This window comes from Spinacia oleracea, chromosome 6 (genome assembly GCF_020520425.1).
Source record: "Spinacia oleracea cultivar Varoflay chromosome 6, BTI_SOV_V1, whole genome shotgun sequence".
NCBI classification, from domain to species: domain Eukaryota; kingdom Viridiplantae; phylum Streptophyta; class Magnoliopsida; order Caryophyllales; family Amaranthaceae; genus Spinacia; species Spinacia oleracea.
The window spans coordinates 104594327-104666415 of NC_079492.1; the positions used below are offsets into that span (position 1 = coordinate 104594327).

Here is a 72089-nt window from a genome sequence, read left to right on the forward strand (position 1 = left end):
ACAACAATATCAAAAGATTTTATACGGTATGTGAATTTGGTTAAATCTATATATTTTAAGTTTGCAGCCATTTTTTATAGCAGTTAAATAATAGTATACCAAATTCATATACAGTACAAAATCTTTTCTAGAATCAGGAGATTTGATCACTATATTCTAACGTATATTCTAATAATGTAAGTTTGCTACACACAACCAAAAACGTAGATTCAATATTCTATTGTACATTATATTAGATTTTATAGTAGATTTTATAAGCTAATTGATCCGTACAAATTGAATATTCTATAATGGATTATAGTAGATTGAATATTCTATAGTAGATTATACCAAAAATACATAACATATCTAATAATGTGAATTTGGTAGAATTTGGTTTTTAAAAAATAATAAAAAAAATTATTACACAGGGACACTTGTCAGCCTCAAACTGAGCGCCCTGTGTAACTACATTAACCTTTTTTTTGAGGGAAAACTACATTAACCTTAACATTAATGTTGTCATTAGTTAATGACTTAATTTAGGCAAATGTTTCCAATCTTCAGAGTAACCATCTACTTGACATCCTACAAGAGAACCCATTTCATAAACCGTTCATTTCAAACATCCTCGGAGTCGGATTCTTACATGAAATGCATCGAAAAGTACGCCAAAAATCAATCATTGTTACAGGGCAAAGCGTTACATGCTCATTTGATCATCAATGGGTTAGCTTGTTTGAGCCATGTTTCTTCCAAGCTCATTCCAATGTACGTCGAGTGTGGGGAATTGAGTATTGCACGGCAAGTGTTCGATGAAATTTCCAAGTCGAACTATCGCCGATGGATAGCCCTTACTGGAGCGTATGCCAAATGTGGGTTTTACAGGCAAGCTTTGGACATTTTATGGGAAATGCTTGCAGAAGGAGTAAAACCCAACAATTTTGTCCTTCCTAGTGCGCTTAAAGCTTGTGGACATCTGTTTGAATGGCAGACTGGACAGGAGATACATGGTTTCAGTTTGAGAAGTTCGTTTGGATGTGATGTGTATGTTGGTAGTGCCCTCATTGATATGTACTCGAAATGTGGCTTTGTTGGGAAAGCAAGGAAGGTTTACGATAACATGATTGACAAGGATTTGGTTTGTGTGAATGTTATGATTGCTGGGTATGTGCATGCAGGGATGGTGAAAGAGGCGTTGGGTTTAGTAGAGGATATGCAAGTGATGAAACTGAGGCCTAATGTGGTAACATGGAATACTTTAATTGCAGGATTTTCGCAAGCAGGGGATAGTTTAATGGTAGACGAGCTTTTCCAAGTGATGCGCAATAATAAGATTGAGCCTGATGTGGTGTCATGGACTTCAATCATATCTGGGTTAGTGAAGAATTTCAAAAATGACGAAGCCTTTGTAACATTCCGAAAAATGATGGCTTATGGGTGTTTCCCTAATACGAATACAGTCAGCAGTCTGCTGTCTGCTTGTGCTAATGTAGCAAATGTGACATGGGGGAAGGAGATACATGGTTTTGCATTGGTGTGTGGACTTGAGCAGGATATATACGTGCAGAGCGCTGTTATAGATATGTATGCTAAATGTGGGTGTATATCCCAAGCAGCAACGTTGTTTCATAAGATGATTAGAAGGAATACCCCTACATGGAACTCGATGATCTTTGGATATGCTAACCATGGTTACTGCAAGGAAGCAATAGAGCTTTTCAAGAGGATGGAAATGGAGGAGGCAGAAAAGCTTGATCACTTGACACTCACTGCCGTTCTAACAGCATGTAGTCACGGTGGGATGATGGAGTACGGAAGAACCCTCTTCAAATCAATGCAAGAGAAGTATAACATTAAGCCAAGACTTGAGCACTACGCATGTATGGTAGATTTACTTGGCCGAGCAGGAAAATTAGCCGAGGCTTATGATTTAGTCAAAGCAATGCCAATTCCACCTGATTTGTTCGTGTGGGGAGCATTATTAGGGGCCTGCAAGAAGCATGACAACATAGAGCTTGCCGAAGTAGCAGCAAAACACTTGTCTGAACTCGAACCTCAGGGTCCCGGGACAAGTTTATTGTCAAATTTATATGCAGGAGCAGGAAGCTGGGGAAATGCTGCCAGACTGAAGAAGTTGATGAAGATGAAGAAGAAGAAGAAGAAATCGAACAGCTTCCCAGGGCGCAGTTGGATAGAGACTGCTTGATAATTGATATACATGAGCTTCAATTTGTAAGTTTTAGTTTTTGTACGTAATACATCATCATCCCCTTTGACAACCCAAAAGGCCACTCTATCCAATTAGAAAATGAATGAGCAAATACTTTATTTTTGTGCACTTTTAGGAATTGTGTCATTTTTAGGATAGTGTCAATTATATTTAACTAATCTTTAGGAGTTTGAACTCTTACCTCATCTCTGAAACGCAATTTGCCAGATTTGTAATTGGGAAATTTGGTCGTTCTTGAGCGTAAGCGATTAAACAATAGGGGTACGAAGGGAGTATTGTACTACTGTATTCAATTGGATGAAATCAGCATTTATGTGGATATAGTTTTTAATTTTAAAGTTGCAAGAAGATATGGTGGTCCCTTGCGGATCAATCAGTTGGCAAATGGGGATGGTTATTTAGGTTCTTGACAGGGTCAGATTCAGCGGGTTTACAATGACCCCTTGTCATCTAATTTTCTATGCAAAATGGCGACGTTAACAACCCTCCATCATGCTCTTACATTTCAAAATTACTTTTACACTGCCTTTCTCCTTTTCTTTCTTACGAAGGTCAGTAACTCAGAACTAACCAGATTTCGATCTACAGTGGCAAAGTCGATAGAACACTCAGACATATACTCGTACAATTTATTTGTCGTGATCACTTAGCTGTGCTTGTACCCATTTGTTTCCCACTTTCTTACAGGCAAACGGCAAATGTGTACATATGACCCTTGGTTTATCATTGGGGTGTGGCCTGTGGGGGTAGGGACGGGGAAGGGAGGAGGGAGGAGGGGGTTGCTAGCCACCAACACAGCATATAGTGTCTATATCATTCAAACACTCTAAGCTTGTAAAAATGGACAGCCAACCATTCCAAGTTTTATCTACAAGGACCACTTGCAATTTCATAAAAAGCTGGGCCTCGGAAAACCCTAAATTTCTGTTAGGGAGTTCATCTTATAAGAATCCCATGTTAAAGAGCATAAAAAGATAAGTGTCGCCCTTGGCCAGTTGTCCTCCCACCTTTAGATTTCGGGTGTTTTTGGTCCAAGAAACATAAATCACACTTGTTACTTTCTTCTTATCCCACTTCTTACTTTCTTCCTAAGTTCTACTCAATCTAAAGCAACTTGCAAGCATCATATTCGCCCAACAGGCCTGCAGATATTTTGTTGTCAACAGCCATCCTCAATCTAACTCTTGCTCGTACCTCTCAATGAATACAGTTGACATTAACCTGGAAGAGCTTCATCCCTTCAGCCTCCTAAGTCCCAACCCCACCCCACCAAGGCATCAACACCTTTTTTCTTTGGGAAGGGTAAAAGCAAAAGGAAGATGGAACAAAAAAAGACTATCTGTAACGGGAACAAATGAAAATTGGAGAGAATTACTCAATGCACTTGTATGCCGAACAAGCAGAAGACAGCAGAGTTGTTAGATAATCTGTTGTACATCTTTCTTGTGTTGCTTCAGCTTGAAAACTGAAAATGAAGATACAATGTTACACTTAAATCAAATGTACATCCATCTCAAAAGCATGTCAGAAACATATTCTTGGTACGGTGTTCCTAGATAATCAAAGACAACAAAGTTGTTAGAAAATCTGTTCATCTTTCTTGTCTTGCTTCAGCTTGACAACTGAAAAGGAAGATACAGCGTTATGCTAAAATCAATTGTACATCGATCTCAAAAACACGTTGGAAACATATTCTCGAGACGGTGTGGTATATGTAGCCTGAATGAACCATGACAGAAATCTTTCCTCTACACATGACAGCGGCAAGATATACACAAGTTTTTACTTCTTCCGACTTGAACATGAGTCATCCATACATCGGAGGCATCTGAAATTTTCCCATGTCACTCACTTGTGTGAAGCGTTTCTGAGTTCTATAGTACCTTTTCAATGGAGGAACTTGATTTGTTGAATCACTCAATCTGTAAGAAAGAACAGAGTGCAATCCAATCAAAAAGCTGTTTGTACACAACCACAAAAGCACCCAAACAAAATCTAATCAACAGCAATTTATGAAAAGAAAGATAGACAAGTAATGCATCATGCAATAAACTTCCAGATCAAGTCTTGCCAATTCATTAACCTCCAATGACATTATTTGCTACAATTTCAAACAAAACACCGAAAACCAAAAAAAAAACGAAATAAAGTAGAGCAAGGTCACATTGTGTATATTACATTATTACCAGATCAATTTCTTGATCAGTACAAAAGCCTCCATGTGCAAAAAGCATAAAATTAATCCTAACAGCAACCAAGATCCAAGAAGATACAATCAGAACATATACTACCTCAGGATTCAGTCAGATGACAGTCTAACACTGACTGACATGTAGTATCATACTGACAACATTTCCGAAAGACCGGGGGAACGAACATTCATCGGTTCAACATCCCAACAGTTTCTGAAATACTCCATCCAAATACATAGAAGACTGAAATTAAGATAGGAAATTGATACTACTGCAATTGGGAGCAGCAGAATTAGAACATTCAAACCTAGCAGTTTCCACACATCCCACTAAGCTAATCAGACTTAGGATTTCATAACTAGTTTAAATCCTATACAACAATCCAGCATAATCAACCGAGCATAATAAGAATGAATCAATTAACCAAGCAAATTTCGCAATTCAGATCAATAATCTAACAATCAAAAAAATCAGAACGTCGGAAGAGTGTATACCTTTCTCAAAAAAATCCAAGATCAGCTCTTTTATCTTCAGTTATTACCAGGACCAACAGTTGGAGATTGATGATAAGACACCATTGAACCATACTTATTCCCTGATTGCATCATCATCCCATTCCCATTACTATACTGATTGTAATTATAATGATTGTTATTATGCGGTTGATTGTGACTGTAATTATGATTTTGATGCTGCTCAAACCCATTATAATTCCCCATTCCTGTCATTCCCATTCCCATCACTGGTACCGAACCCGACATCGCTCCGTTCCCATTTCCATTCCCATTTTCCGATGACGAATTCGACCCTCCGTCGAAGTCATCCCCTTGCATCCTCTTCAAGTAAAGCCGATATTTCTGCAGATGACTAGCAACGTTTTCTCTAGTCAAACCTTCCACATTCATTAACTGCATGATCGTCTTTGGCACCGCGTTCTTTATCCCTAAATGTCCCACTACATCCACAAACCTCTTATGCAATTGAGGCGTCCACACCAACCTCGACCTCTTCACCGTCTTCTCACCACCACCGCCACCTGTGCCAAAATCACCACCCATCGCCGCCTCCGCCGCAACCTCCGCCGCCGCCGAATCGGCATCTTCCGGCGAGTCGGTCCTCCGCTGCTTCTTCGTTCCCGATTCATCATCATCATTCTCCTCGCAAAAATCCTTGTAATTCGAGCCGCAGAGGATAGAGAGTGTGTCCTCGGAAGCTTGAGTAACCTCGCCGGAAGTCCGATAGGGTTCCGGCTTAATATTAAACGCCGATAAGAGTTCCAGCGGAATCAAACCCTGACTTAACGGCGCGATGTCGTCAAAGTTCGGTAAACCTAATTCCCACTCGTGTATGTTTTCCTCCTCTTCTTCAACTCCGGTGATGTAGAGCCTGCCGTCATAGTCTCCGTTAACTTCACCCATAATTGATTTAATTGAGGAGAGAGAAAATAGGGGGTGTTTGGGAAAATGAGAATTGAGAAAAATTGGGTAAAAAGTGCACCTATTAAATATCTATGTTGCTTAATAATCGGTTGCCTACGTGGATGGTTCAGCTTAGATATTTTTGATTCGCTATGCTCTTTTCATATCCAGAAATTCTACTTTTGGAAATATTTCTAAATAAATTTGTTTAAATAATAGGTCCTCGTATTTTTTGAGAGGGAATTCATTTTATTGGGTGTATTGGTAATTTGGTATTTTAGTCTTATAAAAAAAATTTAGAAATATCTACAAATAAAATAATAGAGAATGTATTTTGTATTTAGTTACATGATTGTATTACTCCTTACCCAAATTCTTATTTACAAGTGATGTAGGGTAAAAGTATACTCAAAATGCTTAAAATTTTATCATGTAATCCTTTAAAACGTTTATCTATTAACATTTTTTTATTAAAAGTACAAAAACTAGGTAAAAAATACTTCCTCCATTTCTATATAGTTGCAACACTTCCCTAAAATGAAAATATCACAATAGTTGCAACACACCTAAAATGGAAACATTTTTTACCCAAAGTTACAATTTTACACCTAAGATGATTTAGTAATGTGACTAAAGTGGTTGTTGCCCTACTCAAGTACCACTTTCTTAAATACTGTGTAGAGGGGTATGTTGCAACAATAAAGAATCAGAGGAAGGATAAAATATGAAGTACTTGTGTAAAAGTTATCACATTTTCTATTACTTTATTCGTACAAAAAAAATATGATTTATTTACTTGTTAATAATTAATTTGTCATGCTAAACCCAACTCTGGTGTTTAGGCTCTTTTCTCTTCGTCTGATCTAATTAAGTCTGGCCTGATTTTTCTAATTGTTGGTGTGATTTGGTATGATTTTTATTTTTATTATTATTACTCCATCTGTTCTTAAATGTTAGTCATCTTTCCGTATTGAGTTGTTTTTTTATTAGTCCCTTTAGAAATCTTTCCTTATTTGTCCAACATATCCTCATTAAAATAAACCTTTATTTTCATTAAACCCCTCAACTATTTCTCTCTCCTACCCGCATGCGTTAGATAAATGTGAAAGGGGATATAAAAAGTGCACCCGTATTGAATTGTTTTTTACCACCTATAAAAATTGAAATTTGTTTTTTACCACCTAAAAAATATAAAACTTATTTTTTTACCTCCTAAAATAAAATAAAAATTACGCACTATCTTTTATCACCTCTTAACTACAAGATGGATGAAAACGTTATGTGAATTATTGGGAAATAAGGGAAAATGGTAGCTTATATACATGAAAATCGTGGGAGAAGAGAAGGAAATCAAAAATATACTATCGTGTAAGCATTTTACATAAAGTTGCATGGGAGTCTAGAAACAAGTTGTGCTTCCACCCCTTTTTGAATGCAAAAACTCAATATATGAAAGATAAATGAACCACTCTTAGCATTGTTAGAGTGACTAATAGAGATAGACTTGATACGCGAAAGTGTGTCCAAGAATTCCTTATCTAATTCTCCAAACGTAGAGGAAGCAAAAGGGGTGAACTTATATCCGTTATCCTCATATTTAGACGCATACTTCTTCTTTTTCTTCTCCACAACATTGTGCAAGGCCACCTCACGAGCCCAAGAACTCACACGCATACCAGCAGAGAGATGTCAGTCACATCCAAACATGCATCTTTACCTTGGAACCAATTAAATAGTAAAAGGTTTGCAGGTCTTAGTTCCTTCCCAGCCTATGAGAGGAAACCCATTGGAGCATCCTTATGCACCATGATCCCAACTTTGGAACAAATATCAACAAGAATATCAAGCACCAAATTATGTCTGAACTTCACACCCACTTCACTAGAACAGTGGATAGCATGATCTCCCCATTGGTCCATCCGAGGAGCATTGCAACTCGTGCAAATACTACCTTCAGGGCAGAGGTATCGTGAGTCTGTAGCACATAGAGCGGAATTGACGGTGGTTCATCCTCTACCCCAAACCATCAATAGGAATGGTGAACAGAAAATCTTGTGCATGCGGGGCACGGATACAACTGAGAACAACAACTTGTCTTGGGCTTAGCATGTACCTAACAACGAGGTTTTTCTCAATGACACCAAAGTAACACTTTATCATCATCCGAGGGGGGGTGGGGAGGCAGAAGAGACAGTGGTGACAGAGAGAGCATCAACGTTGCAGAAAGCATTGAAAACATCAAGAGCATGCTGAAAAGAAGAGTTAGCGGAGACAATACCCATCTTTGACATAATCTTGGTCTGCAATGTGCTCGTTTTCATGCGGGGAGAAAGAAAAGCATAACGGATTAGATCCCCTACAGAAAGGATGCCAAGACCACATAACTTGATTGGGAGAGTGGCGAGCCGCCATTGCCAGTTACCGAACCCCGACCCTGAAGTAATAACAATCTTCTCCAAGGAGGTACGTAACGCCAGATCAAACTGAACTTGGGCATCCAAGAAAGAAAAGGGGAGCAAGTTCACAAAGCATATGACAATTTCGCAATCCAACACAATTTCGAATAAAAAGGAGCTCGCATTGGGGATCATTAAGGCTGTTAATTGCCTACATTAAGGCGATAATGTTAGAGATACTCTTCAAAGCCAGATCCCGACAGAAGCCTACGTCCAAACTGACAGAACCACCAAAAAGTTTGACACCATTACGCGAGCAAGAGACATTTATTGTAAAAACACCCTACACCCTACCTCTAGGATCCTCCAGAGGCCAGAAAAGTTCAGTCTTGTCCACATTCAGGAACAAACCACGAGTCGACCTATCAGTCCCGATGATGTTATTATTATTATGATTATTATTGTTATTTATTATTATTGTTAATATTATTGTTATTATTTCTATTGTTGTTATTATTATTACTCTATTTTATGATTATTTTTGTTTTTATTATTATATTGTTTTTTTTATTATTTTTATTATTATTAATCTTATTATTAATCTTATTGTTATTATTATTATTATCATTATATTATTATTATTATTATTATTATTATTATTATTACACTACAAAAAATTGTACCATTAACGACGATAATTTCCGTCGCTAAAGGTCAATAATCGTTGATTAATGACGGGATATCCTGTTGCGAACCCGTCATAAAAGGGGGCCGTCGTTAATGGAAAATTCCGTTGTTAACCCGTCATAAAAGACATTTGTGACGGTTGTTCCCGTCTTTGTTTGGTTGTTAACCCCGTCACAAAAGGACTTTGCGACGGAATTTTTAACCCTTCGAAATTAGGTTGTCGTTAAAGATACAAATTCTTGTAATGTTATTACAAAAAAACGTGTAAACAGTTAACATAAAGTTAAGTTGGATGAGAGTCTACCACATATTAGATATACATTTAGATTTCCTCAACTAAAAGGCCCCCTAAAAGTATGTTGCCAAGAAAAGATCGTGGCTAGACTTACTTTTTGCTAAATACACCAATATTTTTTTGAAACATTTTTAGCTTGGCACTCGATAAGAAATCTTAATTTGTTTTGAAACTCATAAGATAAAATGATACTCAGTGTTTACTTCCTTGGTCCAACTAATTTCATTTTTCCTTATGATTTGTTTGATTAAACTTGTCTTAAATTACACATATTAGACCATGTTCTGTTCACCTAGCTTATTTTCACTTATTTCATGAAAATTAAGTTCAGATAATTTCAGATAAGATAAGTTCAGAAAAAGTAAGAGTTGACCAAGTACAATTTATAACTAAAATAAGTTTTGATAAATTCTAATAAGTTCGGATAAGTTTAGATAAGTTCAGTTAAGTTCAGCTAAGTTCGGATAAATTCAAATAAGATAAGTCCAGGAAAAATAAGTGGAAATCAGGTGAATATAATGCAGCTTTAGAGTGTCTAAATTTTGTCTATCTGAAATATCTTTTTATTATGCCATTCAAGACCTATTTGTGAGTACACTTAAACTTTTTGTTGTTGTATCGTCGATAATTGTTTGAAATGAATTTAATCAAACATGGCATAAATTATACTTCCTCCAATTTTTAATAATTGTACCATTTGGGTTTTAGCATTATTCTCATATTCTTATATAGTTATTTTTTGTGATTTATATGTAAGGAAAAATATATTCATGTGGGATCTTGTTAGATTCGTCTCGAAATATATTTTCAAATTATCAAATTTTTATAATTTTTTAAAATGTATAATGAGAGATATTAGTGGTTAAAATAGTGCATTGGCAAGCGTAAAATCTCAGATGGTGCAATTAAAAAAATGGAGGAAGTAAATTTTGAAGAAAAATGCTAACGAGCGCCTCTGAGACACTAATTAGAAATTACTTTCTTCATATTTAAATAGGAGATACACTTGGTCGGGCACGAGTATTAACTACGGAGTATTAAGGAAGAATAGTCGAATGAAATAAAATAATAAAACAAGTGGGTTGGGGTAAATATTTTAATCAAGTAAAATAAGTTGAGACCATTAAATTTTGAAGGAGTATTGGGTGAGAGGTTTATGAAATTAAATATTAATTGTTTAATGTGGTACTGGGGTTAGTGTATTATTTAGTTAATTAAAAATGACAAATATATTTCCTATTTAAGTACGGTCGAAAATGACAATTGTATCTCCTATTTAAATACAGAAGGAGTATAATTTTCCTTTTTCTTTATTACCTTAAGTTCGGTAAATATGTTTGTTTCGTATACATTCCTTATTTATTACTCCCTCCGTCTCTTTTTGTTTTTTACGTTTGGTATTTTTCACGCGTTTTAACGATTAATTAATTTGCATCGAGATTCCTCAATTTTTTTATTTAAACAAGATAAATTACGTTTATTTATAATGTTTTCACTTTTATCAAAATTCTGATATTGGGAAATGAGAAAATTTTAATGTCCAAATGAAAAAGTGTGACAAATTAAATGACCCAATGAATTTAATTGGTTAAAATAATAATTGGACACAAATTTTGATAGAATACTAAGTCATTTATGTGATTATATAAAAAGTAATGTAAATAATATTTAGAAATACCCAAAAAGGAAAACGTAAAAAACAAAAAGTGACGGAAGGAGTAGTTAATTTATTTACTTGTTTTATAACTTTATGAAATATGTAAACCAGAATAAAAAGTAAGATCTCGATTTTTTTTCGAATTTTAAATGATCAGGTAATTTAAACGGACTAGTGATTATTAAAATATCCAAAATGATTAACCATAAGTCGAAGCTGACGTGTGAATATGTGATTATCCTGAGCGACAAAAAGTGGAGTCACTAACCGGCTAGCGAATGAGTTAGTGACAGCATGGAAAATGGGTGCACTTTGTAAGCTGTGCTGGAATTCAATAGTAAAGGGTAGTTTAGGAAACTTAAGTGGAGCAACACCGACCATAATGGTGTGACTTTTGTTTAGAGACGGACAGACCAATGAGGTGACAGAGTATTGCTTAACAGCTGTCATAGTGGAGAGTGAGAGAAGGTTGACCGTTGGATGAGGAGAGATAAATTATAAAGATCGCACGGTAAGGAGGGTGCTTCTTTGGTGATCAAGAAAGTGACGATTTTTTTTTTTTTTGGATGAAAAAATACAAGAAGTTAGGGTAGCCTTCTCTCAAGGTTGTACCCTAACTTATCTAAAGATATAAAATAAAAAAAATTTACTGTCTATGTAGGGGTCAACATCTTGATGAGTCTGGATGTTATGACCTATTGCGGCAGCATAGTCTGCTGCGCGATTGGCTTCCCGATAAATGTGGCGAGAGGAAAAAGAGTCAAAATGTTGTAAAAGCTGATTGACACCTTTCATTAGCACCTGAATCTTCCATAGGCATTGAACTTGACCTTGTAAGATATTAAATATCAATAAATTATCACCTTCTATGAAAACATGATGAATGTTATGTTCAATTGCTAGTAGAAGGCCGTTACGAAGAGCCATAGCTTCGACAAGGAGAGGAGACAAAGTCCCAAGATTGTAGGATCTACTAATAACATTATTACCTAGGTGGTCCCCAATAACCACCCCTGCTGTTCCAGAGTGGTGACGAACTGAACCATCAAAATTGAGTTTGAAAACACCTGGAGCAGGAGGTGTCCATGCTACGCGTATGGTGCTTGAAGGAGTCACAATAGCCTTGTTGTAACACCCCTAGAATTTGGACCTTTTATATAATCAAAAACCCTGTTTTTATTTCATAAAATCATCGTCCAAACCTTGGGAGTGTCACTGCTACATTTATTCTCCTTAGAAAATAAATGCAAAGCAACAAAACTATTTAAAACCATTAAAGTCAAAATTAACTAAGTGATCTAAAAGGTGGCTCATAAAATATTACAACCAATTCTCATTAAATAAATAACAAAATCCAACTTAAAACTGAAATAGAAATTGTCTTTTGACTAGGTGGTTATTCTAAGCGTCTCCTCACTCGTAGCCAAATACCTTTACCAACCTGCAAAAATAAATAGAAAAGAGACAAGAGAGACGAACTCCCAAAAATCAGATAAACTGAGTAATTCCAACTCCATCCCGTAAAATAAATAATTTCAGTTTGAAAACGTTTTGAGTAAATAAAATAAATAAGTAAACAACAAGTATCAATTTAATAATTTCATTATTAAACTTATCACATAAGATCAATATTAATTAAGTGAGGGAAAAAGAACGTTAAGGGTCACGCGTAACCCTTAAAAATGGTCAAAGTAAAATGAGTACAGAATGTCCCTAGTGTGCACACCCCTCACTAATCAACTATGGGTCTCCGCGACCGCACACCAATAAAATTAGGAGGAAGACTAAGCAGAAAGTTTAATACAGAATAATAGAAACCTACTAGAAGCCTACCGAGTCTCCACTAAAGTGCACCGATAGAACAACATCTAGAAGGGTAACTTGTTCCTAACCCTTACGAGCTTTTCCCTCTGATATTACACTTTACATAATTAGTATTTTAATAAGGCCCTTGTACATTATACGAGTAACATATATTACCAAATAATTATAAATCCCCCATTTACTATTAGATTAGAAGAATTGCCATTCATCTAGACCATCAGTAAATGTAACCTCATATATCTGCCAATCCAACAATGCATTACTGATGTTCTACCCATAATTGTGATCACGCCCAAGTCATGGGATCAAAAAATTATAGAACGAATAGTTATGTTTGCAAAATAATTGTAGTAGCACTATTTAGTAATAGTAAAATCAAGGGTTATAATAATAAAAAGGATGCTTTAGTATTATCACATTACTCATAAGTTAATTGACTAGTGCAACTCAAAGCCAAAGCTATAACAACACCAATATATATGACATATATGCTTAATTTATATCATATTATAACCACTATCAGTATGCAGGCTTGCGCCCAAAGTTGCAGAATATGAGCACTTCAAATAGACGAATAATTTTTTTCATAAAGGTAATTATAGTAGTTCAAATAAGCTTTTTATTATACTATTAGTATTAAAATGTTCATAAACTCAAATCACATACTTCATATACATAACTCTTGATATCCCTAACACATAAAATCAGATAAATATATCCAAAATACATTTTTTAATGAGACCTAAAATGATGGACATTAAAAATTACCTTAAGTGCGCGTAATCCGTACTTCGAATATCCTTCCATGATCTCTACGTTACTTTCGCCCAAAAGAATCCTATCAAGAATCCTAAATTAATCTACTGTACTATTTTTAGATGCTATAATAATTAGTCGGAAGTTTTACAAAGGTTAAACTAAAATCGTTAACAAAGTTTGATCTTTTAAAAGCAAGTCAACCAATATTCTATTCGAGAAACGCCCCTGAGGTTTGCAAAAACGCACCAAATACCCTCGCGTCTTTTGAATCACATAATATACCCCTATTTTTGCCTAAGTTTGCACCAAATACCCCTAATCCGACCTTCCGTTAGTCTTCCGTTAAGTCATGTTTATAATTCACAGAATGCCCCTATTTATAAACTTATTGCACAATATAGACCTATTGCAGAATTTGATTCTAATGAAGCTATAAGGGCGTGGGGTTTATCATCTTTATGTAAGCAAACTACCAATCACCCCTCTTATACGAATTAGTTAAAATCGGTAAAACTATACGCACTACCAAACCGTAATCAACAAATTTGGTCATCATAAATGGTGAAGATAATCTCTCAGTACAAATTGTATCAAGATGACATTCTCAAATTAAGAAAAAACAAAAATTCAGCTTCATTGGTAATTCAAATAATCTTCTACAGCAAAATACATTTTATTTTCTCAGTAACTAATCCTCTCAGTACGTAACTAATCTATGTTTCCCACTAATTGTAGCCTTTACTTGTATTATTTCTCAACTGAGGATCCTATGCCTTATTTTTGGTTCCAGCAGCAGTAGAAGGTCAAGCTCGATTGTTGACCTGGGGCTCAGCAGGGTCTTCCACAAGCCCCCGAAGTCTTATTTTTCCTAGCATTTTCAAAGCTCTGGGTATAAACACCTTCACCTCCATTCTCCCAACCACTAAATGGTGGCACCTTTGCCCATGCCTCTTTGGCAAACCACCACCACCTTCACCTCCTTCTCCGACTCTGTAATAATCAAAGAAATTTGAAATGCTCAAACAACAAATCCAATAAGAAATTGATTGAGTTGAATTATACCATTAGCATAGTTCATCTATTAACAAAACAACAATAACCTCTTTCCACAATTTGTTCACCTAATTTTGGAAGTTTGAAGTAAAATTAACGGCCTAAAATGAAGAAATTCATCTATTAACAAAACAACAACACAACCTCTTTAAATTAATATCAAGAGAGAGGGAGAGAAAGAAGAATAGAGTGTGGTACCTCATGGCTAGCAACGAGCAGCAGATAACAACCACAACAAGAGTACTCCAATTTCCAACAAGGAAAGACAACAACAGCCCCAGCAACCTCAAAGACGAGGACGGTGGAGGCGAGCCCAAAAACCGAGCAAGAGGCGGTGACACAACCCTCTCGCCGGTGGTGAGTGAGAAATTAGAGAAAAGGAAGAAATTAGACAAAATAAATTTGGGTTTTTGAGATTTCCATCAAAATCAATTCACTCAATTAAAAAGGAAAATTTTAGAAAGATCGCCATATAGGATGAAGTGCAACTGGACAACCGATGGAGGCACGACCACCATTGACGGCGGTGGACGGGGAAGGAGAGATAATGAGCAACAATCTTACACCAACAACACTAAATTCAGTAACACTTAATCGATTGGGGATGGGAGATGACGGTGGCGACCGGGTCACCGATGCCATCGACGGTGCAATTGAGGAAGTCGAACCCTAGGCCAGCGTTGGCGACGGTAGCGGGGGCGAAGGTGGTGACAACGGTGAAGAGTGGGAGGAGAGAGAAAGTTTGGGTGGGTTAAGTGGAATGAATGGGGATTTAAGCTAAGGATCGCGCCAAATAACACACAAGGGCAAAAATGTAAACTCGCAGACTAACGCCGTTAACTCAAAAGTGCATCTCATGAACAGAACGTAAAAATAGGGGTATATTATGTGATTCAAAAGACGCGAGGGTATTTGGTGCGTTTTTGCAAACCTCGAGGGCATTTCATGAAAAAACCGTATTCTATTTGAATCAAGTTACTAGTGCTTACAATTGAAAGAACGAACGTATGAAAACAATACTAACTTTCTAAAACTTTAAGAAATGTAATGTCAGGTTTCATTCGGTTACTCTTTATCTTTATTTAACAAAAACAAAACAACCAAAAATTGAAATCCACTTACAGGAAAAACACGAACCAATTAGCAAGACGGGTCTGATGTTAGCGAGAGTTTGTAGAGAAAGGAATTGGGTTGCAGCTTTTAGCAATGATAATGGTGATCGATGACCCTACGGTAAGGGTTAAGATGGTGGTGAGATGTTGATGACGGCAGAGGAATTTTTGAGAGTTAACAATCCTTTAGAGTACGCACGGAAAAATGGATAGAATAGGATTAGTCTAGAATTAGGGTTTTAATTAACAAAATTTTAATTTTAGAAACATAATTAAATAATCTGAAACTATATTTTTTTTATATAGTTTATTTTAGTTAAATTTCCTTAAAACTTTTATTTTAAATCGTAAAATCATTGAAAATTCCAAAATAATTAATAAGAAAATACCCGAAAATTCGGGGTATTACACTTGTGATGGGTGGGATCAATCAACGAATCTAGATATGTGCGCAAATCCCATTCCGTGAATATTATAAAGGCTCTAGTGTAGATTCCCATTATTGACACAGGGGTCTGTCTGAAAACGTAAGCGTTACGAGTTTTCCAGAGACTCCAAATAGATGTGATTATCTTCCTGGTCGGGAGGGTAACATTTTGTCGGAGTTCACGAAAAAGGGAAAGAACAGAAGAAGAGCGCAGATGAGTACCTAGCCAACGAACTGAAGTTTCTGCTTCCCAATATTCTTTAGCCACAGGACTATGAAAAAAAAGATGATCTTGTGTTTCGTTCTGAGTAACACAAAAAGGGCAGCAATTAGGGATATCAATATGTCGATAAGATAAATTACCCCAAGTTGGGAGGCTATTATGCAATAATTTCCAGACAAAAATCTTTAATTTCAGAGCAATGTCTAACTTCCATATCCAGGAAAATTCTCACTTGGAGGAAGAGAGAAAATTATGGGCTAACCATGCAGCGGATTTGACAGTGAAATCACCATTACTAGAGAAACCCCAACAAGGTTCATCTAGTATTTCAGTTGTTGGTAATGGGATACCTTTAATAGTTTGCACAACATTTGGTGGAAGTATCAGGGAGAGGGCCTGAATATCCCATGATCGGTCGTCGTTGATAAAGTGATTAACTGCAAGATCTAGATTTTGGATAACCGATGTATCCAAGTTCAAATAGGTGACAAGATTGGTTGAAAAACACCAATTATCTAGCCAGAAAAGGACATTGGATTTTGAGCCTATTTTCTATCTAATTCCTCTGAGAAGGAGGGGTCTGATTTGGAGGATTTTTTTTCATATCCAGGAATCCTTCGTATGGGGTTTACATTCAAAAAAAGTATGGTTACACAGGTATTTGGCATGGATTGCCTGTACCCATAGATTATTGTGATCAGTAATGACTTTCCAGCCTAACTTAGCCAAGAAAGCAGAGTTAAATGCATGCTTCTGTTTTACGTAAACCTAAACCTCCTTGGTTCTTAGGTTGACAAATCTTATCCCATGATATCAAAGGAATACCTTTCTTTTCTGGGGATTGTTTCCAGAACAAGTTTTGATTTATTTGATCTAAAGAGTTACAAGTTGTTTTAGGAAGGCGAGCAGTGGTCATAGCATAGGATGGAAGAGCCTCCAAGTGGCTTTGAATTAACAATGTTTTTCCAGCCTTAGAAACCAAATTAGAGGACCAACTATTCATTTTTTGCTCTGCTTTTACTACTAGATGTTGGAAATTCTGTTTGGTAAAGGACGTAGAGGTAAAGAGGACACCTAAATAACGACCCAGAAAAGATTTAGGTGTCATATTGAAAAAGCTTGCCAACTGTCGTTTTCTAGAATTGCTAACTAGTTTAGAGAAAACAATCGAGGATTTTCAAAAGTTAATCAATTGTCCTGACATGGATGGAAAATCTGCGAGGATATCTCGTAGAGTGGCACAGGCTGTTGATGTAGCTTTGCAGAGTAATAAGTTATCATCTGCAAATAGTAAGCAAGGAATTGTAGGGGCATACAGGGTAGTTTTAAGTCCAATTCCATCTTTTCTGAGTTGTGAGTGCATAAGTAGCTTTCTAGATAAAACTTCCATGCAAATAACAAACAGAGCAGGTGTAATACCCCGAATTTTTAAAACTCGATTAATTAAGCTTAATTATTTTTATTTAGCTTAAAACCGTTTTAAATTCTAATTTCGAACTTCATTTTGATTAACGAAATTTTATTTGAATTTTAATATTGTTACACGATATATTATCTTTCAGGTTTTAAAATTTAAATTCATATTTCCGAGGTTAGTTATATTTTATATTTTATTTCGTCATTTATAAATAACTTAACGTTTTTATTAACGACAAATTTTATTCGAAAGTTAAATTTATTTTTATTAGCACTTAAAAGAATTATTTTGAAAATTAAATTTACTCAAGTAAAATATTTTATTTTCAGATTAATGCCCAAAATAAGTAATTAAATTCTGAAAATTTATTAAATTCCTAAAATACCCTTATTTCACCCAAGAAACCAAAAATCAGTTTCTTCACCTTCTTCTTCTCCTTCACGTATCTCTTCACCATGAAAGTCAAACTCAACTTTCCATTTGTCATCTCCATTTTCATTCTCAAAGTGATTCAACAATTCATTGACACTAATCTGAAATTCAAAGCCATATTCATTTGACATTTGTCATCAAAACCTTGCAAATGAGCTCACTACATACATCAATGGACAATTCCCCATTGCTATAAATAGCTGTGCAATCAGACTGAATTCCAAGCAAAAACAACCATCAACAAACAATAACCATTTCAATTTCAGGTTCAAATCCGATTTTGATTTTAATTTCTAATTTACCTCTTAAATTGAATTCAAACTAAAAACCACCACAACCACCACCGTGACTGCCGCCACCACCACCATTGACCGTTGCCACCACCGCGACAACCCACCACCACCACTCCCTTTGTCGCCCTCTCTCTCCCTCCTCCTCAATCGACCACCGCACACCCTTCGTCGCTCTCCCTCCTCCACGCACAGCCTCCCCTACCTCCCTCCTCAATCGACTCCCCTGCCATCTCTCCTCCGCGCTCAGCCACCGCGCCGCCGTTCTTGCGTGCCGCCTCCTCCGTGCAGCCCTCCTCCGGTCACAGACCCGCCGCCTAACCTCCTTCTTTTCTCCTCCCCCATCGTGCTTGCTCCTCTGCTTTTCTTTGCTTGGCCTTGCGCCCTTGCCTGCTTCACGTTCCAGGAACTAAGTTCCATTTTTGAACTTTGGGCTCCTTCCAAAATCTAAATCCTGGCCCAAGTTTTTGTTAGGTGAGCCTTATGGCCTTATTTCATTTTCAGATTTTACCCATTTATTTTGATACAATATTCATGTTTTATAAAAGTAATTTTTGTTAAGCACTTTAACCTTAATTATAATATTATGAATTTTTATAATTATATATACATAAATGTATTTTGACATAAATCTAATTTAATAATATTTTCATTAAATTATGGAATTATGTTTTAAAATCATTATTTATAAACTTATTACTTATAAAAATATCGATTTTAGATTATTTATCGATTTAATACTAATTCAATAATTTAATATTTTGAAAGAATTCGGACTCAGAGCTCAGGAAGAACGAACCAAACGAAAAGGCTTAGCAAATCGTGGGATTGAGGTAACGGTTATTTCTAGTACCCGCAATCCCTTCGAAATGTATTTATGAATGATGTTATGAATGATTGATGTTTTATAATGATGTTTTATGATTTGCGGGATCACAAGTATGATTTGATTGAATTATTTTACGATAATGCAGCTTTATGCAAAGCACTGATTCAATGAATTATTATTCCTGGAAGAAATGATTTTATGAAATAACAAGATTTAATGATTTTATTGAACTATCCTGAATGAATGAGATTTTCCTCATTAATATCCCACTAAAAGAAATGTAAACATGATAAATGAAAGTGTAAGAACTGGTCAAGTTCCCCTGTTATGGAGCCCAGGCTCCCCCTGATAAGAAGCACTGGCTTCCCCTGATATGGAACTAAGGTTCCCCATGATAAGAAGCACTGGCTTCCCCTGATATGGAACCAAGGTTCCCCCTGATAAGAAGCATTGGCTTCCCCTGATATGGAACCAAGGTTCCCCCTGATAAGAAGCACTGGCTTCCCCTGTTATGGAGCACTGGCTCCCCCTGTTATGAAGCACTGACTTCCCCTGTTCGTAGGAGACGTCCTACCATGTTTTCCTGTAAAATCTTGACGACCAGAATAATACTGTTAAAAGGAAAAAGGTTAAGGAAATGATATTCCTGAAATAATGTTCCTAAAATGATATTCCTAAAATAATGTTCCTGAAATGATATTCTTGAAATGATGTTCCTGAAATGATGTTTCTGAAATGATGTTTTCGAAATGATGCTTCTGAAATGATGATTTATTAAATGTTTTACTATATTCTATTCTCCCTGTTTATTAAATAAAATGAATTGAAATGATGTTACGATGCTAGGGTAACTCGTTACTGAGTCTTCGGCTCACCGTTTTGTTTTCTGTTTTAGGTACTGCTGGGGACCACGAAAACGAGTAGTGGCGAGGATTTCACTATAGCAAAGTTCACCTAAGTTAATGTTAAGTTGTAACAAGTTTAAGTAAAGATTCTTGATTAAGTTACGCACTTTTATTAAGGAATTAAAAAGGATTATTATGTTAATTTTGGAGTTTAATAGCTTATGATTGATGGTTGCCTTGTAATTCCCAATAGGGAGCTACGGCAGGTAATGTCCCGACCGAATTAGGTTAATTCCGCTGCTAAGTATTCCTTAATAAGTGAATTAGAGGTCGGGGCGTTACAGTTTGGTATCAGAGCAAAGATTATGGACCATAAGTGCTAAACCTTACGGGTTTTGCACGTTATAGAATTCAATAGGCTTTAAGCAAAGAATTTTTAAGGAATGAGTTAAAAAGAATATGATAAAATCATGTTAAGTTAAAATGAAATGAGTGTGAGCGTAGGAACGCACGGGATAAAAGGGATTCATTTCTCATGTTATTATATTTTCCTGATTGAATATGTTATGCGAAATATCGATTATCGAGGTTACTATCCGTGTACCAGGGTTCCTCTACCGATGGCTCGGGTTCGTTGTCAATGATGCAATAGTAGGTCGGTTCTTCTCTCCTTTCGACTCGGAGGTTCATTCTGTCCATTTCATTCAGGATGTTGAGCATGGAGGATAGCTTGGCTAGTGCATCGGCGAATTGGTTGTCGTCTCTTGGTAAGTATGTGAATTCGACTTCCTCGAATTGCTCAACTATTTGGTCTAGGTGAGCTTGATAAATTAAGAGACTCGTGCTTCGCACCTTCCATTTCCTTGATATTTGATTTATAATTAAGGATGAGTCACCGAAGACTCGGAGGTGTTTGACTCCAAGGCTCGCTGCGGCTTCCAGCCCGACTATACAGGCTTCGTATTCCACGACATTGTTGGTGGCCTCAAAGTCCAGTTTGACGAAAATTGGAACATGTGTACCCTCTGGGCCGACGAGGAGTACTCCGACACCACATCCTTTTTGGTTGGATGCGCCGTCAAAGTATAGAGTCCAGTAGTCATCCTCTATCATCAGAAGTTCCTCATCAAGGAAGAGATATGCTTCTGTGGTGGTGTTTTTGTTAGTGGAGAGTTCTTCCAGAAAGTCGGCTACTGGTTTGCCTTCTTGTACGAATTTCAGGTCGAATTCTGAGAGGAGTACTAACCACCGCGACAGACGGCCGTTCAAGGCGGGTTTTTCAAATATGAATTTTAGCGGATCTAGTTGAGATACGATGTGAACGGTATGCGTTAGCAAGTAGTGCCTGAGTTTCTTAGATGCCCAGACTAGGGGAAGGAAAGTTTTCTCAATCTTGGTATATCGCGTTTCGTATTCAATAAACTTTTTGCTCAAGTAGTAGATGCCTTATTCGGAACCTTCTACATTTTGCGAGAGCATTGCACCCGCGACTGTGTCAGTGACCGTTAGATAGAGGCGTAGGGAAATGCCTGGCCTTGGTGGGGATAGAACTGGAGGGTTACTTAGATATTCTTTGATTTTATCAAAGGCCTCTTGACATTGTTCGTCCCATTCAGGTTTGTCCTCTTTTTTGAGTTTTTTGAAGATGGGTTCGCACGTCATAGTAAGTTTGTAAATGAACCTACTAGTGTGCTGCAGTTTGCCCAAGAAGCCCCGGATCTGTTTCTCGAACTTTGGCGGTGGCATTTCGGTTATGGCATTGATCTTGGATGGATCAATCTCGATGCCCCGTGTGCTAACTACGTATCCGAGCAACTTGCCTGAAGTTACTCTAAACGTGCACTTCTGCGGGTTTAGTCACATGTTGTATTTCAAGATTCTGGTGAAGAATTTCCTTAGGGCCGGTAAATGACCTTGCCGGTCCTTGGATTTGACTATCATGTCGCCTACATAGAATTCTATTTCTTTATGCATCATGTCGTGGAGTAACGTGGTGGTCGTCCGTTGATAGGTGACCCTTGTGTTTTTCAGCCCGAATGGCATAACGGTGTAACAGTATGTGCCCCAAGGGGTGATGAAGGTGGTTTTTTTCCATGTCCTCTTCGGCCATGAGGATTTGATTGTAGCCACTGTACCCATCCATAAAGGAGAGAAGCGCATGCTCTGCAGTATTATCTACCAGTATATCGATGTGTGGTAGTGGGAAGTCGTCCTTGGGACTGGCTTTGTTAAGATCGTGGAAGTCTACGCACATTCGTACTCGTCCGTCTTTTTTGGACACTGGGACTACATTAGCCACCCACTCTAGATAATTGGATACTTTAATGAATCCTGCGTCTAGCTGTTTTGTGACTTCTTCCTTGATTTTTAGAGCTATTTCGGGTTTAAGCTTTCGTAGTTTTTGTTTTACCGGTGTCAGTTTAGGATCCAGCGGTATTTTATGTTCGGCAATTTCTCGTTCTATCCCGGCATATCTTTGTAGGACCTTCCAAAGACACCTATAAATTTTTAAGGGTGGAGATAAGGTCGGCCTTTTCAGCAAGAGTTAAAGTTAAACCAATTTTTATTATCTTAGGATCTTCCTCAGTTCCAATGTTTACTGATCCAGTGTCCTCAATTATGGGAGTTTCATATTCTTTCTCATTTGCGTCGCTGATTAATTCATTATATTCGTTTTCAGTTTCGTTACTGGTAAGGCATTCATTTTGTTTGTTCATACTTTCAGGGGGCGTATACTCGCGAATTGTACTCATTTTATTAGAATCGTTAACCATTACATTGAAGAGATCTTTCGGGGTGGAAGTCTTAGGATCTATGCTAGATTTAAGGGCATTCATGCATTCATCACAGTTGGACTCAAATTCTGATTCAGACTCGTCGAATATTTGGCCTTCTCCGGCGAAAACTTTAAAATTTATTCCTTTGGCGTAGGTCCATTTGAAGGTCTTGCGCCAGCCATGGTTAAGTTGTGCGGTCGGGTTCGGAGAGGGTATAATCAGCTTGGTGGGATCAAATTCCTCATCTTGCAGTACCAGAGTCGTTGTTTCGGCTTTTCCCTTAGTGGGGCGTCTTTCGAGTCTGAATAGTAGCCCGAGGGCATGCTGATCCAGACATTCGTCATTTTGAGTGTCACGGGCAGGTAGGATCCTTGTTCTGAGTTTGGGTGCACTTTCGGGGGTGATTGGCCTTGTCGAGTTGTGGCTCGAGGCCATCATTAGGTATTTATCCTCCGTCGGGGGTTGTCCTTGGTTAGGGATCATGGGGGCGACGAAGTATTTTTTTGCAAGGGATGTGTTGATTTAGCGCCAAGTAGTAGAATTAGCCGTACGTTACAAGACAACTATTTAGGATGACGGATTGGTTTACTTTAGGATACAAACTTAATACTGACTCGGAATGGCTCAATTTCTTGGGCAAGGGTAGTTTTCTCAAAGACAACTCAAGTGAACGTCAGAATATTTAATTTTTAGCTTGAATGGTGTTATGCCACTCATAAGTATCGTTGGTAAGCCAACGATTACTTTACGAGTCGTTTTTTAAGTTAGGCCAGAGTACGCGAAAATTGTCAAAGATGAAGCCAGCTGCGCTGGAATATTTCAGCGCTTAACTTTTCTAGCGCTTGCCTGTGGAGCGCTGGAAATTTCTAGCGCTTGCAGGCATTTGTGCAGATTTTTTCTTTCAGTCAGTTTTACTCCGTGGCTTTGAATTTTACCAAACTGGACCCTTCGTTGGAGCGTTCGTGCGCTCAAACATTCGGCATTCCAACGCAAGTGATAAGTAATTTGCGCGTACTGGCCTTTGGGTTGGATTGGTAAAAGCTAATGCGGATTTTCATTTAATTTTGACTTAAGGAGACTTCAATTCCGTGGAAGTACCTTCGGCGCAGTTTTGAATATGCATTCCGGAATGGGTATTTTTAGCAAGACCTACGTAGTGTTTTAAGGTAAATGCGTATTTTGGTCTTTAGAATTGGTTGCACGATATATTAGGTTCTGAATTTTCGATTTCTGGTAAGTAATTCAAATGCGAGGAAAAGTGAGTGTACGCTGGAAAATTCCAGCGCACGAAAGGGCAGCGCTGGAATTTTCCAGCGCAGGCCTGGTCAGCTTTGGATTTTGGTGCGCTGACTATTGTGATTACTTTTCTTTTCCTCGTCGTGTGCGCTATAATTTTCTTGCGCCCAGCTTCCTAGCGCTGGAATTTTCTAGCGCAGGTCAGGGCTACGCTACTTTTTTCTAGCGTTGGGCTCCTAACTGCGGAATTTTGTTTATGATTCGTAGCCTTAATATTGTTTCGACGTTTAGAGTATGTTTTAGGAGTTTGATAAGCATGGTTGACCTTAAACTAAGCGTCTGGTTGATTAGTTCACATAGCACATAAAAATTTACATCAAACTAACAACGAGCATGATTTCAGGTATAATGCACACTTAGTTTATGCTAGTCTCTAAGGTTCAAAAGGCTTGGGTGTCAAAGTGTACCAAACCTATCGCTAATTCCCCAATAGGCCCTTGTCAGAGTAGCCAGGTTCATGACGAATTTTATCAAGGCCTATCTGGTACGTGCTGGAGTGGCATATACCGTGAATGGACCTAGGAGATAAGCAGTTTAGTTTTGGTGGATGTGCTACATTGAGAATTCATCGAGTGGATAACATCCGAAGCGCGTGCACCCCCGGGTGGATAGGTGTCCTTAGTCTGGACTTCCGAGATGTAATATGCCAAGGAAGCCAAGATTCGTTTATGCGGTTCTGTCGCGGATCATTCGTCACAATGAATATTCAGGTTGTCCCAACTTAATATGGAAAAAATTATGGCGTAGCATTTGATTTCTGCTATAAGGCTTCCTCACCGACGCACTCCTTGCACATATTATTTCAATATTGTCCCTAGTGGAGTCCACACTGTGAGGGTATATATATATATATATATATATATATATATATATATATATATATATAGAGAGAGAGAGAGAGAGAGAGAGAGAGAGAGAGAGAGAAAGGCTCCCGTAAGAACACTTCTTGCGGTAAGAACACTTTCTAATAATGGCATTTTCGTAATTTTTATAAACAAATAAATGAATTTAATTATTTTTTCACTTTTTTCATTATTTTTGGCACTCTTTCCCTCTCTTCAATTCCCCTCTCTCTCCTATTCGAACACCACCAACAATCTTCCTCACTGATCGTCGTCCCGCTAGCCGCCGCCACTGCTCGCCTCTCGTCGTCGCTTCTTCTCTCCTCTCGCCGCCGCTTCTTCTCTCCTCTCGCCACTACTCGCCTCTCTCTGCCAACGATGTTTGTCTTTTGCCGCCACCAGTCGCAACAATTAAATCGCCGTAATTCAATCGCCGCCAGTCGCATCAATTCGCTGTTGTTTGAAATCGAAATTGTTGGTGTTCGAAATCTGGTGTTCGAAATCGCTCGTAACCACCACCAACATCCGGCTCACCGCCGCTCTCTGATCGTCGCTCTCCATCGCTCTTTGATCTCTGCTCGCCGCCGATCTCTGATCTCCACTCGCCGCCACTCGCTGCAATTCTAATCGCAGTCGCCAAACCAGAAAATCGAAATCGGTTTATCAATCGATTTAACTGCTGGTAATTCGATTTGGATTTCGATTTCTGTAAGATTTCTTCGATTTCGATTTCGATTTCTGTCTGACTTCTTCGATTCTAAAATAAGTCGATTGATATTTTCTTCGATTATAAAATCAGTCGATTGATATTTTCTGAGATGCTAAACTCAATCGATTTCTTCGATTCCAAAATCAATCGATTTCTCAATTCAAAAATTAAAATCAATTTCAATTTTGGTGGCCGCGAATCAGATCTCGTTTGAACGTATATCGAGATTTAGAACACTGTTTGATGAAGTTAGAACATGTTTGAATAAAATTGGAACACGGTTGAATAAATTTAGTACATGCTTGAATAAATTTAGAATATATTTGATTAAAGTTAGAACATGCTTGAATAAAGTTCGAATGTGCTTGAATAAAGTTAAAACATGCTTGAATAAAGTTAGAACATGCTTGTATAAAGTTAGGACATGCTTGAATAAATTTATAACATGTTTAATAATTTTAGAACATGTTTGAATGAATTTATAACATGCTTGAATGGATTTAGAAATGCTTGAATAAATTTTGAACACTTTTGAATAAAGTTAGAACATGCTTGAATAAATTTTGAAACACCGTTGACTAAAGTTAGAACATGGTTAAATAAATTTATAACATGTTTAATAATTTTAGAACATGCTTGAATTAATTTAGAACATGCTTGATTGGATTTAGAACATGGTTGAATAAATTTATAAAATGTTTAATAATTTTAGAACATGCTTGAATTAATTTAGAACATGAGCTTGAAATTTCAAAACAAGTATATATGTATATGTGTGGCTAGGTTCCATGTTCTAAATTTAGAACATTGTTAGACAAATTTAGAACATGGTTGAATAAAATTAGAGCATGGTTGAATAAATTTATAACATGAGCTTGAAAATTGAGAACATGGTTGAATAATTTCAGAAAATGCTTGAATTAATTTAGAACATGAGCTTGAAAATATAGAACAGGGTTGAATAAAATTAGAAAATGCTTGAATAAATTTAGAACATGGTTGAATAAATTTAAAATATGGTTGAACAAATTTAGAACATCATTGAATAAATTTAGAACATGCTTGAATAAATTTAGAACACGAGCTTGAAAATTTAGAACATTTATATATGTATATGTGTTGACTTGTTCTAAATTTAGAACATGTTTGAATAAATTTAGAATATGGTTGAAAAATTTTAGAACATCGTCGAATAAATTTAGAACATGGTTGAACAAATTTAGAACATCGTCGAACAAATTTGGAACATCGTCAAATAAATTTTGAACATGAGCTTGAAAATTTAGAACATGGTTAAATAAATTTAGAACATGCTTCAATAATTTTAGAACATGGTTGAACAAATTTAGAACATTTTTGAACAATTTTAGAATATGGTTAACAAAATTTAGACCATGCTTGAAAAAATTTAGAACATAGAGAGTGTGAAAGTGTTCTTACCGTAATAAGTGTTCTTAAAAAAAGAGGTGTTCTTACCAAATCCCTCCCCTATATATATATATATATATATATATATATATATATATATATATGTATATATATATATATTTGCACTCAAATGAGAAGGGAACTTAAAATGAGAAGAATGAGAAGCAGTCTTATGTGTTCAATGTAATTAGATCTGACAGCTCTAATATCTGATTTCGCGTTTTAGTAATGGCAAGATCGTAATATTGGAAAGAAATATGAACAAATATAATCCGCTCTCCTGATTTCCAGAAATGTGCTCCATTTTCTCTCTCCTCGTGCTTCACTTTCAGGAGCTCCTCCATTTTCGCTCTCCATCTCCTTCGTGATTCTCTCTCCTCCATTTTCACTCTCCCTTCGTGATTCTCTCTCGCCACCGCCACAGTCACCGTGTCCTCACCTGCTGCAACCACACGCCGCCGCCATCTCTACGATGCCATCAATTATGCTTTGTCTCCTTTATTGCAATTGGTGAGTGATTCTTTGCTAATTTATGAAATTGTAGGGTTGTATTTTGAGTTTTATTACAATTTTGTTGAGATTTAATGTTCACTTCATGATTTATTGGTTAAATTGTTCTTTCTTTCTCTAATTGTTAATTTAGGTCGAATTTTGGTGCAATTAAGTAGTGTTGTGATTGATTTTTGCAGTATGTCGAATTTTGGTGCAATTAACTCAAATTGGATAGTAAATTCAAAGTTTTTTTTATGTGTTTATGATTATGAAGATTTATGATTTCTTATTCAGTTCAATTTTGTTGGTCACGGTTCATGGGATCGCAGAATAATGCGAGAAAGGAAGGACCTGAGCAGGAGATCAATTCCTCAGAGAATTTAAGCTGGAAGTATTTTGCAGCAGGTAATATTTGAGTGGGATTCTTTCTTCTTATTAGCTTATATATATACACATGGATCCTTTGAGTGGTTCTTAGACACTTCACACAGTTGCTTGATTTTACAAGGAGATTTTGTTTGAAATTTTTGTTACTGGAATCTTTTGTTTGAAATTTTACAAGATGAATGCATCGGTTACTAGAATCTTTGGATTGACAGATCAGATGAATGTATTAGTTACTAGAATCTTTTTCAGTGCTACACTGTTAGTATTGTTAATTTGTTATTGATAGACTACACTTTCATGGTTCCTACTTATCGTTGATGAAATCAGTAAGAAATTATAAACTTGAGAACTACTTTTTACTGTTTCTCATAAAGGGTTTTAGCTATAATACTCTTTTACAGGACAAGAAGAGATTCCGTCATACCCTTCACCATTAGATTAATCCACACAGGCAGAAAATTTTAGATTATGTAGATTTTTTTCTTAGACAAAATGTGTAGCAACATTTTTTCTCTTTTAACCAAAAGACGAAGCTGTCAAGCAACATTTTTTTGTGATGCCTTAAAAATACGACTAGCTAGCCAAATAATCACATGTTTTAGTAGAACAGGAACATGTAAGAGTAACTCAAATAATCCTGATAATGATACTTACTGATATATGTATTTTTTTCAACGTTAGGACAACTTCGAATTATGGCAACAACACAGGACAGTTCCTTCCAGGAGTGAAGAGCTGTTAGCCGCAAATTTCTGACATGTGTAAAGGTGGTCACAGGAAGAATTGTTGATACACCACCTGCAACCAACATCTTTGATCCACAATGCAGATCGAATCAAGATTGAATGTTTTCATTAAAGTTGAAAACATATACAAATGGAAACGAGCAAGAAAGGATATCTGAACTGACCTTGATAAAGTACCTTGTAAAACAAAGATATTCAAGTTTACAAACAGTTGCAAGAAATTGGATCAACTCTTGTGTCCTTGTCTTATTAGGATTCTGAACCAGTTTGGCTAAAAAGATTGAAACTGACAGGAGACTTTCAGAACCATTGAGACAGACAGACTGAAACGTTCTAGAGATGGACAAGTACTTGAGCTTAGGTGCATTGATAACTAGACATGGTAATTGATGGTACAATAGTTGCAACAGGAGAATCTAGTGACTGGGATCCAAAATTTTCCTGTAGATGCATGGACTGATGAGTGATAACCACGCCCTTTCATGTCATCGCAGAAGGGCATGAAAGATTGGCAGCCATGATCTCAGGTATACCTTGCTGCTGTTTTTTGTCAACTTGGACCGGCATTGACTTCTGGCCTTGTTGGTTCTTATGTTGTTGTTGCTGTAAGTTTTCGAATTATTTTTATTTACTTTTTTTGGTTTTTGTTTTACTTTTGTTGATTCTATTTAAAAACACTAGCCTACTAGCTCAATAGGTAGAGCATTGTGCAAATGCACAAAAGATCTGGGTTCGAATCCCACGTAGGTTAATCTTTACTTTTTGCTCATTTTTTATTGTTTATACAAATGAGCAAATATTTTTGCTCATTTTTAAAATTTTAAAGTTCGGATTTGTTAATATTGAAAACTTTTGCTCATCGTGTCTGAATGAGCAAATAAATTTGCTCACTTTTTATAGTTTACCCAAATTAGCAAATATTTTTGCTCATTTTTAAAATTTTAAAGTTTGTGTTTGTTAATGTTAGGGATGCTAATGAGCCGAGTCGAGCTCGAGTTTAGCTAAGCTCGACTCGAACTCGAAAACTTATAGTCAAGCTCGACTCGACTCGAAAACTCACGAGCTTAAAATTTTCAAACTCGACTCAAACTCGAAAACTAAACCCAATCTCGAACTCGACTCGAAATCGGCTCGAAATTAGCTCGAAAACTCAAGCTCGAGCTCAAAACCCAATATGAAAACCTTAATTGAGCTCAAACTCGACTTGAATCACGTTCAAATCTTATAAAAAATAAGTTTATACCCCAAATCATTATATCCATTAGCCCATATGAAAGCCCAATGGAAGTGATTTGTACACTTTCACACTCAAAGAGTAATACTTATAACCCTTTCCTTCTTTCCTCCCTCACTTATTTATCAATGTGGGACAAAGATAATATAACTTTTCTTTCTTTCCTCCCTCACTTATTTACCTATGTGGGACAAAATGAATATAATTATTTCCTTCTTTCCTCCCTCATCTATATACCAATGTTGGAGTAACTATATAAATTTTTTTGGCTGACAAATAGTGTAATTTAGATGGACGATTTCGATTTTTTTTTGTCCTTAATAATTTAGTCATCCATTTTAGGAAGAAAAAAAACAAGTATATTTTTTAAGGAACAAAAAAACATAAAATGATGAATAAAAATGATAAAATAAAAAATTTCTATTTTAATAAAATATTATATTATATATATATATAATTCGAGCTTCTCGAGCTTTTCGAGTCGAGTATCAAGTTGCTCGACTCGACTCGTTAAATTTTCGAGTCGATCTCGAGCTCGAGTCGAGCTGATTCGAGTCGAGTTTTGACCGAGTCGGGTTCGAGTAGCTCGCGAGTTCGCTGAGCTCATAAGCACCCCTAGTTAATGTTCAAAACTTTTTCTCATTGTGTCTAAATGAGCAAATATTTTAAAATTTCAGATTACTTAACATTAAAAAAATTTGCTTTTTTTTTTTAATTTACACAAATGAGAAAATACTTTTGAATGTTTTCAATGGGTTGAAGATGGATATGGTGTCTTTTTCCATGGAACTTCAGGCTTCAAATTCACTAGAAGAGCAGCTTATGGGAGCTCGGATCCTTCGAAGCTTTGCAGGGAATAAGCGATTTTCTGATGACACTACAGAAAATAGGAATCACTTCCTCAGCAGTTGAAAGATTAGTAGAGATGTTGAACTGGAAGGACTATGAAGAAGAGGATATCAGACAGTCGGCAGCAGAAATCTTGTCAAAACTAGCAGGAAAAACAAAATTCCATTCGAGTTGCAGGAATTCCTGGTGCTTTGAAATCGATTTCATCCCTTCTTTATGTTAGCAAGACCTCAAATTCAGCACTCGATGAAGCTGGTGAGAAATGTATTATTGCTGATCATGAGCATTATGGTTTCTGGACATTCAATCATCTAGGATTACTACTTCTCAAGAAGCTTGCTCGAGACCATGACAAGTGCGGGAAAATAGGGAATACAAGAGGTCTCTTACCGAAAATCATAGACTTCACATGTGCTGAAGAGAGTTTATTGAAGGATGATCATATCGCAGCATCTCAAATTCAAACAATAAAGAGGTCCCTGCAAGTTATAAAAATGCTAGCGAGTACAACAGGTAGCACAGGGAAACAGCTTCGTAAAGAAATTTCAGAGATTGTTTTCACATTCAACAACATCAGAGACATACTAAGGCATGGAGAGAAGTATCCTGATCTGCAAAACCTCGGGATTGAAATACTAACAAGTTTAGCAATGGAAGATGACGCGATAGAAAGGATCGGAGGCACATAAGGATTTCTTAAGGAGTTGCTCAATATATTCTTCAAAGATGGGATGCCTATAGCTCAGGTATATGTTAGAACTGCAGCTGGTGAAGCATTAGTCATGCTTGCATTGGAGAGCAAGCAAAACTGTAACTGTATCTTGAAACTAGGCGCGCTACAGAAGCTTGTCAAAGCACTAGAAATTCCACTTGTTCGTCTAAATGCAGCAAGGATTTTAAGAAATCTATGCAACTATAGTCTGGACGATACTTCCTGGAGTTAAGGGGAGTTACTGCAGCAGGGAATTGAAATAGGGCATGACAGAATTCGGATGCGGTATTACACCAAGGGCATTCATCTACATGGAGCATATGGTGCACTTTCAGTAGCACACAAACAGGAAGTGAAGCAGTACAAGTTCTCCAGAGAAAGTGAAGCAATACAAGTTCTCCAGAGGAAGTTAACCCAACAACCTGTTATTTGCTAGCTTAACTTGACAGTCTCTTATACAACAGGTATACCAATATACCATACCATAACTCACAAGGTGGCAAACATGCTAATTCAATATGGAAGAACTAAAGAAACAGAGGAAGTACTCTACAAAGCATTCATGTATACCAATATTTGCTCATTTAGAAACAATGAGCAAAATTTTAAAATCCGAACTTTAATATTTGCTCATTTAGACTCAATGAGCAAAAATTTTAAATGGAAACTATAATATTTGCTCATTTAGACACAATGAGCAAAAGTTTAAAGTTCGGATTTTAATATTTGCTCATTTATACACAATGGCAAAAAATTTAACATCCGAACTATAATATTTGCTCATTTAGACTCAATGAGCAAAATTTTCAAATCGAAACTATAATATTTGCTCATTTAGATATAATGAACAAAAGTTTAAAAACCGAACTTTAATATTTTCTCATTTAATCGAAACTATAATATTTGCTCATTTAAAAACAACGAGTAAATGTTTAAAATTCGAACTTTAATATTTACTCATTTAGACACAATGAGCAAAAAATTTAAAATCCGAACTTTAATATTTGCTCATTTCTTGCTCATTTCGAAACAATGAGCAAAATTTTAAAATCCGAATTTTAATATTTGCTCATTTAGACCCAATGAGCAAAAAATTTAAATGGAAACTATAATGTTTGCTCATTTAGACACAATGAGCAAAAGTTTAGAGTTCGGATTTTAATATTTGCTCATTTACACACAATGAGCAAAATTTTAACATCCGAACTTTAATATTTGCTCATTTAGACTCAATGAGGAAAATTTTCAAATTGAAACTATAATATTTGCTCATTTAGACACAATGAGCAAAAGTTTAAAGTTCGAATTTTAATATTTGCTCATTTAGACACAATGAGCAAAATTTTAACATCCGAACTTTAATATTTGCTCATTTAGACTCAATGAGCAAAAATTTCAAATAGAAACTATAATATTTTCTCATTTAGATATAATGAACAAAAGTTTAAAATACGAACTTTAATATTTGCTCATTTAGACCCAATGAGCAAATGTTTAAAATCCGAACTTTAATATTTACTCATTTAAAAACAATGAGCAAAAATCTAAAATTGAAACTATAATATTTGCTCATTTAGACACAATGAGAAAAAGTTTAAAGTTCGAATTTTAATATTTGCTTATTTAGACACAATGAGCAAAACTTTAAAATCGGAACTATAATATTTGCTCATTTAGACACAATGAGCAAAAGTTTAAAATCGAACTTTAATATTTGCTCATTTAAAAACAATGAGCAAATGTTTAAAATCCGAACTTTAATATTTGCTCATTTAGATACAATGAGCAAAATTTTAAAATCTGAACTTTAATATTTGCTCATTTAGACACAATGAGCAAAAATATTTTAAAATTCGAACTTTAATATTTGCTCATTTAGACATGATGAGCAAAAGTTTAAAGTTCGGATTTTAATATTTGCTCATTTAGACCCAATGAGAAAATGTTTAAAATCCGAACTTTAATATTTACTCATTTAAAAACAATGAGCAAAAATTCAAAATTGGATTTATAATATTTGCTCATTTAGACACAATGAGCAAAAATTTAAAGTTCGTATTTTAATATTTTCTCATTTAGATACAATGAGCAAAAACTTTAAAATCCAAACTTTAATATTTGCTCATTTAGACACAATGAGAAAAACTATTTTTGCTCATTTTATATAGTTCACACAAATGAGCAAATATTTTTGCTCATTTTTGAAATTTTAAAATTCGGGTTTGTTAATATTCAAAACTTTTGCTCATTGTGTCTAAATGAGCAAATATTTTAAAATCTCCGATTACTTTACATTCAAAACATTTGCTCATTTTTTTTATAAATTACATAAATGAGAAAATACTTTTTCTCATTTTTAATAAGTTTACACAAATGAGCAAATATTTTTGCCCATTTTTAAAATTTTAAAGTTCGGGTTTGTTAATATTCAAAACTTCGGTTCATTGTGTCTAAATGAGCAAATATTTTAAAATCTCAGATTACTTATTATTCAAAAAATTTGCTCATTTTTTATATTTTACATAAATGAGCAAATATTTTTGCTCATTTTTTATCGTTTACACAAATGAGCAAATATTTTTGCTCATTTTTTATCGTTTACATAAATGAGCAAATTTTTTTGCTCATTTCTTATACTTTACACAAATGAGCAAATATATTTGCTTATTTCTTATACTTTACACAAATGAGCAAATATTTTTGCTCATTTATAAAATTTTAAAGTTCGGGTTTGTTAATATTAAAAACTTTTGCTCATCGTGTCTAAATGAGCAAATATTTTAAAATCTCAGATTACTTAACATTCAAAAAAATTGATCATTTTTTATCGTTTACACAAATGAGCAAATATTTTGCTCATTTGTATAGTTTATACAAATGAGCAAATATTTTTGCTCATTTCTTATACTTTACACAAATGAGCAAATATTTTTGCTCATTTTTTATCGTTTACACAAATAAGCAAATATTTTTGCTCAATTCTTATAGTTTACACAAATGAGCAAATTTTTTTACTGTTAGCCCCTTTTATGCACAAAAGCTTATGTCGGGTATTGAGAGAGGAGTTGAACTCAACAAAGAAGCTCAGAGAACTGGAATCACTGGTATAGTGAACATCATGGATGTAGGATAGTCCGGTAGGAGAACTAATATCATAAACAAAAGACAAGAGTTGCCTATGTAGGATTCGAACCTACATCATTGTGCAATGGCACAAAGCTCTACCAATTGAGCTAATAGGAATTACTTCATGTTGGTACCAACACAATACGAACTTTCGATGTTTTGTCTAAACTTAAATTTTTTCAGAAACGCTTAGAAGTAGCAGCAACCAGAAAATCATAAAATCTGTATCTAGAAACTCGGCTAACAGCAAACTCTGTATTTCTTGTACTATAAAATCTGTATCTTCTTCTAAGTCTAACCATCCAATCTCTTTTATATACAGTTTATCAAATATTCAAATGAGTCCCTCTTGAATTCCTGTTGCTGGTTCACCAGCAACGACCATAGTTCTTCCTCGATGCCCTCCTGACATTTTTGCCTTTAACTTAATCTTTTTGTAACAGGTTGTTTCCATGTATTTAAGCCAACAGAAGGTTTGAAAATGTCCAGAAGCCCTGAGATTAAGCAGTCAAATAAGAGTCGTCTATCTGACTTCTCCCATGGCATATGCTTGCCGTACTTCTCTAGCGTGTCAAACACTGAAGGTTCCAAGACATAACCCTGCAAACACCATGTTTTGCTTTCCATCTCCAAGTCCCTCATATGAAGACCTGATTCCACCACCACATCAACTACATATGAAAAATCCCAGCTCTCTTTGATTAAAGTTTGATAAATTTCCATTATTTGTGGATTGTTCTGATACAAACCAACTGAACCTTCATTATGAACACATATTTTCAGCACCTCAGCATAACATTATCACATACAACAGCACTATAATTGACTCCAGAGATAAACACCAGATGTTCTATACAAGCACTGAATTCTCTCCCCTTCATCCTATAATATGCCAATGCTAAAAAAACAGAAGCCCCAACACAATAATATTTATTTTCTTCTATCCATTGCTAAAAAAAATTAAGGGTGAACCAAATCGATTTGTGATATGACTGATATCCAGAAACTTGCACATGAGAAAATCAAACCCCCCAACAAAAAAATATGAGCAAATCAAACCTAATAAAGGTGTTAATAATTGACATAATTTCGCAATCAGAATTTACTAATCAATTCAATATATTTCGAAATCAAAATTTACTAATCAAGTCAATTTCGCAATCAATTTGTAATTTCGAAAACAACAGCAAAATAATCAGAAAAATCGAAAAACAATTACATACTAATTGAATGAAGAGAGAAAAATTAAAGCAGCAAAAACTAAGAAAAACAAAAAATCAAAAACGTACCCTGGAGAATTGAAAAAAGATCGCAAAGAAGCTAAAGAGATATGCAAGGAGAATCAAGTAAGTTGAAGAAAATGAAGAACAACTATCGAGCAATTGAACGAAAAGAGAGAAATTAAAGTAGCAAAAACTGAAAAATATCAAAAAAAATCAAATACGTACCTGAAGAAGACGAGGATCACCAAAAACCTTGAGATTTGCAAGGAGAATTTCCAAATTTGAAGAACACGAAGAAACACAGGAGAGGTTTTAAGAGAGGAGAGAGAAAACTGAAAGATGAGAGAGAAAGAATTCCGAAAAATCACGTTGTGAGGGAAGGTCATTCAACGCGGAGAAATTACTAATTTGCCCTTAATGTTTCATTTAGTCAGACAGATCGCGCGCCGTTGGATTTTTTTTGTTTGGACGGTATAGATTACTTCTCATTCTTCTCATTTTAGTGATCTTCGCATTGGAGGGGGACCCTATATATATATATATATATATATGTATATATATATATATGTATATATATATATACATTATATATATATATGTATATATATACATATATATATATTAAAAGGTGTTTAGAACAAAGTACACGTGCCACGTGTCACCCTGTTTTAGCACTAGAACCATGCCACGTCACATATTTAGCAAGTATCATTACAACAAAAAATATGCTAAAACAAAGATTTGAACATGTGACAAACAAGTTTATAAATAATAAGTCTTACCAACTTAGCCAAGTATGTGTTGTGCTTTATTACACTATAAATATGCTTAACTTTAAAGATGAGTGATTAATTCTACTACTCTTATCACGATGCAATTGTTATATAAGACACTTTAAATTTTGTTAAAGAAATAACTAGCAAGTATCACTACAAAATTTGTATCTTTTATGACAACCTAATAACGACGGGTAAAAATCCCGTCGCAAAAGCCCGCAAAAGGGCTTTTGCCACGGGGATAACAACCCAACAAAGACGGGAACAACCGTCGCAAATGTATTTTACGACGGGTTAACGACGGGATTTTCCATTAACGACGGCCCCCTTTTATGACGGATTCGCGACGGAAAATTCCGTCGTTAATTAACAATTATTGACCTTTAGCGACGGGATTTCCCGTCGTTAATAGTACAATTTCTTGTAGTGTATAATATTGTGGTTTTTGAATATATATATTTTCCATTTGCGACACATAAAAACAATTTTCTTTTACGCAAGTTTTTTTATTAAAAAAAAGTCGAACATACATATATTATTCAAAGTAGCATCCCGAGATATAGCTCGGGCAACACACTATTTCTTATTTATAAGTAGTGTATAATAAATATTGTACGCCGGAATAAAAAGTTCACTCAAAATACTTAAAAGTTACCTTTATATTTAATAAACCAAAAATATTGATTAATTAATGTTGGTTTACATGCATTCTAAAATCCACGCAGGCGATATATATACTCAATCATTAGATCAAACATGTGTAATCTCGAATATTAGTCCCCTTTGGAATTTTGACACTATTCACAATTGAGGAGAATCTTCTCATTTATTTTCAATACGTACTTCAAAACATATTCATGTGAAATCTTATTTTTTTCGTCTTAATGTGTAGTTTAACAATATCAAATTTTTATATTTTTTTAACATACGTATTTGGAGATATTTACGTTTAAATATTGAGTTGAAATGAGTTAAAAAGTCAAAACATGACTAATATTTAAGAACGGAGGGAGTAATGTATTTGAGTATTAGACCACTGTTATGAACATTACACATTTGAGGTTACGAGGAAGAGTGGCCAAATTCATCTATTCTCGTAATCACAACTGCAAGCACTGAGCAATTAAACATAGTGATCTCTGTCTCAAATGAGGGGAAAAAAAATACTAAGTCAAAGTACAGTTGTCACTCCGAAAATCAAGCAAAACATAATTTCTTGGTAAGGGAATTCGAACCCATACCCTTTGTATAATAGCGCATTCACAAATTCTTATTTACAATGGTTGTACAATAAATATTGTACACCGGAGTAAAAGTTAACTCAAAATGCTTAAAAGTTAAGCTTATATATGTAAAAGTTATCTATTTTTTTAGTGATAAATTTTTTCATTTTAATAAAACTTATTTTTTCAAAATCACTAATAAGGTATAAAATTAATCATTTAACCTTTTAAAATTTTTATCTATCAACGTTTATAAAAGTTAATCAAAACTAGGTTAAAGTTACAAAAAAATGGTAAAAGTTATCTTGGTGTACAATAAATTTATTGTACACCTTGTGCGCGCAAGACCTTTTGTAGCACATTACCTTAACCAAGGCTCCAATTTAAATTTTTTTAACTTTTAGAAAACTTTTTACACTATGTTTGAAATTAAAATTTAGGGTACCTATTCCGTCACTCAATCCGCGCCGCCCCATAACCGCCCATCCGCCAGGTTGGGATATTGGCTACAACGAGACACAAAAAGCCCTATTGAACCGGGTATTTTCTGGTAATTTTGGTGGAAAAGAAATATTTACCCAAAGTGAAAAAATGTTTATTATATCATTATATGAAAGCTTCTAAATGCAGCGTGGACTTGGCGGAAAAATCTTTGGAAAAGAATGATTGATGTGCCAAACTTGTGTGAGCAGCCAACCGCATACATTATTGAAGATTTTCGTTTACATGCTAACAAGCTTTTGTTGTGTAAGTTAGTTAAACTTTCAAGGAGTTGTGTTGCTAAGGCCCATAATCTGGTAGCCATTGCTAGGAAATGGGCCTAATTGTATTTCCACTTATATCATATTGACATATTGTAATATTGTGTTGTAAAAAAAAAAAAAAAAACAAGTACCAACTGAGCAAAGATGTTTGTTTGATGAACCAAGGAGGAGAGAAAACTATCAAATGAATCATGGCAACATCATATCTCCTCCCTTTGTCACCACCAATTCATCATTACAACAACAGCAACAAACACAACTTCCTCTTCACTTCCACCCAACAACCTAAACTTCTACACCACCATTATTTCCAATCCAATTCAAAAAACAACAAATCATCACCATATCAACCACTCATTTCACGCTACCTCACCTTATCCAAACACAAAAAACCCAGAAATTTCAAAGTTTCAGCTGCTTCCTCTGAAGATGCTGCTGCTGTAATTCCATCTGAAACTACCCAGGAAATTGTGTCTGCTGCAACTTCTGTTGGCGATGGAGTTTCAGCTGTTATTTCAATTCTTTTGTTCATCGCCTTTCTTGCCCTCTCCATCCTCACAATTGGGGTAATTACTAATTAGTTCATTATTCATTATTCATTATTCATTATTTTCTGGGTTCATTTTGTCTAGAAATTAACTATTTTTGTTTGTAATTTATTCAGGTTGTATACATTGCGGTGACAGATTTTCTGACCAAGAGAGAGAAAGAGAAGTTTGAGAAAGAAGAGGAAGCCAAAAAGAAGAAGGGCGGGAAGAAGGGCAAAGTGAAAGCCAGAGCTGGTCCTAGAGGTTTTGGTCAAAAGATTGATGAATTTGAAGACGATAATTTTTGATTTTCTGAGTAAGTAAGTGGTTTTTGTTCATTTTTAATCAATTGTATTGAACATTAGAGGCTAATTTCTTCAATTAAATCGGTAAGCACATTCACAAGTTGTTTCAAATTGCTGGTTGTTGTATATGATGATCAAGGGGTCCTTGGAGTTGTTGGTGATGAAGTATTGCACTTGTTGCTGTGTAAGCTGTACATAACCTGTTTGTTGTAAAGTTAGATGATTAACCAACCCATAAACTTAGGTTAGGAGTGATGATCCAGATGCACACAGAATCATGAGTTCTTGTTCGGTCTCAAGGGCGGCATTAAGCACTTGGAGTTGGGACTAAGCTACCATGAAAACTATGGTTAGTTAATTAGGCCTTATCGTTGAAAGTAAAACAAGTTTGAAATAACTATTACTCAACTAACAACTATCAAGTGGAATCAACTTGAAATAATTATTTCAAGGTCTCCATGTGCATCCTTGAGATTCATCCGCAAATCCAGATCATGGGTTCATGTACAGACCCTTGGGAGGACTGGTATCGGTATGAAATCATTGGTACTAATGCACTCTGGCGTTTCCCATGGTCGATTCTAGACACCTTCTCTATCTACTGATATAATTGCCCCATAAAGTTTAAATCATTCGGACTAAATGTTATAAAACCATCGTCATTAACTTCACCACACAGATGTGTACATTTTAGCCTTTTATGCAGTATTACAGAGAATAGTTGAAAATGAGATTTTCACCTAAACGGATAATTTCCTACAGTTCAGACTTCAGAGAGATACTAAGGCTCCATTTGGTAGAGTGTAAAACGTTTTCAGTGTAAAATGATTTTTAATTGTTACGCTCTATAAAGTATAAAGGACACATGCATGCATTTAGGCTTACTTGATATCTATTGGAAGATAATTCCTCCATTGATTATGCTGACAAAGCTGTTATATATACAAACGTAAAGCGTATAATTACCTAAAATTTAGTTAACATAATATAGCACACTTAATTACAAACTATTTACTAAATAAATATTGTTTGACTTATATTTTATCACACCCCGCAGTCAAAACGGGAGGTTGTCGTACGCTGGGATATATTGTCCCAAAATGCTTCAATTAAAACCAAGGGAAGACCCTTTGTAAATATATCAGCAATCCGGTAACATGAATGAACATGGAGAACGCGAACTTTCCCCTTAACAACTTTTGCGCTAACAAAGTGAATATCCATCTCGATATATTTGGCGCGTTCATGTTGAACTGGGTTTCCAGAGAGATATGTCGCACTAACATTATCACAATACATCAATTTAGCTTCTTGAATATGACAATGGAGTTCCAAAACAAGGTTTCGTAACCAACATGACTGAGAAACTACAATTGCAACGCCTCGATTTTCGACCTCCGCACTCGACCGTGATAAAGTCGGTTAGCGTTTAGCCGACCAATTCACCAAGAAACACGCAATAGCCTGATGTAGACCGTTCGGTATCCGGACATCCACCCCAATCTATATCAGTATAAGAAATGAGAGTGGATGTTGTAGATGGATATAGAGGTAACCCCTGATCAAGAGTACCTTGAATGTAGCGGACAATGCATTTGAGCGCATGTATATGTTCCTCCTAGGAGTCATGCATGCACGACATGTGTAATATTGAGTATCGTGAACGCGAGGTACCAAAGAGTCTCGTTAAGGTTCCGATAATGCGTTGGATCCTCATATGGAGGGCTGGAGTTAGCAATGAGCTTCGGGGTGTCAACCATAGTGAGAGATGACATGCCTGCCCGATCAATTAACTCGCACTACAAGAAAGCGGTGATTTTACGACTGAATTTTTCGACCACAAGTATAGTAGTCGGTAAAATTTGATTTTAGCCACTAAAATAGTGTTGGTCGTTAAATTTAAATTTTTACGACTAAAAATTGTGGTCGGTAAGTTGCGACTACTTTAAAGGTAAACAACGACTACTTTGTAGTCGTGAGTTAAGTCGACCAAAACAACATTTTTCAAAAAAATATTCCGACCAATAAATTATAGCGACCAAATATTTTAGTCGGTAAATTCCGACTACTTTATATGTAGTCGTTGATATCAAGTTTTGCGACTACTTTGTAGTTGGTAAAAAAAATAACAAAAAAAAATAAAAAAATAAAGTTTTGGTCGTTAATTTTGGTCGCAGAAATTCGTAAGTCCGACTAAAATTTTGGTCGTTAAATGTTTTAAATGAAAGAGGGGTTTGCTGGTTGAATTCAATATGGTCGGTTAATTCAAAGACCTCCCTCTTCAATACCTAACACCAGATCTGAAAAACAACCAGAAAACCAACGACATCCACCACCACTAACAAACCAACAACCACTGCCACAAGAGCCGACGCAGCCACCGGCAACCAAGAGCCGACGACGCAGCCACCGGCAACCAAGAGCCGACGACACAACCACCAACACGCGACTTAGCCGACGACGCAGCCACCAACACGCGACCCAGCCACCAACAACCACCGCCAACCGCTGCCTTCAACGACGAAGCTCCTCTCAACCCCTCTCCCTTATGAGGTACATCTCTTTCTTCTATCATTGATAGTAATTTACAAGTTTTCAAACCCTAACCAATTTCATTAATTGGTGTAAAAACTTGAATTTGAACCAAATATGAAATCTGGTTCCATTTTGTAACTTTGTAAAGCTCTAAAATAAATGAGAAGAAACCATATAATGTTATTAAGCAAGAATATAATTACAATTATAGCTTAAATGTGCATTGTTTGAATAACAGTATCCACGAATGATTGGGAATTTTATTTGCTGATTTTTTATTTTTGTTGATTTACTTGTCGATTTGTTTTTAATTTTTGTTGGTTTATTTGTCGATTTAAAATTTGATTGTTGTGTTCCCTTAGCCTTAGATTCCACATTTCCACTAATGTGCTATTTGTGATGGTTAATCCTTCGTATTCGTTAGTGCACTTGTGCTATTTGTGATGGTTTAAAATTCATGATTCTTCAATATTGTGCCACCACACAATATTTCTGCGTAGGAAGATTGGTGAAACCCCATTGAGAGGTAGTTTTCTCTGCTGGATTGGCACTAAATCACTGCAATTTGTGTTGCTGAAATTAAATTTAGAATGTGAAATACCATGCCATAAATATAAAAATCTTCACAAAAAAACAAAGAGTACAGTGAATAAAGAATGTTGCAAAACAACATACTTAATGCTTGCCGATCGGTTTTCAGCCTCCAACCAATGTTGTTCAAACTGTATACTGATTTTTTTGATTTTTGTTTGATTTATTTGTGGATTTATTTTAGTTGTTGATTTATTGATTTGTTATTGATTGGTTAAATATAGTTGATTTAAAACAAGAAATTTAATTAGCTACTATAATAATAATGTTCTTTGAAAAAGTGTAAGTGTAAATGTTGGTAAAAAGTGCAAATGTTGGTAAAAAAAATAATATATATTATAAAGGGGTTGCCAAAAATGGATAAATCAAACTTGTTAACTTCTTAAGAAATAGACTAAAATGAAACTTGTACATGATCAATGTTTCTTGAGCAAAACCTAAGAGGAATTGCATCCAAAAAAAATTACCAATGAAGGATTAACCCACCAAGTTATTATTTGATTAATTAGTAACATATTTTTGTTGAGGGTGTAGAATTTGGTATCATGAAAAGGACGGAGCGGAAATGGATGTATGATAGACTTGATGGGCGCAATATTAAGCCCGAGTTTCTCAATGGGGTTACAGAGTTCATTGAGTTTTGCAAAGAGCATCCAAGTTGTGGTGACGGTGACAAAATAAGATGCCCATGTCCCCTGTGTGATAACAGACGGTTCTATGATGTTGAAACAGTTAGACTACATCTGTACAAGAAGGGTTTTGTTCGTAATTACTATGAATGGGTATGTCAAGGGGAAAGTTTTGGAGAGTCCGCCTCGCGTGTTCAAACAAATCCATACCGTGATATGGTTATCGATGCTCTTGGAAATAATCAAGAACATATGTTGAACGAAGAGGTCGATGTGGTTGAAGAAGAGCCAAATGTTGAAGCCAAGAAGCTTATCGACCTTCTAAAGGCAGCTGAAGATCCATTATATGAAGGGAGCAACCTATCTGTGTTGGAGATGGCATCAAGAATTGCAAGTTTGAAATGTGAATTCAAGTTACAATACAGGTGTGTGGATGGGTTTGCTTCTTTGATGAATGATGCTATTCCAAATAACAACCAAATGGGTAGAACTTTCAATAGTACAAAGAAGGTTCTTCATGGATTGGAACTTCCTCACGAGAGGATCCACACATGTCCTAAAGGTTGTTTGCTCTTCTGGAAAGCCGATGCACAATAAGATAAATGTAGAGTCTGTGGAAGTGATCGGTATAGGAAGACTTCTAAAGGCAAACTTGTACCGGCTAAAGTCATGATCTATTTTCCAATCACACCTAGGTTGCAAAGGTTGTATGCCACCAAGAACGTTTCCGAGGATATGACTTGGCACGCCAAGAATCCTCGAGTTCAAAACACCTTTGCACATCCTAGTGATAGTGAAGCATGGAAGCACTTGGATGCAACCTTTCCTGATTTCGCATCAGAGCCTCGAAATGTTAGGCTTGGTTTGTGCACGGATGGATTTGCCCCCCATGGTAAGTTTGGCTCCCAATATTCATGTTGGCCTGTTATTCTTACACCATACAACTTGCCTCCATCGATGTGTATGAAAAAAACCCTTCATGTTCCTTTCTTTGCTCGTTCCCGGTCCTAAAAATCCAAAGGGACACTTGGATGTGTACATGCAACCGCTCATCGAAGAGTTGAAACAGTTATGGGAGGTTGGGGCTATGACTTATGACATATCAAGCAAGCAAAATTTCAACCTCCGCGCAGCCGTTTTGTGGACTATTAGTGATTTTCCTGCATATGGAATGCTATCTGGATGGTCCACTGCCGAAAAGAAGGCATGCCCTTACTGTGTGGATAAGTCCAAGGCATTTTGGCTAGAACATGGAGGTAAAGTTTCATGGTTTGATTGCCATCGACAATTTCTTCCACAAGGTCACCCTTTTCGGAAGAATAAAACAGCTTTCTGCAAAAACAAAGTTGAAAATGGCATGGGTCCGCATATAATGAGTGGTGAAGAATTGTGGCAATGTGTGAAGGACTTGCCTAAAGCAACTGATGGTCCCGAGGCTCTTAAGAAGTTGAAGAGTGCCAAAAAGGGTTGGTTCAAACAAAGTATTCTATGGGAAATCCTATACTGGAAGGATTTGCTTCTCAGGCACAACCTAGATGTCATGCACATTGAAAAGAACTTTTTTGACCAACTCATTAACACTGTGATATTTAATTATGAAAGGTAATAAACTAATATTTAATTCCCATAGGAAATTTGAGGAGCATATTCGCCAAATTCATCCTCACATAGCTATGGAGGATATTTGGAGTAAATTCGAAGCCCAATACCCTGAATGGTTTAAGTCACACTTGAGATTAATTTTGTATTGTTTATATTGATATTTGGAGTATTGTTCATATGGTTTAAGTCACAAATTACTGATTTCTTCTACAAATTAGGTTCTCCGGTCTTTGATAACTGATGATGTGATACGCGCTCTTGCAATGGGCCCCTCTAGACAAGTGAGAACATGGAGTCATTTCTATGTGAATGGATATAATTTTCACACGCATGACTATGGAAAAGACAAGTCAACTATGAATTATGGAGTGTGTGTACAAAGTCACGAAGAAATTGACTACTTTGCCATTTTAGAGGAGGTGGTTGAAGTTGCCTATTGTGGTAAGCTTCGAGAGTACAAGATAATCTTGTTTAAGTGCAGTTGGATGGACTCCGTGAAAGGTATGAACATTCACGAACAATACAAACTTGTGGAGGTCAATCATTCTAAGAGGTACCCAAAGTACGACCCGTTTATATTGTCTTACCAAGTTAGCCAAGTGTACTTTGCTCCTTACCCCAGTTTGAAGAGGGATAAAGACCAATGGTGGGCTGTGTTTAAGACTAAGGCAAGGTCAGTGATTGATGCTCCGGTTGACTTAGAATTTCTCCAGGAAGATGCCAATGAGGATTCTTCAGCTATTTGTGCTCCGGAAGAGATTCCAGATTATGAAGATCAAGAAGATGATGAGGACGTGATAGATGAAGACGATGTTGAGGCTGATGAGTTTGAGACAAGTGGCGATGAGGATGCTGAGTTTGAGACAAGTGACGATGATGATGTTGATGATGAGTTTGATGATGATGAGTTTGATGATGATGCATACGACGACTAGCTAGCATGTTCTTGATGTGATTGATTCAATTTAGTTTGTAAAATGTTGTGTTGAACATACATTAAGATGTAGTTTGTTAATCTTTTGTTTGAAACGCGAATTATGCTATCTATTTGTAAGGAGCGAAAGTTGATAACCATAGCATGTACTTCTTATTAGAAACTTACATATATCGAACGTTTACTGTTTTTGGAATTTATTTATATAGCTAATGTTTGGTTTTTGTTTTACTAATTAAACAGATGTCTGGTCGAGGGGATAGTTCAGGCAGTGGCCGTGTTCGTAGAGGTGGACGTAAAGGTGCTCGTGGGGGTGCTCGTGGAGGTGCTCATGGAGGTGCTCGCGATAGTCCACATATCACATAATCCACTCAGGATACCTTCTTTGATGATGACATGACTCAGGGTGAGTATGATAGTGAGGTTGTACCTGAGACACAACAAGATGAAGTGGTTGTTGAGCCGGGAGTGTTTTGGATGACACCTGGTGAACTATGGTATGATTAAGTTTCTTTTTTTGGTAAACTATGGTATGGCTTAAAACTTTAGTAACTACCGACTAATTTTCCTTATTTGGTAAACTATGGTATGACTTAGAATTTTATTAACCACCGACTAATTTTCTTTTCCTTCTTTCATTATGTTAGGTTTGATCATAGTTCCCTCGCCCGACACATCACGAGTGTCATTCAAAAGTATTACAAGAGTCCGTGGACGTGTTATACACAGGTGGATAACCATACCAAAGAGCATTGGTTTAATTTGTTCAAGGTATAATCAATTTCATATTACTTAATACATTCACTTTTAGTTATAAACCTAACTTTGTCGAAATTTTGTAGCAGACTCACAAGTGGCCACCGAAGTACGACAACTTGGCCTTGCATGACTACCATGAAAAAGCGGGGCAAAGACTAAAGGACACACACAACTACATCACGTCAAGAAGTGGTGGAAAACGTCCTGATTGGTTGCCTGAGGAGGTGCATAAAGAGATGATGAGGCATGCAACGGAGGATCCTGAATTCCTGAAAAAGTCTGAGCGTTCAAAGAAGAATAGGAGAGGCGGTTCACTAACAAATTCAATTGAACCAACACATTTTCAAGGTTCCATTTCCACAGTAGAACATGCAAAAAAATGGTAAATATAATTATGTAGCTTACTTTGACCTAAATATGTAATTACGTTGAATACTTACACAAATTACTTTATACTAAGGCAAAAGACAATGGAGGTGCTTTGCCTACGGCCGGTGAGTTAAATTTGAGGACGCACACGAAGAACATACCGGGTAAAGGGAATGTACCATGCAGTAGCAAAGCGAAACAGATCAAGGTAAATGTTGTTGATGTTCTAATTTTGAGTATTTGCTTTGAGTATAAGTGACTAAGTGAGTGAAGTTTGCTACTAGTCCTATATTAGTCATATATGCACATATTATAATTGGATGAAATGCTATTTGTTTTCAATATGAAATAAAAATAAGGACTCTTTGGTGATATATGTTGAACTTTCCTTGATTTTATTATAGCAAAAACTATGGAAAAACTGAGACTCTTATGGAAAACTATAATCATATTTTGTAAAAACTTAAAAACACAAATTTTGTGTTTAGGTAGTTTTGGTTGGTTAGTTGTGTTGTTGATGTTCTAATTTTGAGTATTTGCTTTGAGTATAAGTGACTAAGTGAGTGAAGTTTGCTACTAGTCCTATATTAGTCATATATGCACATATTATAATTGGATGAGCTATTATTTGTTTACAATTTGAAATAAAAATAAGGATTCTTTGGTGATAAATGTTGAACTTTCCTTGATTTTATTATGTAAAAAAGAATGGAAAATATTTTTAGTCATAAATGACCCATAACGACCCAAATGACCCTTAGGCGTCCAAAACGAACTTGAAATGAGTTTCATAAACATGTAAGTACTCATATGAATCATGAATAAGGTTTAGATTTTGTAAAATATTCGTTTGTTGAGGGAACGAAAATGACATTTTTAGGCATAAAATGACCCATAACGACCCAAATGACCCTTAAGCGTCCAAAATGAACTTGAAATGAGTTTCATAAACATGTAAGTACTCATATGAATCATGAATAAGGTTTAGATTTTGTAAAATGTTCGTTTGTTGATAGTTGGGAACGAAAATGACATTTTTAGGCATAAAATGACCCATAACAACCCAAATGACCCTTAGGCGTCCAAAACGAACTTGACATGAGTTTCATAAACATGTAAGTACTCATATGAATCATGAATAAGGTTTAGATTTTGTAAAATGTTCGTTTGTTGATAGTTGGGAACGAAAATGACATTTTTAGGCATAAAATGACCCATAACGACCCAAATGACCCTTAGGCGTCCAAAACGAACTTGAAATGAGTTTCATAAACATGTAAGTACTCATATGAATCATGAATAAGGTTTAGATTTTGTAAAATGTTCGTTTGTTGATAGTTGGGAACGGAAATGACATTTTTAGGCATAAAATGACCCATAGCGACCCAAATGACCCTTAGGCGTCCAAAACGAACTTGAAATGAGTTTCATAAACATGTAAGTACTCATATGAATCATGAATAAGGTTTAGATTTTGTAAAATGTTCGTTTGTTGAGTTGGGAACGAAAATGACATTTTTAGGCATAAAATGACCCATAACGACCCAAATGACCCTTAGGCGTCCAAAACGAACTTGAAATGAGTTTCATAAACATGTAAGTACTCATATGAATCATGTAAAAGGTTTAGATTTTGTAAAATGTTTGTTTGTTGATAGTTGGGAACGAAAATGACATTTTTAGGCATAAAATGACCCATAACGACCCAAATGACCCTTAGGAGTGCAAAACGAACTTGAAATGAGTTTCATAAACATGTAACTACAAATATGAATCATGTAAAAGGTTTAGATTTTTAATATAGGTTCGTTTGTTGATAGTTGGGAACAAAAATAGCATTTTTAGGCATAAAATATTCCATAACGACCCAAATGACCCTTAGGAGTGCAAAACGAACTTGAAATGAGTTTCATAAACATATAACTACTCATATAAATCATGTAAAATATTTAGATTTTGAATATAGGTTCGTTTGTTGATTGAATGCTTATGAAGTGTTGTGCGTAATTGTTATGCATGTTTGTTAATCATTTCAATTCTTGTAGGAAACATATGAAAAGACTGTTGCTGAATGCCGTGAAAAAGGCACTGAAAAGGATCAAAATCAAATATTTTTTGAGACAGTTGGTGGGAGAAAGAAGGGAAAGGTCCATGGCTTGGGGAGTGGCTCACATTTGTATTATGCACCACCTTCGAGGGGAGGTGGTTCTTCTAGCTCATACATACCTTCCCTTTATTCGCAATTTCAAGAAAAATTTACTCAAAAGACCCAAGCGTTGGAGGCGACACAAGCTCAGATACTAAGGGAGAGAGAAGAAGAGAGACTGGAGCGACAAAGGGAGAAGGAAGAGCTACAAAAGGAGAAGGAAGAGCTACAAAGGCAGAGAGATGCAGAGCGACTAGAGCGCCAAAGGGAGAAAGAAGAAAAAGAAGAAAATGATAGGGTCCAAGCAAAGGTGATTGCCGAGTGAAAGAGGCAATGGAGAACTATGGAAGGATGTTCAGTCAGTGTAGTCAATTTCAGTCTCAAGACCGTCAAGATCCCCCTGGCGGAGGGGCTGGAGGGGCTGGGCTAGCTACTTTGTAGATTTTCAAATATATTTTCTATATATTTATGTATTAACTCGTAGTTATGTATTATCAGTATGAACAAGTTTGTTAATATTATCAAAGCTTTGTACTCCGTAGTTCGTGTTTTGAATATTGTGGTCGCAGGAATTATATTGAATAGCAGGGAAATTGAATATTGAGTAGGCATTGTATTTGAATAGCAGGGAAATTGAATAGCAGGGAAATTATAGCATGAATTATAGCAGGGAAATTGCGACTACTTAAGTAGTCGTTAAAAGCTTTTAACGACTACTCAAGTAGTCGTAATTTTCCTTATATTGAATAGCAGGCATTGTATTTTTGCGACTACAATTATAGTCGCTAAAAAACGACCACCAGAGTGGTCGTAAAATACCGACTACGATGGTAGTCGCAAAATTAACGACCACATGTGTAGTCGCTAAATTGCCGACAACAGTTTTAGTCGTTAAATTTTCGACCACCATTGTAGTCGACAAATTCACGACCACGAAAGTAGTCGTTAATTTAGCGACTACTTTTGTAGTCGGTAATTTCCGACTACTTTTGTAGTCGTGAATTTCCGACTACTTTTGTAGTCGTGAATTTGGCGACTACTTTGGTGGTCGGAAATTCTGCAACCACTAATTGGTCGGTGAAGTTGTCGGTGAATTTTAACGACCACATTTCAGTCGTATTTTCCTAACATTCCGACCAGTAGAATTCCGACTAGGCCTTACCGACCACTTTCAGTCGCAAAAAAATTTAGCGACCATTTTTCCCATTTTTCCGACCACTTTTGACGGTCGGAAAAACGGTGATTTCTTGTAGTGTCGGCGGCATATTTTCGCTGGGATAGAAATAAACCACCTGCATGACGAGTTACATCAACACCCAAGAAGTAACTCAAAGTCCCCAAGGCTTTCATAGAGAACTCTGAGCTAACAAGTGAGAAGATGGACTTACGAAAAGCATCTGAGGAAGAAGTCAAGATAATATCATCCACATACAAAAGAATGTAACCATACTAGTACCTTATTGGAAATGAAGAGAGAGTTATCTTATATGTTTTGAGTAAACCCAGTTGTAGATAAAGACTCAGCAAACCGCTTAAACCAGGCTCGGGGGGCTTACTTAAAATCATAAAGAGACTTCTCAATAAGAAGACATGAGAAGGATGATTTGGGTCCTTGAAGCCCATAGGTTGATGCATATACACAACTTCCTTGAGTTCTCCATGCAAGAAAGCATTTTTCACATCAAGTTGGCGAATGGGCCATGATATGGAGAGAGCAATACTGAGAAAAATGCGAATGGTTGTCGGCCTAGGTTTAACTACCGGACTAAAAGTCTCTCCACAATCCACGCCAACTTGTTAACCTACGTCATCTCCTACAAGACGGGCTTTATTCCTCTCAAAAGAACCGTCAAAATTCACATAGGTCGAATCACATTAACATTAGATGGACGGGCACCAACTCCCACGTCTTATTTTTAGTAAGAGAATTATATTCATCATCCATAGCCATTTTCCAATTCAAGTCACGAAGAGCAGACACGGGGTTGCGTGGTAGAGGAGATTCAGAAACCGTTGTGTGAAGATTAAAGTGACGCTTTGGTTTAAAAATACCTCGTTCACTACGAGTAACCGGACGCGGTGCATGAGGGGCTACTGTGGAATTGGATTAGTTAGTGGAATGGTGTGGAGGGGATTTAATGGATTGGCCCAGCTGAAGGAGGGATTGGAAAGATGGAACTGGTTTCTTGTAATACCTCGTATTTTTCTGTATTTTATAAATATATTTTATTATATTTATAAAGTATTTTTATGATTTTGAGAATTTAAAACGCATTTAAATGTTATTTAAATGTATTTTATTTAATTAGAATATTAAACGAATTTATTATTTAATGTTGAGAATTTAATTGGGTTTAAAAAGTAAAACGATTTTAAATGAATCTAGCCCAATTCAATTCCGAGTTCAAGTCCAAACAAATTAAACAAGCCCATCTTATGTTTAATGAAGCCCGAAAGGGAATCCTAAAGCCTAGCCCATCTCTGAGTTTCCTAAGCCTATAAATATAGGTGCTCACCCTCAAAATCGCTCCCTATTATTCATTAAACCTAAAAATAAAACCCTAACCCTAAATTCTTCTTTCTTTCGTCGAACTTATGTTTGGCCGTTTTTCTCCTACTTCCGTTCGTTTTCAGAAAAAGTTTTCTTCTTCAAAGTTGTAGATCTCAAAAAGTTGCCTGAAGAATTGATCCATTCCGAGTTGTAGATTAAAAGTTATGAGCATTCTAAATTCCTGCTGCAGTTTTTCACTTTCCCCTTTTCTCTGGCTTCCCTTGCGTCGTGCCCAGCCCCGAGCACTCGACGCCCCTCACTCGTTGTTGCTGCTTGTTGCCCTCAACACAGCCACACATACTCGCACACTCTCTCTCACTCGTGCTCGCTGCCTAGCCGTGCTGCCGCCCCTGCCTTTGTGCTTGCACCGCACGCAACACACACACACAACCGTGTGTTGTGTGTATCATACTCCGTATATTTTCAATCCTTTTTCTCCCAATCACATTCAATTCGTGATTGTACCTTGCTATAGGCCGGATTGGTATAATTCTCTTCTTCCTTGCCTATTCTATTTCAATTCCGTATTTAAATTATATTTGTTATTATTGGTTTTGATTAATTAAAATGCTGGGATCGGTTATGAACACAGAATTTTGAGGATTTGGATGTTTGAATTATTGAAGAATGTTTTGAATTGAAATATTATAATTTTTCAGATTTGAAGTATATATTAAAGCTTTAATTTTTATTAGTTTTAATGGTTTTAATTACAAACTATGATTGGAGTTTTAATCTAAGCCTTATGGGCGATTGATTAGCATAATTAGATGATGAATTTAATTATGATAATCAATTATATATTTCAGAATATTGTAAAGACTTAAAACGTTGACTTTTAATGGTTTTATACATGAAAATAAATTAATTTCATGCTAGGGTTTTAAACGATTGATTGAGAGGATTATTTTATTAATGAACGATTAAGTTCTAATTAATTCAAGTGTTTTAAAACTAAACAAAGTTGCTGGAAATTTAGTAAACATGGATAATAATTAAGTTTCTCCATTGTGTTTATAGGAGTTAATTTCTAGTAAGTTGTGATTCGCACAGTGGCCCCCGTACTTAGGTATTCCAGGTACGTACAAGTCTAGGGCGACCACACCATGTGTCAAAGACATTACATGATTGTTGTTGATGTGAATTATATTATGTGGATTCATATTTGGTTTGATGAACGATCATGTGGATTATTATATTGGAATTGTTGAATTATTGGTTGAACAAGCATGTTGAGATTATTATGAGTATGGATTTCATTGTCAATCATGTTGTTCAATATTTATGCATGTATGGTTTATTTCACATGCAAGGGATGGATTATTTATTTGTATGCTATTGTACGGGATGTCTAGCATACTTTGAGCCATTTATTCGTACCTCGTTGTACTATTTATTTTACCACATGTGAAGGGTTAGCTCACGTAAGCCACCGCACATGTAGGGTTCAGTTGGGAATATTATGTATGAAATGAATTAGGATTTGTCGTTCAAGGGCACAACCCTCATGTTAATGTGCATGATGTGGAGTCTCACTTTGGTGAGGAGGAACATGGTAGTAATATCACAAGTGTCTTGTTTGGTTGATCACAAGTCTTAAAGCATTAAAATAAGATTGTTTTGGTTGTCGTTTATTAATTGTATGTGTTTACATTGTCGAGTCTTGAGTTCGCCTTGAATAAAATATTAATAAACGTAAAGTGTAACCCGAACAAGCTTCAAAACTCTTGGAACGTATATACCTTGAGTATGAACAATGGGGGGAGTCTTGCCGGAAAGCTCGTACTCCTACTAATGATACAAGACGTTGTTTCATTTATATTATGCGCAGGAATTCCGTCGGTATGGCCCGACACTCGGTATGGCCCGATTTTATTATTTATTCTTTGGTGTATGGTTGGCTCCCATCACCTTTCCTTTATGGGATATTCTTTTGTCCCGTTCGAAGCTTATTCTAATTAAATTGTGAGTCAAGAGTCGAGTCAAGAGTAGAGTCTTGTATCTCATGATTGTTTGTTAATTATTATATGGCTTTTGCATGTTGATTAGTACTTAGTGAGTGATGCATGTTTTAGTTTCATTTACTCTATGCTTGTAAGTACTCAGCTTTTGCTGTCTACGTGCTTTGTGTGTTTCTAGTCATGGTCTTTGCCTTAATGACCCTATGATGATCCATCATTTGCATTTTCATTGTTGGGGAGTAGAATAATATAGCAGGTTGGTAGATCAAGTACGATCGAAATCATGTGGCTTGGGATGATTGAGAGAGTTGCATGCTTTCATTCTTTGAAACTATTTTATTTAATACTTTAATTACGTTTGAAATTGTTGAACTTTTTATACTTTGGTTTTGGTCCATTATGGTTCCAAATTGTAGGAGGCCTCGGTATTTATTAATTATGTTTTCAAAAGTTAGTTGACATTAAATTCCGCTGCGTAATTCTGGTAATAGCCTTAACCGTTATCACGGTGGCGGTAATGCTTTAGTAATTCCTTTATTTTAAGTTGGAAAATGGTTTTATAAAAGTAAGGAATTATTAGGGTGTTACATTTCTTTCCAAGGCCGTGTAGGCTGACAATGCTAGTATGGACAACTCCAGCAGGCTGACACAAAGATGAGGGACAAGGTGGGGTGGGGACCACATAAGAACAAGAAGAATTAGGGAGTTTTGGATTAGGTTGCAATATTGGATCATTTTCCACTATTTTTTTTAGAGAGAAACCAATTGTTGGATCACAAAAGGTATCAGACTATCATCCAAAAAATCCTATGTTTGACTTTGAGGAGTATGCAACTTGGAAAACGGGAATTGAGTGTCATAAAAAATAACATGGTGACTAGTGATGATTTTATTTGACGATAAATCATAACATTTGTAACTACGATGATTAGGATGGTATCCTAAAAACATACACGGGGTAGAACGGGGTTACAGCTTATTTATGGTAGTGGAAAGAAAGAGAGGATAACATAAACCCAAATACCTAGTGATGAGAATAAGACAGATCCTTCTGATAAAGAACCCGGAGGGGAGATTGGTAGGCCAACTTCTTAATCGGAAGGATGTTTAGGAGGTAAGTTTCCATTTGCAAATCATGATGCCAAAACGAGGGAGGGAGGGAGGGAAGCATGAACTAGAAGGGTTCGAACTATGTTGTTATTAGAACAAATTTTACTTTTGACATTCCCATTTTGTGAAGATGTATGTGGACATGAAAGGCAAAAAAATCACATTAAGCATACAAAAATGCCAATAAGGCCCGTTATCAAAGTTAATGGTCTTTACTTCCCGTTCATATTGAGTGCGAATGAAAGCTCTAAATGATGCAAACGTTGAAAAACTTGAGATTTATTCGATAAAGGGAATGTCCACAAAAAATTAGATAAATCATCCAATAACAAAATGTAATAACGATGGCTCATTGAGCTCAAAACCGGAGAAGTCCAACTATCCCTATGGATTGTCAAAAGGCATAAATGTGCTAGAATTAAAAGAAACAAAAGGCAATTTTACATGTTCTCTAAGAGGACATGAGGAACAAACATCATTATTCCGAGTTATAGTACACTTAATGAAGTTATTATGCCTTAGGGAGTCAAAAACGAGAACTCTCAGATGGCCAAACGATCATCGCTTGACATATGCTTCACAACCCCAAATCTTTTGAAAAGAAAACTTGGCAGTGTCCCAGTCCATAATTCTTATGTAGTCTTTTAAGCATATTTAGATGGGGCACGATTCAATGTGAGTGTTGCAGTTTGCAACGGATGTCCCCAAAATTGTAAAGAAAGTTAGGCTTGACTCATCATTGACCTGACCATATCAAGTAGGGTCATGTTTTTCCTTTCCGACACACCGTTCCATTGATTTGTTCCTGGATCAATCAATGCTAAAATAATACCAGATTCTTTTAGATGGTCATCAAACTCATCTCAGTCTTAAGTTAAATGGTTAAAGTGATTCCAAATTTTGAGGATTAACCTTTTCGTTTTTTCACCTTTTAGGACCCGAACTTTCTTTTTCACCTTTTGAGACCTCATTATGTTTCGGTGTAACTCAAATTCAATTATCATAACTTATAACCATTAACATAATAAGATGAAATTGATATAACTATAACTTACTCACAAATTTAGCCAAATTGATTTGGGCATTAAAGAATCTAAAGAGTACAGAGACAAATGATTATTTACATGTTAATCTTATTTTATATAACCAGTAATGGTATATCCTCCCGATTATAAATGGTTTTTTCCCTTGCACGTTATGTGATGACAATTGATGATCATATCGATATCTTAGTTTTATGCAGGTAACTCGATTTGCTTAAAATGGTATGATAATATTATAATATATGATTCGGATTTGCTACCACATTTATTACTAAGTTATTTTATGCAAGTTTAAATAATATTAATATGTCTCCAGAAAAATGCAGAAAAATGAAAATAGATTGATTTTAAGTGAAGTAGCCTTTTGATCATGACTTGAGCATAGATCATATTGGTCCTTGGTTGTCTTCTAAATATAAAGGGAATAGGGTTGATACCCATAATTGATAAAGTACTAAATGATTTATGCATATAACTCGATCAAATTCATCATCAATTTCTAACTTTTAATTTTCTATTACATACTCAAAACAATTGTTATTGGATTATATAGATTAAATTTCAACTATTAAAGGTCTTGAAATTAAACGTGAGAATATTATCAATGGAGTTAAGAAAAGACAATTATGAAGTTTTAATTGTAAGAAAGTGCTTGGAGATGATGAATTATGTTCATGTTTATTATTATTTGAGTGTTAAAATTTACTATTGACCAAATTGGTAAAAAAAAAAAGTCATGGTTGACGAAATTGGTCAAAAAAACACTCTAGGGACATTTTGGTAAATTAAATTGAACACGGTGTTAGTTAAATTGAATTCGGCAACATTTGACCCATAAATTAGATTAGAATTTGTTATCATTTTCTATTACCGGTAAAAAAGAAAATGAAGAACTTTTATTGAGATGTTTATGATCCTTGATTAATTAGTAGTTATTAGGGGAGTTATATGGTGAGTTTCTTGTACTTAACTAGGAGGTTTTATTAAAGAAGTTACCTACTTAATTAGGAGGTATTAGTACGGTGGTTTCATTGCCTTTGGGAAATTGTAACTTTCTTTGTATTTGCATATAAAAGGAATTGTACATGATGAATGAAAGACAACACAAGATTAAGTTGAATCTTAACATGGTATCAAGAGCGTAAGGTTACGAACTTAGAGAAATTATTATTTTCACAACAAAAAAAAAAAGAAAAAAAAAAGAATCACAATTTCTGAGAGATGGCAGGAGACGATGAAGGAAAAACCAAGAAGATTGATGTATTTTTTCTGGGTTCAAATGATAACCCAGGAAACATAATCACACCAGTCCAATTACGCGGAGATAATTATGATGAATGGGCGAGAGCTATACGAACTGCGTTGAAGGCAAAGCGTAAGTTTGGGTTTTTGGAAGGGACTGTCCCAAAACCTACAGAAGAGGAGAAATTAGAAGATTGGAACACAGTGCACTCTATGTTGGTGGCTTGGCTATCAAACACTGTCGAACCAACTCTACGTTCGACTTTATCTTATTATGAAGATGCAAGTGAATTATGAAAGGTTTTGAAGGAGAGATATTGTGTGGTGAATGGGACTCGGATTTGTCGACTCAAATCTTCATTGGCTGACTGTAAGCAAGGGAAAACAGAGTCTGTGGCGATGTATTTTGCTCGCTTAAGCAAAATATGGGATGACTTAACTACCTATGTGGTTGTTCCGGCATGCACGTGTGGAGGTTGTAGCAACTGCACGTCTGGCCTTGGTGCTCAATACACACAAATGGTGGAAGAAGACCGATTGCATTGGTTTTTAATTGGACTTGATGGTGCATATGGGTCTGCAAGGTCAAATCTTTTGTCTCAAGAACCACTTCCATCATTAAATCGTGCTTATCAAAGCTTGATTCAAGAAGAAATGTTGCGTGGTGGAAGCTCGACATTAGAAAAAGATGATCGTGACAACATTGACTTTTAAGGTTCAATCCGATACACGAGGTAAATCTAAGCATGTTGATAATTCTGACAAATTTTGTACCCATTGCAACCGTGAAGGTCATGACCAGGATACATGTTTCCAAATTCATGGCTTCCCGTAATGGTGGGGAGATAGACCTAAAGGTGGAAGGGGGTATGGTCGCGGTGGACCAGCTTCTGGCCATGGTGGGGGCCGAGGTGGAGCTTCTGCTGGAAGAGGACGTGGTGGAGGAACGGTTGGGAGTAATGCATGGAATGGTGAGTCTTATGTTCGTGCCAACAAAACTATAGCGGGTTCGGGGCAGATGATTACTTCACAGGCACAACCAAGATCTCCGGAGACAGCAGGCTTAGCGGGCATAACCCCAGCTCAATGGCAAAATCTATTGGACCTTCTCAGCTTACCTAAGCCTCGTGATCGTTTGAATGGTGAGTGTTTGTGGATTGTAGATACAGGGGAAACTCACCATGTAACAGGAACTTTCAAAAACTTGTTTGATGTGAAGAAAATAATCAATTGTCCAGTAGGACTTCCAGATGGGCATTCAACAGAAGCGACACATACAGGCAGTGTTATGTTAGCCGGAAATATGAAACTTGAGAATGTGTTATTTGTGCCGAAATTAAATTGCAATTTGATTTCTGTAACACAGCTATGAGATGCAACTAAATGTAACGTTCAAATTACTAATACATTGTGTGTCATACAGGACCGCGAGACGAGGATGTTGATTGGAGTGGCTGAGCGAAAGGATGGACTTTTCTTTTTCCGGGGTGTCCCTCAAGTGAAGGTTCTAGCAGTTGATAGTGATTCGTCAATGGAGTTATGGCATAAGCGTTTAGGGCATCCATCGGAGAAAGTACTTAGGAAACTTCCATATGTGAGTCAATTTAATAGCAAGAATAAAGATGGTTGTGATGTTTGTTTTCGTGCGCAACAACCTCGTGAGAGTTTTCCCATTAGCAGTAGTAGAGCTAGTAAAAGTTTTGAACTTGTTCACTGTGATTTGCAGGGACCTTATAGGACGCGTTCATCTTGTAGAACGTCCTATTTCTTGACAATTGTAGACGATTTTTCGAGATCCGTTTGGGTTTGTTTACTTTATAATAAACTGGAAGTTGAAGTTATGTTTCTTAATTTTGTGGCATTGGTTGAGAGGAAATTTGGTCAGAAAATAAAAAGGGTGAGGAGTGACAATGGCACAGAATTTAAGTGCTTAAAAAGAGTATTTTTTTCGAACGGCATTATATTTGAGACTTCTTGTGTTGGGACTCCTCAACAAAATGGAAGAGTGGAACGCAAACATAAACATTTTAAATGTTGCACGTGCCATAAGGTTCCAAGGTCATTTACCATTAAAATTTTGGGGGGATTGTATTTTAGCGGCATGTCACTTGATTAATAGAACTCCTTCTGCCATACTTAATTATAAGACCTCGTATGAATGTTTGTTTGGTAAAGCCCCTGACATGGATGATGTTAAGGTGATTGGATGCTTATGTTATGCTCATAATAAGAAACATAGAGGTGATAAATTCGCTAGTCGTAGCCGCAAATGCGTGTTTATTGGGTATCCTTTTGCTAAGAAAGGATGGAGATTGTATGATTTAGAAACAAAAGAGGTTTTTGTTTCTAGAGATGTGAAATTTTTTGAACATGTATTTCCCTTGTCAGAATTGCATGATACTACAATTGAGTCTACTAGCATTGGGAATGGGGTTAATGGGGATGATTTTGAGGAGGTGATTTTTGGAGAAAATAGTGGGACTGGTGTTGGGTTCAGGCAAGGGGTTATTGAGGCACCAACTACAACACCAACAACAATGGAGCAACGTGAGGAGGGGTTGACTGAAGAGGAAAATGTAGAAGATGTAGAAAATGTGGAAGATGTGGTTGATGGTGGAGTCTCGGTAGTGGAAGGGGTGACTGAAATGGGGAGGGGAATGAGGAAAAAGTTTCCCAACTCTCGTTACCGTGAGTATGTGACGCATACTATAGTGAAAAAGAAAAGTCCTTCCAATTGTTCACTCTCTACGTCGACTTCATCAGGTACTCCTTATCCCATTACACACTTTGTAAACTGTGAACGTTTTTCTGACAGTCATAGGAAATATATAGCTGCCCTAAATATAGGTGATCCTCCTAAAACCTTTAAGGAGGCAATGCAATTAAGAGGATGGAGAAATTCTATGGGAGAAGAAATACGAGCACTAGAAGATCAGAAAACTTGGGTGTTACAAGAGCTTCCTCCCGGAAAAAAAGTACTTGGAAGCAAGTGGGTCTATACAGAGAAACGCGATGAAGATGGGAATCTAGAGAGATTGAAAGCGAGAATGGTGATTTTTGGAAACCATCAGGTTGAAGGAATAGACTACAACGAGACTTTTGCTCCTGTGGCAAAAATGGTGATTGTACGAACATTCTTAGCAATAGCAGCAATTAAGAATTGGGAAGTACATCAGATGGATGTTCACAATGCCTTCTTACATGGAGATTTGGAAGAGGAAGTATACATGAAAATCCCTCCAGGTTTTGCTAATAAAAAGTCAAACATTGTGTATAGGATGAAAAAATCGTTGTACGGTTTGAAACAAGCTCCCCGGTGTTGGTTTGCAAAATTAGCAACGGCGTTGAAGAAATATGGATTTGTGCAGTCCTATTCAGATTATTCATTGTTCACATTGACAAGGGGAAATATTCAAGTTAATGTCCTTATATATGTTGATGATATGATTATTGCAGGGAACGATAAAATTTCCTTGTCTGCTTTTAAAGCTTATTTGGGGAGATGTTTCAAGATGAAGGACTTAGGAATGTTGAAGTATTTCTTAGGTCTAGAAATAGCTCGTAGTACTCAAGGGATTTTTATGTGTCAGCGAAAGTATGCATTGGATATCATCTCTGAAATCGGGTTGTTGGGAGCTAAACCAGCAGAGTTCCCCATGGAACAACATCATAAGCTAGCATTGGCCAATGGAAAGTTATATGAGGATGTGGAGCAGTATAGGCGACTCATTGGGAGGCTTATTTACTTGAGTGTTACAAGGCCTGATGTAACACCCCGACAATTCTCTCTTTTCTAAAATAACCTTTTTATATAAAACGTAGAGAATTATCAAGGCATTATCGCCCGTGTGAAAACGTAACGGCTTATTCAGAATTTTGCAGCGGAAAACATAAAACTAACTTTAGGTTTATAAATAATCGATTACAGGTTTAATCCCAAAAACCAACCAACGAAAATAAGGAAATATAAATAGTACGACAAGTTTAAAGTCCAAATTAACAAACCAAGTTACTTAGGAAAACAAAACTAAATACAAGCTCTCTAATCCCGATCCCCATGATGCATCATCTTCAAACCTGTAGATGGCAACGCTTATTGATCCTTAGAGACTGCTCACCAAAATGGATCATCACATGATCAATAAGGCATAGCCATGATCAACACACACAAACAAAGCACGTAATCAGCAAAGCTGAGTACTACATACTAAAACAAAAACAATCCTAACATGATACTAATGAACGAACAACCCTAACATGATACTAATGAAACATAAGCAAGGAAAACCTAAACATATTGACTTGAAAGCTATACTTGACTGGACTAGACTTTTGTATCCTTAACATTATTTTAATTGAAATAGTCAATGGACCGAGTTGCTACTAGAAACTTCTTCTTCTTCACTAAGGAAGACGAGGTACGGGCGCGACTCCGTAAACCCCAATGACCTGCGATATCGAGGGACTTTTGAATAAAATAGAACCGGTGATCAATCCGGCCCCAGAAAAAGCCATAGGCTACCCATGACCCCAACTCCTGATTGTCCGTCACTTTAGACGTGCACAGTCTAAAGCTATTGCTACTCAGTTTCACTTTATATGATTTATAAATTAAGCTATGTTGTGACTCAACAATCACATAAGACATACAAACAACATTTATTCACGACTGTTTTTATCTTGGAATTAAGTAAGTGATCACAGAGATGTCAATCAAGACTTATTCCAATTAATTCAACCTTTCCTTTAATACTGATCAACCCTCTATATGGGTATAAGGTTTCAACTTACTAAACAAGGTCCTCGGCCCTCATAAGTAGTGAAAAACTAAAAGGGAACAAAGAACAATCGATCTGAATCAATATATATAATAATCTAATGTTCCCAACCAACATGTTCGCATCAATCATCCATACTAACATGCTAGAATTCTCATAACGAAATATATATGCTTAACATGTCCATCCAACAATATTAAACATGCACTTTCAACATAACCTAGTTCATCAACAATTTCAACATAACCAAGTTCCTCAATCATTTCAACATAACCAAGTTCATCAACAGTTTCAACATAACCAAGTTCATCAACAATTTCAATATGGTTTCAACAAATCACACACATTCCAAGCACACAGGTATGTACGTACCTTGTGTAAACAAACTGATAGGTCACTTTAACAAATTCAAAAGTCGCCTACAAAGAATTCTCCGCCTAAAAACAACCAATAAAATTCCCCAATCAATATCCAACAATTTACAGCAATACTAAAGTACTCTAAATACACCCTAAACACATTTTGAACCATCCCCAATATCGAAACTTAACTAAATAACCTCCAAGCATAATAACTATTAAACTAATGATCCCAAAACGTTCTAAACTCCAATAAAACATCCCTTTTAAAATTTCCAGCAATATAAAATAATTTCAAACGTACACAAAACATAATCAACGTTCTTAAATTCATAAAAATAATAGCTTTAATAATATATAGTCATTCTATTATGATTTTAGAATATTAAAACCTTAAAAATCCATGCTTTAATAATTAAGTTCCTTATTTCAATTCAATTACATAATCTGAAAATTAAATTTATTATTTAAACATAATATATAATCTGAAAATATAATTTAATCATAATTACTTATAATTTACATTCAATAATCATGAATTAAATCACTAAACTAATTAAAACCCTAACTTATATATTAATCAACCAAAACCAAAAATGATTAATTAATAACATCAACACCAAATCTGAAAATTATAATTTAACTATAAAGATTAATAATTTAATTTCAAGAAATATAATTTCAAATTAATAAACTTAATTAAAAGATTTAAATCACTTAGGGTTTAAGAAATAACCAAAAGTGAGGGAGAGAGAGAGAGCTGGCCGGCGGCAGGGGCGGCGGCAGCGAGGAAGTTGAGCGGCAGAGGAAACAGCGGCGGCTCGGTGGTGCTTTGCGTGGGCAACAACCAAAGAAAACAGAGTGAGAAAGAGGGAAGCAACGAATGAACGAAAGAGAAGGAAAGAGAGACTACCGGCGGTCAGGGTTGCAGTGACGGAGGCGGTGTTACGGCTGCGTTGCGGCGGCGACGAGAGGAAACTCGCGGTGGTTGTGTGGCTGGGCAAACAACAACGATTAAAAGGAGAGAAAAACAATTGAAACCGCGATGATGGAGGAGGAAAGGACGAAGAAGAAGGGGTGGGAGGCCTTACCGGCGGCGACGGGTGATGGTGGTCGCAGGTGGCTGAGTCACGACGGCGGTTGGGACAGCAGCGTGGAGAGAAAGGCAGAGAGGTTGAGGAGCAGTTACGTGAATGGAGGGTTTGAAAATAGTTTTCCTGTTTTGGTTTTCACGTGAATTAGAAAAGAGGAAGGAGGATTATTTTGGGTTTATTGATTTGGGCTTTACCCAATTGGGCCTATAATTAGGATTTGGGTTTTAGTGTTTGAGTCAAATCGAATAGGATTGTTTTTCCGAATTCAACGAGTTTTCCTAATTCAAATTCTTTTCAACATAAAATCCTAAAATTATTCTTGATTGCGCAAACCGTTAAAATATTTAGAATATATTTAAATGAAATTAAATATACATTAAATATATAATAAAGTTCAAAAATCGTTAAATATTTAGAACGTACTTAAAATAAAATAAATATACGTTAATTATATATTCATTACTTAAAATTCATAAATTCTATTTAAATATAAATAATATACGTTAAAATATATTAATAAAATTTATAAATTTAGGGGGGATTACACCTGATCTCACATACTCCGTACACATTTTGTCACAGTTTATGCAACAACCTAGAGAAGAACATTGGGAAGCAGCCCTAAGGGTAGTACGATATTTGAAAAAGAATCCAGGTCAAGGGATTTTATTGAGGTCGGACAGTGACTTAAGCTTTGAAGGATGGTGTGATTCTGATTGGGCAAGTTGTCCTCTCACTCGGAGATCCTTAAGTGGATGGTTCGTATTGCTTAGGTTTTCTCCCGTGTCTTGGAAGACTAAGAAACAACCCAATGTTTCTCGTTCTTCTGCAGAGGCAGAGTATCGTTCAATGGCAACCGTTACATGTGAGTTAAAGTGGCTAAAACAGTTACTTAGAGACTTAGGTGTAAAACATGAGAAAAGAATGAGACTTTATTGTGATAGTCAGTCGGCATTGTATATTGCACAGAATCCCGTTTTTCACGAACGGGCTAAAAACATTGAGGCTGATTGTCATTTTGTGAGAGATGCGATTACACACGGACTTATTGCACCTTCATATGTCCCAACAAAGATACAACTTGCAGACATTTTTACAAACGCCTTGGGAAAAACACAGTTCCAGTTTTTATTGCGCAAGTTGGGTGTTCGAGATCCACACTCTCCAACTTGAAGGGGGGAATTGAGATGTTTATGACCCTTGATTAATTAGAAGTTATTAGGGGAGTTATATGGTGAATTTCTTGTACTTAACTAGGAGGTTTTATTAAAGAAGTTACCTACTTAATTAGGAGGTATTAGTACGGTAGTTTCATTGCCTTTGGGAAATTGTAACTTTCTTTGTATTTGCATATAAAAGGAATTGTACATGATGAATGAAAGACAACACAAGTTTAAGTTGAATCTTAACAACTTTATTATTACTATTATATACTACCTCCGTTCCTGAAAGTTCTTTACGCTTTCCGTTTAAGTTCGTTCCTAAAAGTTCTTTAAACTTTGTTATATTCTATTTTTTGGAATACAATATTTACCATTATACCATATATTCTGATTATTTTATTCATCCACTTGCAACATTTATTGGCCCACTTCATAATTATACTCTTTGTTCTGATTTTTTTATTCATCTACTTTCACACTTAAACAAGATGTCATTTTCACCCACTTGTAAATAATTACCTCACTTGCTCACCCTCTCATCTATACCTAGTCTATACCTAGTATTTAAAAAGGAAAACCACATTTGATTAGATGACATGTGTCAACAAATTTGATTAGATGACATGTGTCAACACATTTGATTAGATCACACGTGTCATCTATTTTTTCCTCCATCAATTCAATACAACTCAAATCGCTTATTTCACTCCATCTTCCTCATACAACATTAATTCACCAATCTATTCATTCAACATTTTTCACTCCATCTTCCCGATTAACACTCAATATTAATACACTATTTAATTTATGTATTCTTTTAACTTTCAAAATTACCTCTAAAATCAAAAGCTCAATAAAATTAGAACTTAAAAAGACAGAGTAAATAACCATGTACTATATACCCGTCCGTTCTTTGAACGGGTTCAAAAGCTAGTTAACCTTAATTCGCGTGAAAACAGTAACCGTAAAGACATATAGGAACGGAGGTAGTATACTCTTTTTGTACGGAATTATTATAAATACTCATCGATCTGATATTCTTCAAAACCCTTTTTATTTTTTTAGAAAAACCCTTATCATAAGTTTTATTTTGTCTCTCCCTCTTTAATTTCTTCCATATGTAGTATTGTTCTTAATTTTCATAAATTATACTCCTTCTGCACAGGGGTTACATATACCACTTGTGGCTGTATGTATTTAGGGGTTACATTTCTATTTTTGTTAAGTTTCTACCCACTCGAAAATTAATTAATATATCTTACTTTTCTATGGGGCACATTATCTCGAGGAAGTAAATTTGGCATGCTGTGATGTGTTTCAAAACACATCATAGGGGTAATTCTGTAAATACATTGAATTTCAATGGTACATGTTTTACTCGGAATGGTACTCTGTTTTTATCGTAATGGTACATATTTTTATCGTAATAGTACTCCGTTTAACGAAATGGTACTTTCTTTTTTATGTACATGTTATTCACCAAAATGCCCCTGTGATGTGTTTTGAAACACATCACAGCAGCCGAAATTTCGCTCCCCATTATCTCTCTCTATTTTGATTAAAATACTTTTTTCACTATCTTTTTCTATTTGGTTATTACTCCCACCCCCCACTTACTTTATTATTTATATACATTCAACTCTCTTTTTTTAACACTTGTTCCAATCAACTTGTAATTCTTAAAAAATCACGGAGGGGGTACAATATTTTTTAGGAGGGGTATAATAAAATTCAAATGATCAAACGAATGACGTTTATTAGATGTAGGAAAAATTAAATACCAAGACTGATTAGTTTTTTACGGAATTGGATTACGAACATGTGGAACACGTGGAGAATAAGCTTAGGATAGAGAAAAGACAACCCAAGGTATTTCGAGGAGAAAAACAAAACCAAAAATAAAAAAAATGTTTTTGAAGAAAATAAGATGAGTATATTACAATAAGAAATACTTAAAAAATATAATGATAAAAATAAGATAACAAATTTTTGTTTAATGACATAAACTTTTCTTTACCAAATCATCGTCAACCAAAACTTTATTTTACCTATTGACCCATTGTATTGTTTTTTTTTTGTAAATAATGTTGGGTGACGAAAAATAGGAATGAGACCCCAAAAGGTGAGAAATACAAAGTCCCGATGCTAAAAGGTGAAAAACTAAAAAGATACATTCATACACCCCCAACTTTAGCCTAACGCATCTTTCAAGTGCCATACATTTTCTGTAAATAATGTTGGTATAGCTACTTGTGACCGAAAAATGAGAATAAGATCCTAAAAGGTAAATAAAAAAATTGTAGCCTGAAATTACTGATAAATACTCAGTTGTAAAAACATCTCAAACATAAAAAATTACTGATTAACAATAATTATTGAAGGCGTAATATAAAAGGATAAAGGGGGATGGAGCAGAAGCATTAGCTGAACAAGATTGTACTTTCCTTTTTTTAATCTTCTTCTGGGAAATAGAAAGAACATCGATACCATACAAGGAAAAATTCTGAGCTTCCTAGGACGCCAAACAGCTCTCGACATGGCCACATTTGTACAGTCACGATCACTAGAAAAAAAAAACCTACCCTTCACCATTCAAATGATTTTTTTACACCCCTTTATGCTCATATATATATATTTTTTTTTATATCTCTGCAGGAGCAAAAGCATATATCACATCTGCAGCGCAGCTTGCTCGATTCTATGTATAGCCTTAAAACTACAAAATGTACAATTTCCCCAAGTACAAAAGCAACAACCTTTATTCCTGGGCTCCCTAACCAAGTTCTCTGTAAGGACTGGCGGAGCAATGACTCTAAATCTTACGCAACAGAAAAAAGATAAAGAAATGGCTGGAAAAAGATGAAGCGTAGTAGCTTCAGTCAGCTGTACAAACTCTCTGGTTCACTATCCCACCTATGCAGGCTGCGGAGACTGCCCGGCCATTCTCCTTTCTGCACAAAAAAAAAGGAAATCAATTTGCAACATCAGAACATAATATCCGACCTAAAAAAGAATCAAGAGTGGTACAAAGAACACAGAATATGCAAATAGCTTTAGAATGATTGAATGAACATATATGAGAAATGAGTCTACAGTCTGTACCTCCTGCAGCGACAAGCTTTTCTACGCGAGCAACAATATGCTTGCCGTATGTGTATTTCTTCAATGCATTCAAATGAACCTTTATTCGTGATAGGATATGCTCCCTCTTTTGATCACTGCACGTTTCCAACACCTTCTGAACAACATAGTTTGCGAATTGGTCTTTCATCATCGCCTGGATTAGTAAGAAACGAACATGATCAGTAACCAGATCTAGGCATAATTGTAGCAAAGATTAGGTTAAATATAAATGCGTATCCTTCAAGGAAATAGCCACCAATTCACAAACAAAATAACAGGAATCCAACTGCATAAAAGTTCAATATACAATAATCTGCAAGAAACAGTATAATCAAAATTTCAACTTTCAAATTTGGAATATCATCACTCATGAAAGTAATCAACCAAAACAAAGACGATAGCTATGTCTTACTGCAAATTTTCAATATAAATAACAGTTGGAAGTAAATTGTAGCTCAACCCCATCGAGCATAATTTACTCAACGGTGAATTTCAGGGGGCGGCTTGAATTCTGAGCAACTATAATATTTGGTTGATCTCCTAACCACAACCCCTTTGCTTTTTGCATGAATATTATCTTGGACTCCCTCCCTATTTACATTGTTCCTACACTTATTTCGAACACACTCCCTATAATAAAAGGAAAATCCTAGTAATCTTTACATGTAGTTAGAGCTCAAAGAATTTGAGAGAAGAGAGCAGTATGCAACATGGAAGCACGATGTGAGAAAGAAAATTGATGCTAATTGTCGTTGGAGAAATTAAATTGACAAACCTGAAGAGGCTCATTTTCATCAGTAGTGCCAAGCATCTCATTTACTAGAATTTCCCGTTCTTCTGCATTGCCAAAACTCAGGCATTTTTCGACAACATTGGAAGCAAACTTCTGCTGGCTCATTTGAACTATGTTCCCAGCTAATTCCTTGATTATAGCTGTCCGTTCATGCGGCTTCCCATGTTCCAGCACATGCTGCAAAAAAGAAGAAAAATACATTCAAAAACAGGCAACTAAGAATATCCAGGAAGCCATTAGGTGTTGAAAACCTGTAGCATCTAAGTATTAAAATGAATGCATAAGCAAACACGAAATCCAAACAAAAATGAAATGACACACATAACTTGGAAGACACCAAGAACAAAACCCAAAAGCAGGTAACAAAATCACATCTTATCCCCTTTCTTATACTTCACTACTCCCCTTTCCTCATTCTCACACACTTGATCTGATTACACTTTGGTTTGAGAATCAAGACTAAATCTCTACATTCTAGAGTTGCTTGCCATGAATAATTTGGAGATGAATTTTCTGCTTGGAGACAGGTCATCATAGGAAGAATCAATTGCAAAATAAAGAAGAAAAAGGTGCAGATTTGGAACCTGTGGAACCATCATAGGAAGAATCAATTGCAAAATAAAGAAAAAAATCCCCAGAAGGACCCTATAAAATGGAAACAAAGCCTGAAAGCCAACAGAGTTACTCTGACATTACAAGATCAGGTTAAAGAAAAGAACTAGAAGTTCATAAGGTCTAACACACCATCCCCACCCCCCGGCCTCTCACCTTCTCTCCACATATTATATCAATCTTTTTACAATCAATCCTTTCTCGGAAAAGAAAATGTCAAAACAGTCAAATTTTATGCTGCTGCAGAAGCTGAATTTAAAGGGATAAAAAACATGATCTTGTATTTCTCATGTTCATCAACTTTTTCCAAAAAAAATGCAGCACAAAAGTTTCAGCAAGACATATACTGATGACAAAGATGTGACACAATGACAGTTTAAGATTTGATTTCTCCCAAAACAAATCATAAGCAAATTTCCCCAAGATTTAGTAAGCAGGCGTTCTCGATCATTCCGCAATAACATCACACTTAATAAGCATAAATGGTTCCATAAACATATTATCTAGCACAGCATCAAATATCAAACCTCGTAATCCCTAGTTAAAGGGAAATAAATTTCTAAAAAGGCAGATGACGTGGTAAACATCTTATTGCAATCATCCACCTTAAAGTTCTATTCACTTGATCAGAGCAGAGCTACGTTACAGGAAGAAATCATCACATCTGTGTTGTCAAATAGAACATGTAAAGCATAGGAATTAAATTGCATGGATTAATGGGATAACTAACTTTTCAACTCAATACTTCCTCCATTCTTTTTAGTTAACACGTTTCTTTTTATCACGTTTGCCAATGTAAAACTTCAACCACTAATATCTTTAATGATCAATACTAAAAATTATAAAAAGTTGATAATTAGAAAATATAAAATAAAATCTAACAAGTTCTCACATGATTATATTTATATTTTATCACAAGTATAAATCACAAAATGTAGTCAAAGGCAATTTATTTTGAATAGTGTCGAAAGTCAAAACATGTCCACCAATAAAGAACGGAGATTGTATTAGTAAAGGAAGGAAAAGAAAAGGAAGAGAAGGGAAGGCAAATATAATTTTATTTCCCATTGTTCGTCTTGAGCGAAAAAAATGAAGGGAAATTTAGTTGACAAATTTTACTTTTCTCTTCCTCCGAAGTTACTCCAATTTGGAAGGAAAGGGAAGTGAAATGGGCTTTCCTTTCGTATTAGATCCCAAGAAAATTGAAACCAAACGTGAGAAATGATATCTTTCTTTTACTTTTCTATGCCTCTCTTCCAAAAAGGGCTTTAAAATTAAGAGCACAATGAGCCTGTGTTTCCAGGATACCTATCAAGTACTTGTTTGGATAGCATATTGATTAAAATTGCGATTCATCACAAGACCTAACAGAATAATAGTCAAACCAAACACTTAATAATCAGGAACTTCAAATCCATGGTCTATAATCCAGATAAAATACATGATGATGACACACCTGAACCACGTAATTTCCATACTGATCTTGGGCCAACATGCTAACTGATCCCAGAATCTCATCCATAACTTTACTCTGCGTATGTGGGTCTTTGCAGTGCTCCAAAACTCTCTATAAGCACACAAAAGCATTGGTTAAACTTAATCCACAGAAAGGTGCTTCTCTTTACTGAATCTGAAGTAGTGCGATAACTTTAGCAACCAGCTAGTTAACCTGAATCACACGGCACCCATACGGATGAGTTGAAAGAGTAACAACTTGATCAAAAAATGATTCAACTATAAACTGAATATGGTCTTCAGGTACACATTCAATGCATTTCTGGATCACATGGTTCCCATTTTGATCACGCACACATCGCATTATATTACCATCAAGCTCTTGAACCATTTTGATCTTCTGATCCAGATCAACTACTTCAATGGCCTGCCAACCAAAAAAGATTAGCACAAATCTCAAGAAAACCACCGCCTACTATGAATCTTTGGACTTACAAATCAGATAAACAAGTCACAACTCACGATGAAGTAACTGTCAAAGACATATTTGAAGTGAAAGTAATGTAAATGCTAAGCTTTCATATCAAACTACATGCAGTAAATCAGTAATCAACTAGAGAGCAGCTATGGCAGCTCTATCCCCACAACACAAAAAACATGTTTACAGTTCTTAAAATAATTTACTAAAGAAAAAAACCAGACCCTCCATCCAATTTGTATAGTCAAAAGTTTCATTTAGCCAGCCCGGTTATATTTCAAGATTCAAAACATATCAAGTCCTTAAATAAAGGAGATTGGTAATTGCTTTCATGGCTTAATTTAACAATTCAGTAACACCATAAACAAGATAGTGGGCACATGATTTTGAGCAACATATTAAAAGCTAGCCTCTAACTGTAGAAAAGTTCAAATTAATTTAAGAGAAGCAATATCAAAAAGAGGGAACCGTTATATGGTACGGATTCTTTACCGTAACACTAAAAACCAATTGACGTGAAAGGGATATAGCACAGCTTGTAGAAGCACATTAGGTTTCAAAACAACCATGGCATTGCAAATAGAATAACAAAAGTATGTATGAAACCAATACTTTAGTCATTTCAATAGAACTCCAAACAAGCAAGTCTCTGCAGAAAATATATTTCAAAACTGAAAAACAAAGAAACCCATCACAAAATCAAAACTTAAATGACATGCGAGTCAACAATACCTTCTGGATAACACGGCAACCATACATTTGTAAGCTAAGGGTCAGCACATGACCATCAAGCTTGATGGCAAGTTCTCTTCTTTGAGTATCCATTCCATGCTCAAAGAACTGCAAGTAGCAGCAGATATTTTACATTAAAACATAGAGATGCATAGTTATAGATTTAATATGCAATCAATTCTAACATGAAAAGAATGCAACTGTGCAATTCAATACCTAATTTAAAAGGAATTTCCTTAGAGACACTAGACAAGCAAGAGAAGGTAAAAGGTAACTTACCTTCTGAATCACATAATTACCGAACACGTCAGTCATTAACGAAAGAGCTTGAGGAATAATTTCTTCAAACACCATATTTTTTTCTTCTGTTGAAGCAGTTTCAAGTTTTTGCTGGATGAAACGACTTCCATACTGATCGGCACTGTTTGTATAACAAACACAATAAATAAGAAATTAAACTTGGCAAATTGAACCCAAAGGATGTATAAAAAGCACATACCTGAACTCAACAACATGGCCAGCAATTTCTGAAAGCTCAAAACACTT

General features: G+C 35.8%; 5 protein-coding genes, 2 long non-coding RNA genes and 1 pseudogene across 7 annotated transcripts in view; 4 read left to right on the top strand and 4 right to left on the bottom strand.

The window, feature by feature from the left end:
• Window positions 1-389: 389 nt before the first annotated feature.
• LOC110787692 (pentatricopeptide repeat-containing protein At5g59600) lies at window positions 390-2289 on the top strand. The gene has a single exon (XM_021992334.2). It carries the CDS (start codon window positions 530-532, stop codon window positions 2186-2188), a length of 1659 nt encoding a protein of 552 aa, XP_021848026.2. The 5' UTR covers window positions 390-529; the 3' UTR covers window positions 2189-2289.
• Window positions 2290-3627: 1338 nt separating this feature from the next.
• Window positions 3628-5890, bottom strand: LOC110787693 (transcription factor LUX). The gene is made up of 2 exons (XM_021992335.2): window positions 4899-5890; window positions 3628-4134 (listed from the first exon to the last, which is right to left on the bottom strand). Exon 1 carries the CDS (start codon window positions 5820-5822, stop codon window positions 4935-4937), a length of 888 nt encoding a protein of 295 aa, XP_021848027.2. The 5' UTR covers window positions 5823-5890; the 3' UTR covers window positions 3628-4134; window positions 4899-4934.
• Window positions 5891-12046: 6156 nt separating this feature from the next.
• On the bottom strand, window positions 12047-15786 carry LOC130463984 (uncharacterized). The gene is made up of 3 exons (XR_008924267.1): window positions 15616-15786; window positions 13450-13519; window positions 12047-12298 (listed from the first exon to the last, which is right to left on the bottom strand). It is a non-coding gene; the product is annotated as an uncharacterized lncRNA (long non-coding RNA).
• LOC130463985 (uncharacterized) lies at window positions 14050-15537 on the bottom strand. The gene is made up of 2 exons (XR_008924268.1): window positions 14692-15537; window positions 14050-14430 (listed from the first exon to the last, which is right to left on the bottom strand). It is a non-coding gene; the product is annotated as an uncharacterized lncRNA (long non-coding RNA).
• Window positions 15787-24653: 8867 nt separating the features above from the next.
• LOC110787671 (uncharacterized) lies at window positions 24654-31772 on the top strand (annotated as a pseudogene).
• A 6978-nt stretch (window positions 31773-38750) lies between these two features.
• On the top strand, window positions 38751-39649 carry LOC110787662 (uncharacterized). Its single transcript, XM_021992297.2, has 2 exons — window positions 38751-39218; window positions 39317-39649. The coding sequence occupies exons 1-2, from the start codon at window positions 38844-38846 to the stop codon at window positions 39485-39487; spliced, it is 546 nt and encodes a 181-aa protein (XP_021847989.2). The 5' UTR covers window positions 38751-38843; the 3' UTR covers window positions 39488-39649.
• Window positions 39650-41175: 1526 nt separating this feature from the next.
• Window positions 41176-49673, top strand: LOC110787663 (uncharacterized). Its single transcript, XM_056833398.1, has 6 exons — window positions 41176-42037; window positions 46019-46272; window positions 46423-46546; window positions 46618-46916; window positions 46995-47111; window positions 48949-49673. Exons 4-6 carry the CDS (start codon window positions 46914-46916, stop codon window positions 49372-49374), a joined length of 546 nt encoding a protein of 181 aa, XP_056689376.1. The 5' UTR covers window positions 41176-42037; window positions 46019-46272; window positions 46423-46546; window positions 46618-46913; the 3' UTR covers window positions 49375-49673.
• Window positions 49674-66775: 17102 nt separating this feature from the next.
• LOC110787694 (pumilio homolog 2) overlaps window positions 66776-72089 on the bottom strand; it is an 8667-nt gene continuing 3353 nt past the window's right edge. Inside the window, exons 2-9 of the mRNA XM_021992336.2 lie at window positions 72043-72089; window positions 71823-71964; window positions 71544-71651; window positions 70548-70760; window positions 70335-70445; window positions 68249-68443; window positions 67453-67627; window positions 66776-67301 (exon numbers count right to left, since the gene is read on the bottom strand). The exon at window positions 72043-72089 is cut by the window's right edge and continues 1407 nt beyond it. Coding sequence (XP_021848028.2) covers window positions 67264-67301; window positions 67453-67627; window positions 68249-68443; window positions 70335-70445; window positions 70548-70760; window positions 71544-71651; window positions 71823-71964; window positions 72043-72089 — 1029 coding nt within the window. The 3' untranslated portion in view covers window positions 66776-67263. The remainder of the gene's footprint in view (window positions 67302-67452; window positions 67628-68248; window positions 68444-70334; window positions 70446-70547; window positions 70761-71543; window positions 71652-71822; window positions 71965-72042) is intronic.

What these genes read in the sequence shown, in the direction of transcription:
- LOC110787692 (XM_021992334.2), top strand. Translation starts at nt 530, where the DNA reads ATGTTTCCAATCTTCAGAGTAACCATCTACTTGACATCCTACAAGAGA.
- LOC110787693 (XM_021992335.2), bottom strand. Translation starts at nt 5,822, where the DNA reads ATGGGTGAAGTTAACGGAGACTATGACGGCAGGCTCTACATCACCGGA.
- LOC110787662 (XM_021992297.2), top strand. Translation starts at nt 38,844, where the DNA reads ATGGCAACATCATATCTCCTCCCTTTGTCACCACCAATTCATCATTAC. An exon ending in TCTCCATCCTCACAATTGGG is followed by an intron (nt 39,219 to 39,316) that starts GTAATTACTAAT and finishes TAATTTATTCAG; the next exon opens with GTTGTATACATTGCGGTGAC.
- LOC110787663 (XM_056833398.1), top strand. An exon ending in GCAAAGCGAAACAGATCAAG is followed by an intron (nt 47,112 to 48,948) that starts GTAAATGTTGTT and finishes CAATTCTTGTAG; the next exon opens with GAAACATATGAAAAGACTGT.